Here is a 71,570-nt window from a genome sequence, read left to right as displayed (position 1 = left end):
AACAGCCCGATGTTTGTCCATACTGACCTGACTGATAGTGTTCCCCCCCTCCCATCGTGTTTTTTTTTTAAGTTCGGGTTATTGTAATGTATTAGTGTAGGAGGAATGTGATTAGTTTTTACTAATTGTCTCTACTCATGCCTGGACTTGAGGGATTAACTTAATTTGATCTTACTTATCTGAAGCCTAACGTGCCCTTAACCTAACATAACTCAACCTGGCCTAACCTGACCTGACCTAACCTAACTTAACTTGACCTAACCGAACCTGCTCCTTACGTGACCTAATATATTTTAATCAAGCCAATTTATTATTTTAATCGTTACAGTCCAGGTCATATGTAATTCGTTATATTTAATTCACTTACGTAGGAATGCTTATGTATCCAAACACCTTAATAAATAGTATCTAAAACCAAAGTCGATTTAACACCTATTAGTTGATGGTAAGGTTATCCAGGTTCACGATATTATTGGAACCATCTGTTTACGGTCATATTATGAACCCGATCACGTATTCCTTTTAAAACAAGGAGGGACGGACGACCCTCTCTGCCCTGCTCAGCTGGGGGGAGGGAGGGTTCAGTCGGTGAGACACGATTGGACAACCATTGGGCACACTTGAATATAATCCTCTTGGCTTAATCTGTGATACCATGGCTTTCCTAGGTAATAATAATATTGTTGATGTGTTTATTTTTTCCATGTACTTCCTATGTCTTACGTTCGCCTCACAACTTAATTTAGAGAATCGGAAGAAGAGGCGGCCCCTCCTCTTCCCCTACCACCTCCCCCTCCCCCCCTGCTGCACGTACAAGTACCACCAGCATGACCCCCTACCCACCCTTCCCTAGCACAGAGACAACGCCCTCTCGCTCCCTCACCACCACCCCAGCATGGCGGAGGATGCCACACACCCCGGTACCATAGAAACAGCGCCAGCATGAGCATTCAACAGAGTTTGGTGTTCCCCTCCCGGCAAATAACCTCATGGAAGGTACGCCAGACAAACTCTCCCTCTCCCTTTGCCTGTAGTGGCGCTGTTTTTATGGTGCAAGTAAGTTTTGTCTCACGGTAGAAAGACACAGTTAGTTCCTCAGTGACTGCCTCCGTGTTTTCTGGTTGAGGGAGGAAGGAAAGTACTGTAGATGTAGTGATGATAGTGTAGCAGCACCTCCTCACCACGATCTTAAGGACCTCATCACTATTGTCAACATTTAGTGATGACTGCAACAGATTCTCCTCACACACACAGATTGCATTGTGATGAATGTGGGATTCTTTTTCCTTGCAGCAAATGTAGTTGTAAGACTGTCAACATATTTGGTCGTGGTATTTCTTAGCACGCTTGTTGCTGGTAAGTTACTGCGGACGACAGCATAAGATATTTTCACTCTGAGACACCACTAACTTACATCACTGGTAAGTGAATATGGCGCTTGTGACCTGTGATGCCTAACATAGTTTCCCAGCCTCACCCTGGGTTGAACTACTAAGTCACGTTAGAGCACCAGTGAGCGTTCTTCATCTGCCTAAAAGACAATATTAATCTGGTATATTTTCGTTGACTGATGAAGACCTGACGAGAGATTTTTATCATTGGTCGAATACACTTAACCAGGAGGTGTTGACGAGAGACGGAGGCAGCACTGTGAGGGAAGAGGCAGGTGTCGTCGATGGTGGCAGGGAAAAAGATTTAGAAGTTTCTTATAGGTGTCAAGTGGGGAAAGTCCTAATAGCCGCCATGTAGAGGATAACACAAGACCTGGTTACCATGACAAGGAAGTAGTAGTGTGTGAGTCACCGCCGTGCTGGGTTTGATGGCTGACACACACACACACACACACACACACACACACACACACACACACACACACACACACACAGAAATCTCACGAATAAAAATAGTTAAGGTACTGAGAAGGGGGCGAGGTTAACACAAGACCTAGGAGCCATGAGACCACGGGGTGAAGGAGGCGGTGGTAGAGTGTGTGGAGAGGCAAAGCTGTATGTGTGTGTTGAGGCCACTAGTGTATCTGGTGTATGCCTGGCAGGAGGAGGACAATAACAAAGTGGTGGTGCAGCGAGCCATGACAGGAGGTCGAGGGGGCGCCTCCCGCACCACAGTAAACAAAGTGACCTCCAGGGCGGCCCCAGTGCGTGTCATCAAGCACAGAGACTGTAGGATACCTCCGCCGCCGCCGCCTCCGCCATCTAGAGCTTCCCTGGAGTCAGACGACCTACCCTCTAGTGAGTCGGTGGCGGGAGTGCAGGAGGAGGTAGTGGTGTCACCAAGCAGGGGAGCAGTAGAGCTGTGCAGCAGAGCCCTGGGGACATCGTGTCTCTCCCCTCCTAACACGGCAGCAGCAGGCAAGGTGACAGACCAGGCCCTCACCACACACGGCCAGTACTGTACACGCGCTTACTCCTCCCTACTGTACCGTGTTATCAGCTCTGACTCAGCTTACTGTTAACGTCTTAATAATAACTTCTCTTGTGTTATGATAAGAAGCCATTAGCTTCTTTAAACCTATTAGCTTACTCTATTATCCATTACCTTCACTTATTATCCTTTATGTTCACTTATTATCCATTACCTTCACTTATTATCCTTTATGTTCACTTATTATCCATTACCTTCACTTATTATCCATTATGTTCACTTATTATCCATTATCTTCACTTATTATCCTCTATGTTCAGTTACCTTATTATCCTTTATGTTCACATACTTTATCATCCACCGCTTCACCTTCCTTTCGCTTATTACATTATTACCAACCTTTATTACTCTAATTTAACTTGTTGTATTATCCCGTCTTTATTGGCTTATTAACTTATCGCCTTTCAGCTTTTTATCGCCTCTTCTTATCGCCTCTTCTTATCGCCTCTTCGCCCAGGTATATTTCTTAATGGTCTTACCAATTTCTTTGTCATTAATCTCCATATTGAGTATTTTTTTCTTTTCAGGTTTTGCATTTTTAATCGTATTTTCTTTGTTTTTTATTTTTTATTATTTTTATTATTATTTTTATTATTATTATTATTATTATTATTATTATTAATATTATTTTGTTTTATTATTATTATTATTATTATTATTATTATTATTATTATTATTATTATTATTATTATTATTATTATTATTATTATTATTATTATTGCTGTTATTTGGTCAATCTTCTTAACTCTGCTCTGTAAACGCTCACCAATTGTAACTGAGAACGGTGACGTGTGGACACCGCTAGGCTACAGAGGTTAAAGGTTAGGTTAGGTTAAGTTAGGTTAGGTTAGTGTAGAAATTCTTTGAGGAGTTCCAGAAGTTCTTAGTGTAAACAATGAATGGAAATAAAACATTGGTATAGGTTAAGTTGGGTGGGTTGGGTTAGATTAGGTTACAGTAGGTTAGATTAGGTTAGGTTAATTTAGGTTTAGTTAAGTTGGATTGCAGTAGGTTGGTTAAGTTAAGTTAGCCTAGGTGAGGTTAGGTTAAGTTGGGTTAGGTTAGATTTGCATGTTTTATAAAATATGCTTCTTATAAATGCTTGTAGAGTCTAACCTAACCTAACCTATCCTAGGCGAACTTAACCTAACCTTAACTAAACTAACCTAGCTTAACTTACCTAACCTAAAGTAATCTAACCTGGCCTAACCTAACCTAACCTATCCTAGGCGAACTTAACCTAACCTTAACTAAACTAACCTAGCTTAACTTACCTAACCTAACGTAATCTAACCTGGCCTAACCTAACCTAACCTAACCTATCCTAGGCGAACTTAACCTAACCTTAACTAAACTAACCTAGCTTAACTTACCTAACCTAACGTAATCTAACCTGGCCTAACCTCACCTAGGCTAACCTAACCTAACCATCTCACCTGTGTTTAACTACAACTGCTGTTTTAACACTGGTGATGTTTAACGTTCTATTTCTCTTTTATCATCGTTAACTTAGTGTCTTTTTCGGGGTCTCACTTGGGCAAATATTATCATATAGTTAAGAAAATATAACCCCGGGAAGGAAGAATGACTGTCTGTCTCATTTTAAGGGATATCGTCGTTAATAAAGTCATTTTTTTAAGTTTTAGGGAACGTCCACAAAAATAAACTCATTACCATAGTGAGATACGTTCATTATAGCACCAATTAAGAGGCATAATTTGAATAAAGTCCCTTAATTAGCTCAGGTGTTATGTGAACATGTTTAATTAAGGTAATTGTGTTGTAAATGTTATACTCATTAATATTTATTTTGATTTTATATTCGCATTTTAGTTCAAGTTAATCAGTTGAATACTTTCTCGTGTTTACACTTACGAGAATCACCCATTATGGACCTTTTGAGGCTGTGGTATCTGAATTCTCAAGAAAATTATCGTACGGTAAAATAAGTTTCTTATTTACGAGAATTTGTTGTCACCTACAGTCCATAATCACCGAGAGTCCGAAATTACAGAGTACGAAATCACAAAGTCCGTAATTACAGTTCGGAATCATTGAGAGTCCGAAATTACCGAGTACGAAATCACAAAGTCCGTAATTACAGTTCGGAATCATTGAGAGTCCGAAATTACAGAGTACGAAATCACAAAGTCCGTAATTACAGTTCGGAATCATTGAGAGTCCGAACACATGTACTCATGCAGAAGTGGAGGGTGGCACAGTAGGTTGGTGTGGTGTGTTGGGTCAAGTGCATGTCGAGTTCCATGTTTACGCTTGCTTGTACAGTATGTGCTTGTGGGAACTACTACCTGTCTGTGCTTGAGTCTTGCCCTGCATGAACAAAATCCCACTCGACAAAATCCCACTTGATAATCAGTAGAAAATACCACTTGTTAAATTTCCTCGAGGTAAAAACAAAAATTGGTCAGTAATATGAAGAAAAAAATAATTCAACAAAATCCCAGTAGCTGAAACTCACTGAATTTAGGTACGTTGGGATTTTATCTGAAGTGGATATTTTGTTAATCTTTTATGGTACGTAATTAACATGAGGAGTTAACCTGATTTTTTTTTCTGAGTTAAATCATTTTTTAAGTTAAGGATTGTTAGAGAAATTGTGAATCCTTAATTAGTCTGGCTGTATATGTGACCCTCTTCTTCCTCCTCCTCCTCCTCCTCCTCCTCCTCCTCCTCCTCCCCCTAATCTTCCTAATCCTTCTCATCTCCCTACCTCTAATCCTCCCCTCACAGTGTTCCCCCCCCATGTCACTAAAGCTTGGACCGTAAACCAGTACACGTAATGAACAGCCTGGGACGATCCACCCTTTAACCACCCTCTAATCACCCTCTAACCACCCTCTAACTACCCTCTAACCACCCTCTAACCACCCTCTAACCACCCTCTAACCACCATCTAACCACCCTCTAACTACCATCTACAGTCGTTCACTCTTCTGTCTACACCGGCTCTCTGTGACATCAGTAGTCCGGGAGACATTCTTCTGCAGGATGTATCGTTCTAATGTGTCTCCCCGTCTTGGCTTCCTTACAGAAACAGAATGTTAAGTTTTCCAAGATATTTGAGTTGAATTGTCCTGTCTCCGGCCAGTCCACCAACAAGTAAGTGACTCGTTTACGTCTGTTTAACCTCTGGTAATTGAATAACTCTAAACGTATTAATATTTATAGTTATTTCTAAGTTTTGTCTGCCATTAGATCTCAGAGTATAATGAAGTAAGGATATTATACAGAATGGTGAAAAGACTTGTTTTCCTTATACTTGACACTGTCTTCCTCATACTTGACACTGTCTTCCTCATACTTGACACTGTCTTCCTCATACTTGACACTGTGGCTTCCATCATATAGTGTCAGTATAACCCGGTATATATATTAATGGCGATATAATGAGGCCCAATTATATTGACTACAGGTGAACAGGAACCTTATCATCACCCTTCATAAGTTAATAATGGTTACAGAGAAATGTACACGGGAGATAAATATGTACACGGGAGATAAATGTGTACACGGGAGATAAATGTGTACACGGGAGGTAACTATATCCATCACTCTGAGCGCCAATAACACCATATCCACGTTACCTCCTGTACCATCAATAACTCGTCTTCTGCAGCGCTAAGGAGGTTGGGTCGAGTGACATAGCCAAACACCTCCTGCACCTGGCGGAACAAGTGGCCTCTACGGGCGAGAACATGAACATAGCGGACAGCATCGAAGTGGAAAAGGGCAGCGCTGGTAACGTTCGCTCTATGCTCGCTATGCCCATACGAAACAGGAACTTCCAGATCATTGGTAGGTGTATAGTACAGTTGGTGGGTTATGGTGGGTGTAGGTGGGTCATGGTGGGTAAGTGTAGGTGGGTTATGGTGGGTGTGGGTATGGTGGGTGTGGGTGGGTTGTATGGTGGGTGTAAATGGATGCAAAATGTAGGTGGGTTATGGTGGGTGTGGGTGGGTTATGGTGGGTGTAAATGGATGCAAGACTATTATATCTGGGGTAAGAGAAGCGAAGGTTTGGTTACGTTAGGCTTGGGTTGTGTTTACTGTGTATAGGAGTCATGAAAACGTCATTGCTGGAAACTCTTCCTTCTCACGTTGCTTCTCCTCTGCTAATTAGTTGTCGTCTGGTGATTTTTATATGAGAGTTCAAATGGTTTCTGCCTTATACTGACTTAAGTTTAGGATTTCTTTTTTTTTACTGTACATCGGGTGTAATATAACATCTCCCGCCCTACAATAAGAAAATGTAATAACTTTCCTTACCATCGTCAGTGCTGCTGTTGTGCGTCTCTCTGTGTACTGCGCATGCGTCGTGGTTAAGTTTACATGTGTGTCTCTCTCTCTCTCTCTCTCTCTCTTTCTCTCTCTCTCTCTCTCTCTCTCTCTCTCTCTCTCAGCTGACTCCCCATTGATGTCTTCCTCAGGTGTGGCCAAGATCATCAACAAACTCAATGGTCAACCCTTCGATGAAAACGATGAGCAGCTATTTGAGGTCTGTTGAGACGAGTTGTGCTGTAAAGTATCAAGCTACACTGAGAAGTTATATTGTACAGTATAATTGAGAGGATGTTACTCTCTCTCTCTCTCCATGTTGTAATACAGTGTTGTGTTGTGTTGTAGGCGTTCACCATCTTCTGTGGTCTGGGGATCAACAACACCCTCATGTACAACGAGCTGGAGAAGGCCATGGCCAGGCAAAAGGTGGCCATCGAGGTGAGGCTCACAGTGATGCGTCTCAAGGCGTGTCTCTCTTGGCTTGGGGTCACCCTGAGATTAGGCTCCCTAACTCTAACTCTAACCTAACCCTAACCTAACCTAACCTAACCTAAACTAACCTAACTCTAACCTAACCTAAATTAACACTGACTTAACCTGACCTAAATTAACACTGACTTAACTTAACCTTGGTATAACACCCTAGTTTACTTTAACTATTAGACATGTTATCTACTCCAAACAATTACTGTGACCATTTCCAATATTATAAGTAGAACGATATAACTAATCAGTATTATTAATAATTGTACGTGCGTAGAGGTTTCTCAATAGCCGAGGTACAGTCCCCTTCACTGGTGCGTTTACAGGGGCTCGTCAGGTTGTGTGCAGTGTGGCAGCGCTGTGTTTGCTTACATTCGACAGAAGGAAACTCACAATAATAAACATACTAAGGAATCAAAGTAAAACAATATTTAAATAAACATCTCAATGTAATGATTTGTGGAATAATTTTATGATGAACCCCTGTAAACGCACTAGTGAAGGGGACTGTATGTACTTTAAACAGGAAACATATTACATAAGACGGCAGGTTTTATGTTCATCTGGAGGTGGTCAGGTGAGATGGCTCTAGTTATTGATCAGAGAGACAACCTAAAGATGTTTTTTACCTGGACAATAATTTGTGGAAGTGGTAAGTTGAGAATATCACCTTCACCACCACTACCACCACTTAGACCACCACTACCACCACTTAGACCACCACTACCACCACTTTCACCACCATTATCACCGGGTTCACGTCTCTCTCCATCCTTTCTCTCTTTTCTGTTTCTGGATATCTCCCTCTTGTCTCTTGCTGAAGGGTTGTGTCCTAAGGCCCCAGTCTACTTGGAAATCTTACCCAGTTCCGGAATCACTAGTCTGTCGCCCTCCACCAACAATACCTCTTAAACTTTTACTTAACATATAGATGTAAAGACTTGGGATCGATTTTTAATATTTGCCAATTTCACTCAAAGTCAATGTTTGGTTGATCAATTGGCCAGATTTAGGCCTTTTTTCCAAGCGAAGGTTGTATTATTTCCACAACTGGTAATTTTTCTCTAGTAAGGTTTCCAGATCTGAAGATTCATCTCCTGGTCGACTTCTCTGCCAAAGAAAATGGGTTGTGTTCCTTCTGCCATTAGCGTCTACCTTCTCCATACTTCTTTACCCCACTTTTACCTCTCATCACTCTCCTCTGTCACTCCCTCTCACCTTCACCTACCCTCTCCATACTTCTCTACCCCTAACAGAGAGAAACAATCCCGGAAGCTGTTATTGGAACCTCGGGTCTCTTACCTTCGACGATTTCTCACTCACTCAAGATCAGATGATGTTGGCTGCTGTCAGGATGTTCTCAGACCTCGGCCTTACCTCCAACGAGATTCCAAAGTACCTAAGATATGACTAGAATACAAGAAATTCAAGGTAACTTCATAGCTATACCTACCCTACCTAACTTAACGCAGCCTTGCTGAGGTGTACCCCTCTATCTTAATGACTGCTACCTGATTACCGTCAGACACTTATCACCTCACGCCTTCAACGTCGCCCACAATATGTTCTGTTTATTGAAGGTAAGACGGTGGTGGTGGCTGGCGGGTCTACAGTAGCAAGTGAGAGAGAGAGAGAGAGGGTCGGATGTAGGTAGGGAGATGGAGAGACGAGTAAGAAGGGAGAGGAGGGATGGGGGAGGGATAGGGGCCGGGGAGATGAAGGGAAGGGAACTCAGGGACTTGTTTACTGGCTATGTTTACACCATCACTGAGTTTGTTTATCTCTACTTGTTCTCTCACCTTGTCTCAAAAATATTGGGCTATTAGTTCTCACTGTTACATTCTCAGTCTAATCCACTGTGCGTGATGATTTGGCCATGATACCTATATTGTTAGCTGGAGCCCTCTTATGATGCTTCCCTCTGCTCGCTAATGTTTCCTTGGCAACTGAAGCATATGATTCCCCCAAACCTATGGCAATTGACTATACCTGACAACACACACATGCATGACAACTAACAAACACGTATGACATCTAACCATTTTAGCAACTAATATCACAACTAACATATGGCAACCTCCTACAGTCCTGCGGCATGATAGCCATGTTTGAAGAGGTGGACTGCCTAGGCATGTTTGTGGGGTGCCTCTGTCATGACCTAGATCACCGTGGCACCAACAACTCGTTCCAGGAGAAGTGAGTATGTTAGATTAGCATTAGTCACCATCTTCACCATCTTTATTCTTGCCTCCAAAACCATTATCATCTCATTTTCATCATCGCTATCTTCACTATCACCTCCAAAATCGTCACCATTATCCTAATCCCCCTCATTTTTATCGTCATTATCCTCACCATCTTTACACTCACCATAACCCACCTCACTATCATTGTCATCACTACCTTTATCATCAGCATAAGTCACCATCATTCACCACCATCACCATACTCACTATCACCTACATGCCACAACACTATCATCAGCTTCACCATCATTTTCATCACTATTTTCACCACAATCACCAACGTCATCAACAAGATACAAAAATTTATCCAAAAAAATCCCGTCAATTTCCAAAATATAAGATTTATCCCAAATTAACCCAAAAGTACTGTATAACCTAACCTAACTCTGACGTGTTTATAGAGCATTGCGTCTCTCTCTACAGGACGGGGTCGGCACTAGCACTGTTGTATGGCACTCAGAACACAATGGAGCAACATCACTTCAACCACGCTGTCATGATACTAAACTCTGAGGTAGGTGAGAGAGAGAGAGAGAGGCAGAAATGACGGGTAGTTAAACAGGTAGGGTAATTTTCTTAGCACAATACTTAATACTAATACATACAAAATACACACCGGTAAGAAAAGTTACACAAAAGTTAAAAACATCACTGTACAGATGATGAAAATTAATAAGAACACAGTGATTCCCTTTAATCTGAGTAGCACACCTAACAACTTACTAAGATCACTGGCTAGGAAAGTGTGTCGTGATCTAGTATAGAGAATCACTGGGAGAAAGTATACAATTAAGACACATAATTGTAACACTAAGTTGTCTTAAAGGCCTGAATGTCCCTAGACCTAAGAGAAATATACGAAACTTGAGATGCATTGAGGATAGTAGAGAGAGTGAGCTGGAGGTATGCATAGTGGAGTGTAGGGTGGAGTGAACAGTGGAGTCTGGAGTGGAGTCTGGAGTGTGCAGCTCATTAAATAACCTCAGCGATGGTGTCACATCTCTATTCTAAAAATGTGATTGGTTAACTCGTTGGCGTCAGCAGGTGTTCTGAGAAATTCTAGAGATGAGGGAGGCGGTGGGTGGAGCTTACTGTTGCCTCTCTCTTGTGCCGGAACCTCTACAGATTTCCACACGGGTAGCCAGCAAGCGACGGATGCATTACAGTACTTAATACTTCCTTGTTTTATACTCAACGTGAAAATGACTGTATTTGTATATTTTTGCCCTCGTACATTTGTAGTTGTGAGTAATATTTATGAGGTGATAGTGTGAGATGATGTCATTATCTTTTGTTCACAGGGGCACAATATCTTCAGTAACTTGTCGTCCAGTCAATACTCCCGGGTGATGAATATCCTCAAACTCTCCATCCTGGCGACTGATCTTACTGTTTATTTCCAGTGAGTATAATTATGTCTCTCTCTCTCTCTCTCTCTCTCTACTTATTTCTAATAGGTAAAAGATCTATTTATCTCCACATCACCAGTCTCCTCTCTCATCACCAGTCTCCTCTCTCATCACCAGTCTCCTCTCTCATCACCAGTCTCCTCTCTCAGTCTCCTCTCTCATCACCAAGTCTCCTCTCTCATCACCAAGTCTCCTCTCTCATCACCAAGTCTCCTCTCTCATCACCAAGTCTCCTCTCTCATCACCAAGTCTCCTCTCTCATCACCAAGTCTCCTCTCTCATCACCAAGTCTCCTCTCTCATCACCAAGTCTCCTCTCTCATCACCAAGTCTCCTCTCTCATCACCAAGTCTCCTCTCTCATCACCAAGTCTCCTCTCTCATCACCAAGTCTCCTCTCTCATCACCAAGTCTCCTCTCTCATCACCAAGTCTCCTCTCTCATCACCAGTCTCCTCTCTACCGCAGGATACGCACACAGTTCTTCTCGCTGGTGAGTGATGGTGACCTTGATGCCAGCCTTAAGGAACACAGGGACCTCTTACGTTCCCTCCTAATGACGGCTTGTGACATCGCCGCCTCCACCAAGCCCTGGGATATCCAGTTCAAGTGAGTCCTGGCTGGGCGGGATGGGACGGAGATGGACAGATGGGATGGCGCTGGGTGGGACGGGGTTGGATGGGGATAGGCAGGGCGGGAAGTGACTCGAGGGAGAAGTATAAGGAATTATTATTATTCTTTTCTTGTCTTGGATGATTTTGTTCCCTTTAATTGGTTTATTCACAGTTTTTCTTCATAATACATTTGCCTCACACAGTGTAACAGTATTATCCTTACCATACGCCTAGTATCCCTGTAACACAAACCAAAATGTGTCCTTCAGGGTGGCCAAGCTGGTGACATCTGAGTTCTTCGACCAGGGAGACCTAGAGAAGACCAAACTGAAGATCACCCCGCCAGCCCTCATGGACCGGGACCGTAAACATGAGTTACCTCTCCTGCAGATGCGCTGGATTAAAGACATCTGCCTCCCACTCTTCGAGGTGAGTTAAGAGGTTGGAAGGTGTGTTGGTGTATATGTATGTCTGTGTTGGGGGGAGGGGAGGGGGGTTGTTCGTGAGTTTACCAGAAGAGCTTTTTTTTATCGTTGAAGGTAAGTGACAGTCTGGCGTATCTCCGCTATACAGTATAAACGCACCAAGTGGTTCTCAGCAATTACTTTCTTGTCACAAATCGACAGTCGCCTCACTCTCGGCGAGCATCATCAACAACTTTATGTCATCTAAATCCTCCTCCTCCTCTTCCTATAGGGACTGACGAAGGTGAACCCGAAGATAGAACCTATGAGAGACGGGGCCCTCAAGAACATGACCAAATGGGCCAAGATGGCGGATTCGTTGGAGAATGGCAACTCGGAGATCCTAGACCCTCCAGACATCCCACCTCGGGTACCCGATGGATAGTCCACGTTGAGCTGCTGGAAGAACCAAGTCTGCTGTCTGCTGTGAAGTGCCGAGGGGGGGAGACTTGCTTTAGAGAGAAACGTTCTTGTAGGGTTGCCTCTTGGTGGAGTGTTACTAGCCAAGTCCAGGCTATTTTATCAGTGGTGTTGTGAGCCTCCGACACACCCTTAAGACGATGACAGGTTTATTTCCCTCACCAAAATCTCTTAAAGTCTTGGATCATATTTCAACATAAATTACAACATACAGTACATTAGGTCATTGAAATAAGAAAACTGTCGAATATTCTAGATCGTCTCGCAGCAAAACCTGTCGAATAACCTTGTTCATTATGGCAATGTTTCAGCGAGCAACACTGTGGGAATAAACGGGTCACCCATAAGTTGTATAGTCATGGCGGCTGTGTCGAAGGCCACACCACACTACTGGAGGGAGGTTGAGGTAGCCTTAGTGTCTCATGAACGGTGTACACAGTAGGTCACCAGTGTTGTTAGTCACCAACTGCCCTCACTACTCGGGTGTTGTGGTGAGCTGACTCCACTCTACTGTACGCTGGTGACTTAGAGTTTCCCTACAAGTAGACCAGAAGGTCGAGTGTGATGATGTAATGGTCGATCCCCTCATTGGTCATGGTAGACTACATGCTTGGTTCCTCCGCGACCTGTTGGCCCCTGGAGGTCAGGGGTCGCTACGCAAAGCTCAACAAAGTGATAAGCCACACTGGTTTAAGCCCAGTGACCAACCTGACGAAAGAAACCTAACCTAACCTAACCTGTCCTGACGAAGAAATTGAATCTACTCTGACCTAATCTATCCTAACCTAATCTAACCTAACCTAATCTAACCTAACCTATCCTATTAACCTAATCTAACCTAACCTAACATAAGGTAGAAACCTAACCTAACCTATTAACCTAACCTGTCATGACGTAGAAACCTAACCTAACCTATTCGATACTTGCCAACTAATTAAAAAACGAATTTGTTACCAGATTTTAATATTTTATTGTAAGAAATTCGAGATAGATGAACTTATCTCTGAGGGAGAGAATGAGTGTTGAGCTGCTGCACTGGTCATCAGGTCACTCTTAAAGTCTGTGTTATGTAATGTGAGTCAATATTTTTCTGTTCGTTTTCACTTGAATCTGAAAAAAAACAAAATGAGTGGCCATGATGCTTAATATCTACACCTAGTTTTTTGTTTTGTTAATAGATAAGTAAACTCTATTCCTTCCTGTTCATGAAGAGTAAAGTTTATTCCCTCAGATATTCACTATATTGTATTCCCTAAGTAAAGCCAACCTCCCTTCGTGGCTTTCCTTACTTCTCAAAACATTGATCTTTCTCGTCTTGAGTTTCCTATTTTTTACGTGACATAATCAACCATAGAGCCTGTGACATCAGATATTACCAGGGCGTTTAAAGGAAATGAATTTGGTATGAGGAAGCTATTCACGAGTGTCGACAGTGTAACGTATTAACCAATCACACGCCTCCATGGCCCTGACAACATTGCTGCAGGAAGCTTTATAGTGATAGCTTGGTCATGACGTCAGATCCATGGAGATGTGTGATTGGTTATAATGTCAGAGCCATAGAAACTTTTGATTGTTATGACGTCAGAACCATGGAGCCGTGTGATTGGTTATGACGTCAAAGCCTAAGAGACAAGTGATTGGTTATGACGTCAGAGCCATGGAGACGAGTGATTGGCTATGGCGTCTGAACCATAGAGACGTGTGATTGGTAGTGATAACAGACCCGTAGAGACGAGTGATTGGTTATGATATCAGAGCCATGGATGTGTATGATTTATTATGACGTCAGAGATATAGAGGCGTTTGATTGGCCCCAGCTTCATTACCATGGAGACATGCGATTGGTTATAACATCAAAGCCACGGGGTGCATGATTAGTTGTGACATCTGCATCATTGGAATGATTAGTTAACTATGATAAGGGTACAGGGGACGTGTGATTGGTTGTGACATCAGAGCTTTAAAGATGTGTGACTGGCTATGACGTCAGATTCATGGGGACGTGCAATTGATTTTGACGTCAAAGCCAAGGGGTACAGGATTAGTTATGACGTCAGAGCCATGGGGCTGCGTGATTGATTAGGACATAAGAGCCATGGGGCTTTGTGATTGTTATGACGTCAATACCTTGGAGACGTGTGAATGGCTATGACGTCAAACCCATGGGGGTGCGCGACTGGTTATGACGTCAGAACCATCGAGTGTTATCATTGGTTAAAGCAGTGTAAGGGGTGGCCATGACCGAGTGGGTACACCGCTCGGTCATGCCCAAGGAGTAGATGTTTATGACCGGAGCAGCAACAGTCTGTCTTGCTGCGAGGTAAAGACATGTAATCAAATACTGTAATGAAGTAAATAGCTTTGATGTTCAGTATTAGTTTTATCTTGAGAGTTTCAGCTAAATGATCCCATAGGTTCATCTTCCAGGTTGGTTTACATGTAGTCAGGATGGTTAGTACCTTCACCTCCCAACAGCCTCCATAAGTTTAGTGTCGAGCAAAAACTGTGTCTCATCCACTACACAGCACTGCTCGACACAGTCCTCCTCCTCCTGCTGTGTGCTGCTCTGTGTTCTAATGTGCGGTGCTGTGTCGCCTCGGCCTACCTGTACAGTTGGGTGTGTGAAGGCAGTCGAGTGCAGTACTGGCCCTTCTACTTCCTGGGCTGTAGCCACACCGCCACTAACTGTCCACTTTCGTGATTTGCCAACTGATGCCAAATAATAATTTACTCCACTTTTATATTACAATTTGTTACTATTTATAATTATGTGAATAATAACCCTGAATGCTATAATATCTCGGGAGAATTTATGCATATTATATGAACCAAGTGAAGTGTAGTTTTATATGAAATGTTTTAGAAGTTCTGACTTTCACAACGTTTCTCAAGTCAACTTTTTTCTATAGTTTATAGGGAAACATTCAGTCAATAAAGTCTTTAGTAATATGTTAATGAGAACAAGTGTGTGTGTGTGTGTGTGTGTGTGTGTGTGTGTGTGTGTGCACCTCTTTCAGGCAGACATAGGCTTTACCAAGGACTTCACTAGGACTTGCTTTATGTAACGGAGGTCCTGAGGATGTCACACACACACACACACACACACACAGCGTACTAAAGTAAAATATGTAGGTAAAATAATATGAATAGAGTGTGAAGGTATTGTAGCATTCATTATTTTGATGGTGTCTCTCTCTCTCTCTCTCTCTCTCTCTCTCTCTCTCTCTCTCTCTCTCTCTCTCTCTCTCTCTGGGAATCATCATAATCATCCGTTATAAACTATCTTTGTAAGGTAGTTCCAAGTATCGTTATTATTGTTCGCCATTCCTCTCTGTACTCGTATACTGACGAGAGTCCTTCCCTAACTGGATGTGTGCCCAAGGTACTCTTAACTCACGAGTACGTAAACAAACTTGAAGTCTTCATAAAAGTAGGAGGTTTATAAGAAGTAAGTTTACGGCTAACTACGGTAGTATAGGTAGTGTACTGTAGTATATAAGCAGTGTTTTGTAAAGACTTTGTATTCGTCTGTAGGTCAGATAATGAATAATTTTAAGTTCATTTAATTATACAAAGAATTATAAGAACTCCTTAAGAATTTCTCCTTGATAATATATTCTGTAATAGCATTTTTAATTCCATATATTAAACTATATTACTTGAGAGAGAATCCTGTTGGTGTACTGTGAAAGGTAAAGTGGAGCTTTGTGAAGTTTAAGTAAAGCTTTGTGTGATGATGACGTCAGGGACATGAAGTTATGACGCCGGAGTTGTGTGATTGGTTGTGACGTCAGAGCTGTGGAGGCCTATTAACAGAGGTAAACCGGTCAGGTCTTTAAGCTCCGCCATATAGAAGAATATTTTCTTTCTCCTTTGTCCTCTTGATGTGTGCCAATATAATTATACTATTCCCTGGTGACAGCGAATTTTGCTTCTGCAGCTGCCGCTGCTGCTGCTGTTACTGCTGTTTTTGCCGCCGCTGCTGCACACTTTAACTCTCAGAGTGCCAAAAGCTCTCACCACCACCATTACTGGCACTACCATTCTCGTCCCTGGCATAATGCCTACACAGTATCACACTGTCCTCTACCGCGCTCCACACAACAGGACACCGCCGCCAGAGAAGACGTCACTCCCCTGCTGATGTCATCTGCCTCAGATATATAAGCCAGTTATAGGAAAGTTTAAGGGTAAAATGAGTGAGTTTAGACAAAATGTGATGTATATAGGAAGAGCAATTAAGATCGCATTTAATCTACCGCCCTGTGAGGTGCAGCGCTGGCTGGTGAGGCCCTACTACCATCCTCCATATTGGATTCTCTTAAAGGTTTAGAGTCAAGATTCACCAGGACTCTGTACGCTATTGTTCCCCTACCTAGTGCTGAGTTAACTTATCTAGTTAAGTTAGTCTCAGTGCCGTTCTCATGCTGTTTTTTGTATCTTAGTTCAAGTTATGCTGTTAGTTGTGTTCTTACATTTTCACAATCAAGGAAACCTTTTAGTATTATGGCTCAGCACCTGCCATCGTCTGTGCTCCAGATTCTCAAGGAATATGCCGAGAATTTTTCCATGATATCTTAGTCATACGAGGAAAGATCTTATGGTAAAGTGTCAGTGAAATAATTTGTCTCTATTCCTGTGTTGCTGTTGAAGTGAACCAGTTAAGTACGTTTGCCATTTGCACTTAGGGAAAAGGTTTAAAGTAAGATTTCTTAATAATCCGTCACTTCAGATAACCGTATAGAAATATTCTCACGTCTTCAGTCAAGGGGGAAAAGATTTACGTACGAACTTTACAGAATTTTTTGGGCACTGGTGGACGATGCTCTGGGACTCCATCTTTATGTAGTTTCTTAACCGAGCCAGTTGGACGCGGTCTCTCATCTCCAACTTGAAGGGAAAATCTGATGTGAGAATGTCTTGGAATTCGAGTTTCTAAGTTAAGTGCGTAGACCTCGGACGAAACGGACCTTTAAACTAACCTTGTTTAGGGGTCAGCCAAGGTTGTTAGGCCACCATTGTTACTCTGATTACAGTCTTTTTCTACGCTTCCCCCGTGGTGTCTCCCCCTTCGATATTTTAACACAGTCGTAACATATCACAAAGAAGCGTCTGTGGGAGGTGGACAGGCACACGTGACATCCTCTCCTGCAGGCACGTTTGGCTCCTGCCTTAAGAACAGCGCCAGCACGAGCAATCAACATGTCCTGGCGTTCTTTCCTCTCCACCCTAACAGTGATGAGATTGTGTAACTTACGCCAGACGAACTCTTAAGAAAAAAAGTGGATTATAGCGCCAGTACAAGGAGTCTTTAGTGCCTGACGAGTGTCACTCAGGTGAAAGAAGCTACGCCAGACAAGTGTGTGTGGTTTCTGCCTGCACTGGCGCTCTTTTTATGGCATGAGTATTTGTTCAGTGAGTGTTTGGCCTTCACTACAAAAGATAACTAACCCAAAGTTCAAGTCAATTGGGGGTTATTGGCCTTTATCGGAGTCCTGGTGTCGCGGCGCAAAGTTCCTCAAGGAAGTTCTGTCTTAGTGAGGTGTGTGTGTGTGTATAATTAAAGATGAAGACATTCGCCAGGACATCCACTGATGTGGATGTCCTGACTACCCAGCAGGTCCCTCAGCACCCAGAGTTGACCCACCTCAGCTGTCCTCCACCCCGTGATGAGGTAGCTACTTCCATCAAGCAAATGAAAAATAACAAAGCCTCAGGGCCTGATGGAATCCCAGCCGAGGTGTATAAAGCAGGAGGACCTCTCCTTATCAGCCGTCTCCATTCTGTCCTGGAGAATATGTGGGAACAGAAAGAAATCACCGAAGATCAGAAAGATGCTGTCATTGTCAATATTTATAAGAACAAGGGAGACCGGTCAGACTGTGGCAACTACCACGGGATCTCGCTTCTGTCCGTAGCTGGCAAGATTATCGCTCGAGTCCTGAACAGACTTCTTTCTGAGGTGGAAAATTCCTCCCTGAATGTCGCTGTAGACCATCACATGGCACCACTGACATAATCTTTGCTGCCCGCCAGTGCAGAGAACAGCATCGTTACTTGTACATGGCTTTCATCGACTTTGCTAAAGCCTTCGATTCGGTCAACAGGGAAGCCCTCTGGCGGACCCTCAGTCGTATTGGCTGCCCACCAAAATTCATCACCATTTGGAGGCAACTCCACGATGGCATGAACGGCAGTGTCCTGCACAATAGCACCCAGTATGAGTTCTCCATCCAAACGGGGGTTAAACAAGGATATCTGCTGGCACCAATTCTCTCCTCCATTTTCTTGGCCGTGTTCCTTCTCGGGTCAGTACCAATTTAGCTGGCGAGGTGGACATCGAGTACCAGATGAAGGGATTTTTCAACATAAGACGACTCCAGGCCGAAACAAAGGTGTCAGCCGCTTCCATTACTGGACTTCAGTATGCAGACGACCTCACCCTCGTCGCTCACACTGAACGTAACATACAGGAGATCCTGAACACCCACCTGGACACAGGTCATCGACCCAGAACGGGGCCTGTGGGGCGAAAAAATAGAGGAGAAAAAGATTATATTAATCTACACCACGAAGATGCAGTAAAACCAGTTTTTTAAAGTGAGACAGATTGTATGAGTATGGAAACACAGAAGAAGGCAGAGCATTCCACAATTTGGCTGTGTGAAGAAAGAAGGATGTACTATAATGAGTTATTCTAATGAAACAAATGTTCACACAGAAACGGTGGGCACCGCGGGCAAGACGAGTGTTACGAGCCCACGGCCAAGCCGACGGTATACAGGATGCCACATCCACAGAACATTGCCCATTATAGTAACTGTAAAAGAGAGAGAGAGAGAGTGAAGTAACATTGCGGCGAAGAGAAAGGGAAGAGAGATTATCAACTAAAGGAGGAGAGTTAATAAGACGAAATGTCTTTGATTCTACCCTATCTAACAGTTGGACAGAAGAAGAACCAGCCCAGATATGAGAGCAGTACTCCAAGTGTGCATTTGCACACTTCGGCCTTGAGGTGAACGTACATAAGACTTCAGATTCCCTTCAAGCCTGCCCCTGGTTCAGCCACACCACCATCCATCCAGCTTAACGGTACTACCCTCTGTAATGTTACCCACTTTTAGTACCTCGGCTCCCACCTGTCCACCACCGCAGACATCGATAAAGAGATTCAACATCGGATCAGATGTGCATCTCAAGCCTTTGGCAGACTCCGTACCCGTGTCTTCAGTTGTAGGGAGCTGAAATTATCTACAAAGTTGCACGTATATCGAGCAGTGGTCCTCCCCACCCTGTTATATGGCAGCGAGACATACTGTATGCACTTGAAAACTTTCACCAACGTAGTCTGCGTTTCATCTTCAGAGTTCGCTGGGAAGACAAGAGAACAAATGCCAGCATTCTCGCTGACACCAACTGTAGGAGCATCGAGGCTACCATTATCCATGAACAACTATGCTGGATTGGCCATATTACCCACTGGCCATATTACCCACATGGACTACAGTAGACTGCCAAAACAGCTACTCTACAGGCTTCTAAAGAATAGTAAATGTAAAGGCCCACATCTAATTCAAATCTTTCCAATTTTATCCCAGAGCGAAGACAGTTCCCTCTCCCTAGAGAGGCAGCGAGTCGTGTAATAGGTATTAGCTAAGCTGAAAAAATCATAATACCCAACGCGGCGTCACATCTCCGGACAATTTGCGTCAGAATTTGTCCGCTTCCGACCTCGGTGTGAGCGGGCCCTAACGCTGGCGGGCAACTGAAAAAGTATAAGGATAATCTTAAACAAACCTGAAAATGTGCCAAATCGACCCCCTCACCTGGGAGACGATCACTCCACACCGTAACGCTTGGAGGAGCACCACACAAGACGGTGTCAACTTTCGAGTTAGCCCGACTGCATACCGAGGCAACCAAGCACCAGCTCCGGAAAGATGCTGCCGCCGCCCCTCCCGCACTAGATGTAGCCCTCCACACGTGTCACATCTGTGGACGACCCTGCCGGTCCCGTGTCGACCTCTCGAGTCACCTCAGAGCTCACCAACGGAGGTGACATCCTTAATAACTCATATCATTGTATCATAGCTGGATGATCGTCTTACTCGATTCCAAGTGACTGTAAAGTTGGGTGTGTGTGTGTGTGTGCGCACTCTCACCAACTTGAGGTAAATGTAAGCGTACGAACTTTCGAGACATTGTCCTGGGTGAAGTGAGCTGAGGTAGACGAACACACACCTCACCGAGGGAGTATTTCCCGTGACACCGATAGTACAAAGGCAAATGTTAGGTCACAGATGTGTCCACAGGTGGGCTTAAATGTTTGTCCTCACATAACAACAGGTAGGAGAGGAGGTACCGCAGAGCCCCTGGGACGACTGGTTGTTAGTGACACAAATCGTTACTTTGGGTTGTTAATTTGATTGTTATAACTGACTGTTATGATTGATTTAACTTAATATTAAAGTGACTCATTGTTAATATTGGAAATTAAGTTTATTGAATGACAAATTACCAACATTGAAGGTTACTTTCAATTTTATGGTTATACTGTTAAACCAGAGTGTTAATTTGTTTGTCAAAAAATAATGTGAATTTGGTGATCAGTATAATATGTTGTTTATGGAAGTGTAAAATAAGTGTTACCCTCGTGTGAGTTACCGGGACAGAGCTACTTTAATGTTCTGTTGGATTCATTTGACATTGGATAAAGATTATTAAGTTTGCATGATGCCAGATCTTGTGTCTGTCTGAATAATGATGAGATAAACTTCAACCTAAATCCCCTGGCAGGTTTCACATTATAACTGAGGTGAACAACAACTGATCAAAGTGAGTGAAGGGTCTGCCTCAAGGTGCCGGTCTGCGGTGCCTGAGTGACACAGTCATAATTTTCGTGATGGTACATAATTCTTTTACTGTACTTGTTTTTTAAAACTGAAATGCACTTTAAAACTATCTACTAAAATATGCCAGTGCAATAATTTATAAGAGTAAAAGGGTAAACAATTAACTATATTTTATCATATCTCAATGCAGTAATTTAGACGATTAACATGTGCAAGGAAGCCAAATGGATTTCGGATTGTGAGTAGTAAGAGAGGCAGACGAAATGCTAAATGCTTCTAGTATGGGAAATAACCTACAGTGGTAACGCGCGTATTGCTCCCTCTTATATAAAGGGTTCGAGCCTCGCCCCGGACACGTGTGGGAGGGTCTTAATTTACAATCCCATAAAGAACAGATTGTTGAACATCACATATAAATAAAACTTGGAGACGTAAGTGAATGAAATAAAATATATGTTAATAATCTAAAATATTTATAGAACTGGCCAGTGTACTTGATTCTTATGCTGATAGAAAGTTAAAAGTGGGAATTACATTAAACGTTATGTGGACATTCAATATCATAAAAGGGTGTTATGTTATATTTATAAATGAGAAGTTAAATTGAGCTGGTAATTTGTTCACATCAGCATCGACTCAGTTGTGTCAGAAGATTGATAAGACGAGCTGATGAATATTTGCATTTTTATTTTAAATGAGCCATATATATGCGCTCTCACATCCCTACTTATCATGTACAGTAACCCCCCAAAAAACACACGAATCCTTGGGAATTAAAGACCAAAGTTAAAATGTAGTACAACGATTTTGATTTATGAATGAGGTTTTACTGGCAGTGAGCAGGAACGACATGAGGTACTGTCTGGGGAGTTTATAAAGCTGAGACATTTGCCTTTGTACACTCCACTTGACCTATTAACTAAGCTTCGCCCACATAGGACATCCTTATCAACCACCACAGTTCAAAGCAACTAATTGGTAGTTGGTTTCTGAGTCGCGTCTCCACATTGGCAAATTCAGACATTTTTTTTCTTATCACTATTTAACAATGTAATTTGTATAGATGAGGTTTGTGCTTTCACCTCAAGAGATTTGGATTATTATTAGTTATCGCAAAGATTAAAAATTACCGTAAACTTGCCAATTATAATACTGTAAACATATTTTTTAAAGCTTAGTGGATAGGTCAGTTCCTCACCAGTGAATCACGACAACGTGTGTGGTTACTTGCCTTTTCGAACTAGTGATTAAGGATATATATAAATAAAAAAATATATTATATACAGTATATATATAGAGAGAGAGAGCTGTAAAGTTCCGTAGTAGAGGAGTTTTCTGATAGACTTTATGGATAATAATAAAAAGAATTGTATTTCATTTATCATAGATATTTCATCGTCTATTCTCTCTATCTCTCTCAAGGAATAAGAAGCTTTGCCAGAAGTGTGGTAATTGATTCTTGACTCCCTTCTTGCTACTGTATATATGATCTTCTTCTCTTATTTTTAATAAAGTTATCTATTAAATAATTGTTTTATTACCTTTCTCAACCTTATTTTGTCCATGAGTATTTCACGGAATGATGGATATTATGTGTACACTTACGTTCATATACTTACGTTCCTACACACATACGTTGATACACACATACATACTGTACTGATGAGTGCAACTGTTCAAAACTGAAACTGATCATTAAGGAAACACGAGCATAAATGAGGCAAAAGTACCTAAATATGTTCACACTGATGTATATACAGTCCACGCCACTTGAGTTATTAGCCACACAAACTGGAGGCCTAGAAATTCTTAACCGGCAACTTGGCTGGGTACGTCCCCCCCGCCTTCAGAAACAAACCAGGCAATTAATCGGTGGTCAGCCAATGTACTAAGTCAACACTTACCCCCGAACACATTAACTGGATAAATAATTAAAAAAAATATGTTTTCTGTTTCTAAAACCTATCCATACATTAATTTTAGTTACGAATATGATAGAATATATAACATGATGTGGGAGCTTTGAAACAGGCCACTGGTCATTTACACCGGATATTCCACCAATGGGCGTTGACCAGAGGTTGACAGCCGCCCACCGTGCCTCGAGGCTCGCCTTCACTCGACAGTATGTCGATAAGGAGGAGCAATTTGGGGCAAGAGTTGTGTTCACCCAACAACCTTGGCCGTATCCGTGTGTGGCGCCAAAACAACACAAGGTAACGTACCCATAAAGTTATGTTTACAACCTGTTACGTGGTTAATTTTAGTATAGTGTATATCAAATTACTTTATTTTACTTTAACTTTTTTCCTCTTCGTCACTGTTCGGCTCGCTAGCCGCCCGGGCGATCGGTCACGTCTCTGTCACACACTGTTGGCAAATACTGGGCATGCACCGGCTCCTGAATGTACCTGAACCTGCTCCAGTGTTGGTCAAGTCTTGTCTTGAAAGAGCTCACACTCGGTGCCGTCACAACACTCTCTGGTAGAATGTTCCAAGAGTTCACAACTCTCACTCCGAAAAAGTTTGCCCTCACAGTTTTATGGACTTGCGGCTTCTTCAATCTTGAGCTGTGACCCCTTGTAGGGCGAGCGTCCGCCAGCTCCAAGTAAGGACACTCGACTGAGTAGTGCCCCTGGAGATGCTTATACACCTCAACTAGGTCACCCCTTGCCCGTCTGTAATATAAGCTAGGCAAGTTCAGACGCTCCAATCTCTCAGGGTAGCTGAGGTGCCGAAGTGCAGGCACCAGTCTGGTGGCCCTCCTTTGAACATTTTCAACCAACTGACAGTCCCTAGCATATCTCGGGGACCAGACGGGGTGACAGTACTCCAGATGGGGAAGCACTTCACTCCTGAAGATCGTTGCGAGGGACGGACCGTCTAGATATCTGAACGACTTTCTTATAAGACCCAATAATTTATTTGCCTGGTTTACATTCTTCTCGCAATGGCCCGAGAACTTCAGGTCATTGTCAATATACACACCTAGGTCCTTCTCACATTCATTCTCAACTAGTGCAGTTTCTTCATTCCGTTGGGACATATGATACGCCTCCTTACCGTCGGTACGCCCCAGGTGCATCCTCTTACACTTCGTGACATTGAATCTCAGCAGCCATTTCTTCGACCATTCCTGGAGCCCACAGAGGTACGTCTACAGCTCTTCACAGTCCGCTTGGTTCTTAATTTCCCGAAATAACTTAGCGTCATCGGCAAACATTTGTATGGAGGAGTGTACAACGCCAGGCATGTCATTTATGAAACAAACAAACAATAGCGGGCCCAATACACTGCCCTGTGGTACCCCACTTGTGACAGGTACGGATGACGATTTCGTGCCATTAATCACCACACACTGCTTGCGGTCATGTAGAAAGTCTTCTATCCATGCTAGGACATTTTCCCTAATTCCGTACCCTTCCAGTTTGATTTTCAGCCTTTCATGGGGTACACTGTCGAAAGCCTTGACAAAATCTAGGTAAATATTGTCGATATTACCACCCCGTTCCAGAATATGGGTCAAAATATCCAATACCTTGAGCAATTGTGTTAAGCAGGAGCGCCCCGGCATAAAACCGTGTTGGCAATCCTTTACAAGATTGCTTCGTATTAGATGTTCCATTGCGGCATCTCTGATAACACTCTCAAGTACTTTACATATTATGCTGGTCAGGTTCACCGGTCTATAGTTGTTCGTGGAGTGACGATCGCTGGGGACCTTTTGTTCATCCAGGCATTTACAAAACAGGATCTTCAGGGGCTCGGCTAGCTCGTTGCACAACTCTCTTAGCACTCTAGGATGCACCATGTCAGGGCCGGGACTCTTATGGACCTTTAGCCTGGACAGTTTATTTCGAACCGTCTGTCCTCAAACGCAGGAAGGTTAGTTGCATCCTCTTTTGTGAACACCGAGGAAAAGAAGCTGTTCAATGCCTCAGCTTTATCCTGGTCAGAATCTGCGTAACTACCATCCACCAGCCTTAGGTCTGATACTCCTACTCGCGTTTTCAATTTCGACTTTGCATAGCGGTAAAACGCCTTTGGGTTTGACTTGACCTCTCTTGCAACCAGCCTTTGGAACTCCTTTTCAGCCCTTCTACATTCTATATTTGCTTGGTTTCTGACCCTTGCATACATCCTCCTGTCCTGCTCATCGTTTGACCCAACCCAAGTCTTGAATTTCTGGTCTTAAATAGCAGGGGTTGTCGTGGCTTAGTAGTTGACCTCCGTGATGTATGGCGGCGCTGGTTGACCTAGACCACGAGGCATACACTGGGGAATTGGTGGGGTCGACTACTCAGAGACAAACAGCATTTGTAGGGGAGAAATCCACTACAATACAAAATAGTTTCACGCTGAAAACTTATGAAAGCGGGTGAGAACATAATGATCAGTTGGTCACAGATTTCATTAAACCAACGCCACCATGTGAGATTAATTTGGGATATATTCTGAATAAACTTAAACATAGTTCCCCTTTATTATGCTTTACTACAACAATCTCATACATTTTAAGCATCATTGTCGCTGTCCCAATCACCCACTGTCTTGTTAGCTTTCTAGATTTTATATAACAGGGAAGCCTAACAGTTTAGTTATACTCCCTGAGCTAATTAATGCTTATATGCTCTCCTCTACTCCTTGCCCCTCCCTAGGCCTACTCCTTGCCCCTCCCTAGGTCTACACAATATATAAACTACTGTAGGGCTTAACTCCTCCTAACCTTAGTGCTTGTTTTAATAATTCACGTGCTTCTCATATTTATTTTAAAAGCATTTACCTTTATAGAGATTATTACAATACTTAGTAACCTATTTATTATATAAAATTTCCTTATATCTCAAGAAATTTATCCTTATAATGATTTAATTTTAGTAACTACATGTTCATAATTACTTCTAATGATTTAAACATGTTCATAATTACTTCTATTTTTTTTTTACAATAAACTGGATACTGAATTAATCTTATTAGTATTAGTGGTAGATCAGTAATAATTAATTAGTTAATATTTGTTGAGGTGGACTGAGCCCCTCACCCTCGGCTCCTCCTCCAGTGTTTACCTGCGGCAGGATCTGATAAGTCAGGAATTATTTGTGGCTATTATCCTCTTATTATCCTACTTCACTATGGCTTCTGATGAAAATGAAGTAGTTCTTTATAATGTTAATGATACGGTATGTTGGTTTATATTATGTAATGGAATATAAGGAGGTTTTTATAGTTTTTATGCTAAGAACATGTGTTTGCTCCAGGTGAAGTCTTGATGGATGGGGGTATTTTTCTGACTAACCTAATCATTATTTAACAACATTTCGTTATTATCTGTATTTACTATGTTTTATTTATCATTTCATCATTTATTAGCCATTATAACCCTTCATACATGCTTGCAGATGTTAGACTCTCAGTGTCTGTTGCTGAGGTCTGCAAATATAGCCCCTCTGTCAGAAACCAGAGTGGTAAGATAATTTGGGTGAGTTTTGAATGAATTTGATATTCATTTCCACTGGTAGATACCTCCCAACAATCTTAAGGAAAGATGTTGGGAAATTTGAGTTTTTTGTTGGGTAAATAACAGGTTATTTCCAGTGGAGAATACGGATAAATCGTTCAAAACTCATCAAAAACCATAGGAAAAATATATTTCCAATACAGAAAGAAATGTCACCTAGCTTAACCTACCCCTTTTTTTCTGTATAAAAAAAAAAAGTCAACAAACCAACCAATTCTAACCTAACCTAACTTAACCTAACCTAACCTTAATCTGAAGAAGAATCAGGTTCATCTGCATCGTCTCTGTTTGAATCAATTTGGACAAGCAACGTTGTTCGGTAATACACCGTGTTTTCTGGAAAATGAAATGGCCTCACTATTTTTCTGACGAAACTCTGCAGTTGACGTAAATTAATCTCTGTCACAATGTCGGCACAGCTCTTCCACCTGTTCAGCCATATTTGGTTATTATGGTACTGAAAAATCAAATCTCCGCTCCCGACGCTCCCACGTATTGTTCATTGGTTAAGACAAAAAACTCTTGCCCAATAATAAGTCTCCCCTCGCTTATCACAAACCAATCAAAACGTTCCCTCACCATCTATTTCCAATAGCCAATAAGAACTCCCACACCACCCACGCACCACCCCCTGCACATGCGCTGTAGACGCTTAAGAAGCCAACACGGAGGTAAGGAGCACTGGCTGAGGGGGGTCAGAGCTTCTCCGCAAGACATAAACAACCAATGGCGAGACATGACGGACCAAATATAATATTATTGGAAAACTTATATCTAGGTTATCCTTAATTTCCTGGGGAAATATCACAGAAGAAATTTTGGTACATATCCACCTGGCATTACTTTTTTTTATGCATTTCTTGATTGATATTAATTTTTCTATTTCAGGAGAATCTGACCCATGAAGAGATTTGGGACGACTCTCTTTTGATCCAACAATACGACGAAGCCATGGCACAAGTACGTCGAAAGTTACAACACAAGATATCGGCGACAAATACAACCGAGAGCGAGCAGTCAGAGAGGATGGTGACAGGTGGGGAGAACCTCTCTGAACGCAAGGAAAAAAGTGGCAATATCCAAAAGAAGAAGAAAAAAAAGAAGAATAAGAGAAAATCTGATGTAGGTTGATGCTGTTTTATCTAATGTTGGAATAATGGGACAAGAGATTATGTTGTAGATGGTAGCTGAATCATTTGTCTGGTATTGTGATCTATTTGTAATAAGAACATAAGAATGGAGGAAACTGCAGCGGGCTATACTGACCCATACTGGGCAGTCCCATTTACACCCGACCCCTATCGCTCGTATATCCGTCCAACCTATGTTTGAAGCTATCCAGCGTGTTCGAGTTAATGGTAACTTGTTCCACTCATCCACTGCTCTATTTCCAAACCAATGTTTACCTATTTTGCGCCTAAATCTAAATTTGTCTATTTTGAAACCATTGCTATGAGTTCGCTCCGGGTTGGATAGTTTAAGTACCTTTCTTATATCACCTTTGTTTAGCCCTGACTTCCATTTGTACACCTCGATCATATGAAACTCTTTGCGTGTTTGTTTATACCGGTGTGTATTGACAAGATTTAATGGCAGTACAGTACTTCTGTATATTTTATTATTACAGTGGCACACTGGGGATCCATGTCGTTCAAGGTTCACTGAAGATGGAATCTGGTACGAGGGAACAATCATTGCCCTGGACGCCAACACTGGCAAGTGCACTGTCCGCTATGTAGGGTATAACAATGAAGAAGAGGTGGCAATACACGCGCTCATAAAATCAAAAGGAAAGGCAGCCCGTCAAATGCAGATGGAACTTGCTGATGATGGCCAATCTGAGGTGAAGAACAAACATTAAGCTTTACTGATTTACACTGGGTAGTTATTTTGTATACAAACTGAGGAATTGTTGGCATATTCAATAAGGGTACTGTACAAGCCTGCCACTTTTCAAATTAATTGACCCAGGTTTGAAAGAGTGATGATTAATTGTTGTTTGGGAAACTCGGGAAATAATGAGGGAGTCAAAAATGGCTGGCAACGTTGTGCCTAGCGTGTAAATAGTATAAGCTTAACCTGAACAATGGACTTATATGAGACTTGGTGTGTAGATATATCATAACAGGATCAACGATAAGCAGTATTTTCCATAGTTTTGATACAGGTTATAGCTATTTGAACTTTGTTGTTGTATGGGTGGAAATTTGGCAACCTGTGCTGGCCAACACTTGTTCATACAGTCGTGACAACAATTGTTTCTTTGGTCATAACTCAGTCTCATTATGACTAGAAAAAGGTTTTATGTTTCATTTTGAATTTTCAGCAGAGTGACATGTGTAGTTCTGTGGTTGAGAGCGACTTCCAGTCCGACGCTGATGAGCGCACCGGCAAGAGGCAGAAAGCACAGTCACAGTTCCAGTATGGAAGGGTAATGTTTACACTTATCATTACTAAGTAGAGTACACAATTTAGAAATATATTCATTGTAACATCATCATTTTATAGTCATTTTCCACACTTGCATGAGTTAGCCACAGTTACCTGATGGTAGCTCTCCATGCTGCAGTCTCTCTTGTTAGGTTCTTAACTCTAATGGCATTTCTTGCAGCCTCTCCCCATATCATTCTGGCTCTGCTCCACATTTATACTTCTGCACCTCTTGACCCAGTTGGTTTCATTAATTCTCTCAACTGGCCCAAACCATCTCACCCTACCTCTATGCAAAATTTTGCCAATAGTACTCTCAATACCCAGCCACCTTCTTAGCTCTGAACAGGATTTCCTGTCTTTCAGTGTCATATTGTACATCCACCTCAACATTCTCATTTCAGCTTGCTCAAGTCTGCATACATCATCCTCTTTAACTACCCATGTTTTACCGCCATAAAACAACATTTCTCATGCCAGTCGTATAAATCTTTCCTTTCGTGTGGAGGGAAGGTCCTCTTGCTGTCAATAAAGGCAGTCACTTCTGACTCTTGTAACTGAGCTGACTTCAGCACTCCCTCCAGCACTTATCCTGTCACCCTGGTAACACAACTTACTGACACAGTCCAAGGATATATCCCTACAAATAATGGTTAAGGTCTATACTAGACTTTATTTATCTGTCTGTGCATTCATCTGCAGACAAAATGTTTTAGTGTCCTGTGTTTAAGGTCATTGTGATTTAGTTTATAAAAAAAGTGACTTATGTGGTATAAGTAATTCCAGTATTTTAGAAACTTTTCTAAAAATCAAACCATCTACAGTATCTATACTGTTGTGTCAGATCCTTGTAGTGTGGCATGTGATAAACAGTCTGTCAGTCACATTAATACTGTAGTTGTATGTGCAGTTATAAACCAGACATCAAGACTTGACATATTTAAAGGGACTTATTATCTGTGAATGTTACTTAAGAAAACCAAGTTTTAGGTTGTTCATTATAATAAATAAATTCCCTGAATTACAAAAAAAATGATGTCATAAATTTCTCTTCACAGATGCCTCCACCAAATTATCCAAGTGGAGGAAATTTTACACCACCAGTAAGTATAAGTCAGATGTGTTTGATGTATGTTGTACTTTTATCAGTAGATTTTGTCTCTGGAAATATTACTGTCGGCTAAATGTTTATTCCCCCCCCCTTTTTTTTTTTACATAATTATGTTACAGTCCACACACATACACACACATCAGTGACCTTCACAAATGTACTGCACCAATAAGTTGATGGGTTAACAACTTAACACCTGTAGGCTCCTAACCTCCTTAATTTGTATGACTGGGGCTTACTGCAGCAGTCCAGTAAAAATCAGAAAATTCAAAATAGTATCTCTCCCTCCTGACTCATCCATAGCTGAGAGTTAAGTGTGTTTGCCCACTACACTAACACTCCTAAGTCAGGCAGGTTAGAAAACTGGAATCACTCTCAGTGTACCTCAATCACCTGTGTTTTCAGTAGTTATTTACTTCCTGTACCATACTGTGTTGCACAATTCAAGGCATTTATACAATATTATGGGTATACAGTATTGTGTTGGGTTTTAAGAGTGTATACATTATTTAAAAGCCTGGCCAGAAGTTAAATCTCCCAGCATTATAAGTACTGTGTGTCATTACTCCACGTGATGTAACTCAGTACCGGTGGCTTGTAAGTGGATATTCAGGTTCTCTTAAAGGATAGAAGAAATGTTTTTGTTCTTATCGAGGTGTTTTCAATACTTGAATGTCCCTCTTTACTGGTGGTAGCAACTTATGGAGACTTGTTGATGTAACAGGAGTTAGCTAACCTGTGCTTGGTCATGAAATGGGATTTTTGGATAATCTGCTGTTTTGTCACTTTGTAATGATCTCTTCTGTGGTTCTTTCCATCTTTTCTCTTTTTATTCAGTTGACACTTTTTCTGGTATGTTTTTATACAATCACATTTTCTCTACCTCCTGTATCATTTGCTGCAGTCTTCAGTACATTATATCTTTATCTCCTCACTTATTTTGTTTTGCTTCTTTACAACTGTCTTTTGTGTGTTTATACCTCCTAATGTGTAGCTGTACTGTAAGTTTACCCAACAGTCATTAAATCTTATTCCTTGGTGGAGGCGCAGGTGGTCACTGTCTTTTATTGACATAAAGTTGCCTGGTGTGTAAGTACAGCACGGAATTACCTCTCCATACCAAAATAATTGTTGATCAGCCAGGTCTAACAATCAATGGTGAAGAGGATAAAGTTGCGAGGTGCATGTGTTTAAACTGAAACTCCCTCTAACCTGAAGTTGCTTAATCCGGATCCCCTTGGAAACCTCACTGGGGTCCAACACCGAACACGTGTATCCCCAGCTGGGAAAAAACAACCCAAATTTGGTTAGTACAGTACTGGGGAAAGTTAGTATAGGTGGAGGCTGCACAGGAGAGTAACTTGGAGGCAGTAGAAGTGTCTTAAGAAATACGAATACTGTACAGTACATATTTTAGAGCCATAAGGGCACATTAACATTTGTCTAGGGTGGTGTTCTAGGAGGGCATGTGTCTACCCCACCCCCCCTCCCTCAATTTGGGTCCAGTCCTGTGTTACATAATTTCTACCTAATCTTGCCTCCTTAAAATTATCAAATAGAAATACAATATAAGATAGATAAAGAATATACTGTACTCTCGATTTAATGGAATCCGATATAACGAACTCTTGATTTAGCGGAAGGAATTTTGTCTGATATTTTCTCTCAGTTTAGTGAACTACTGTAGTTCACTATATCAAGATTAATTCTGTTAATACGCTCACACCTATAGAGACACCTCAGACACATGATAGGTACATAGAAACATTAGAAACATTATTCATGGCTTACCTTAAACTAGGGGGTTTGGTGTTTGTTGTAAATTTTTTCTATAATTTCCAAACTTTTTTCCAATTGGTAGCCACACTATTTTGACTTCTTCCCCACACCACTTTCTTTCTGAGACTTCTGAGAGACTTTCGGCATGATGTTTAATTACAGTCGTTAGTTGACCGAGAGGTAGCAGTGAACAACACGCGGTGGCAGTAGAACACAAACTGAGCTGATGTAAACAAACCCCATGCACAAAGTGGAGCATTTGGCTCAGAATTAAACAGAATCACGCTCGATTTAACAAAGTAGTTTGCTAAATCGAGCGAAAATAACGGAAATTTTATTTAGCGGAAATTTAACGGAATCCTGCTCGATTTAGTGAACTACGTAGTTTGCTAAATAGAGTGAAAACACCGTAAATTTTTAATTAACAGAAAGGGGTGGCTGGAATTAGTTTGTTAAATCAAGAAAATACTGTTTGACATTATTATTCAAATAACATAACATATAGGTAATTTTTGTTCATATCAGCTATTTAAGAACCTGATTCACATATACAGTGAAACGATTTCGGTTAACGAACTTTCCATAAGGATCTTCAATTCGGTTAACGAACAAAAATTCGTTAACTTTACCCGACCTCAACATGTTTTCTTGCACTGGCCGGGCAACCAGCTTTAGTATCAGTCCGCCAATACATTAATCGGTTCTAGGGCTTAAATTCCTAACTATTTTAGTAAATATCAAGAAGTTTATACTATTCAATAATTTTAAAAGTTTAATATTCAATTTTTAGTCATTTTAACAATTATTGAACATAATTGAAGGTAAAGTGACTAGTTTAAAGCGCAGCATCCAGCCTCTTAACACAGCAAACAGGCGTTAGTCTCTCTGTTTTCACTGGAGGTAACATCTTGCTTGAGACTCTCTTCAACTAAATGCTTTTTTCTGTGTTTCCAAGCAAATTATTGGTCATTTTGAAATATATTTTACATATTGACAATATATAATGCAGTACAGTGTTGATTTAAAGAAAATAATCTTGAAATACACCAAGAGAACTAAAATTTTATGGGTGAAATGGTGCCATGGGGTGACTTCTCTTCCACCCCAATGCCTTCTCTTCTTCCTTCTCCTCCACCCCCATTGTAATTCCCATCATCATCATCATCATCCAGGAGCCTTCTACATACACACCTCAAAGTAAGTGAACTTTTCTATCATTTTTGTTGAATTTAGGAAATTTTTGGTGAGCTGGAACCAATTACCCAAAAACCCATTGAAACAATGGTTTCGGTTAACGAACTTTTCGTTAACGAACGACCTTCCTTGCCATCACTGTATAAGATTTACATTTTATCATCCAAAGTCTTTACCACTAAACTGTTGTTATTCCTGAAACATGAGGTGTATGAGCATCTAAGGTGACATCCTTTTGGTAACAATTAAGGGCTGGCTGGATAAGATTTAGGAAACATCTGTACAATAAAGTCAATTGTTAGGGCTACCAGTGGTGACCGTGCTCCTGCCATGGTCACTACTCGAGGATACAAATTGCAGTAATTCCTTGATTCGCTCCACCCAAAAATGAGAGTTGAGTAAAGATGATAGATGTTAGTTTCACAGGCGGTTTAGAAGTTGCACTCGGCTTTTATCTTTCAGTGTTCTCCTTCACATGCCTAACAGGGCGGAGTGTTTGAGTATACAATCTTGTTGGTCTCATAAATCATCTGTCTGTGTTCAACTCTGTTTCTCTTCCCTGTTCATATTTACTTGTGTGTTGAAGAGGGTATGTTATGGTGTGACTTATATTTTTTTTTTAAAGATTCGTAGGAATGTTAACTACACAAACCTTAAGCTAAAATGCTGGTCCACCACCACACGGCCAACCCACGCACCACCACACGGCCAGCCCACGACCACCACACGCCACCCACGCACCACCACACAGCCAACCCACGCACCACCACACGGCCAACCCACACACCACCACACGGCCAACCCACGCACCACGGCCAACCCACGCACCACCACACGGCCAACCCACACATTACAGCTCTGTGTTTGGTTCTTTGTCAATCATAAAACCCGCCATCGCACGGCTCTACGATTATCGGCCAGCATCGTAAATTGTACTTATCACCAGTGGTTTTATTTATATTTTTTTTTATAATTAAGGGACAGCACTAACATTTATATTGAACTGTGGTATGGTGACTGTGAAGTGATATTTTCTGTGTTTTTGTGACTAAAGTGCTTCACCTCTGTTGTTTGAAAATGTGAGCAGTGTCGGCAGCTATCATTTTTTTTTTTATCGTTCGCTCTGTTTTTGTGACTGAAGTGAACAGTGTAACTCTGAAAATGTCTGGGAAGGCCAAGACATTCAAGACAACTGTGTCTCTGGAGGTGAAGCTTGACATTGTGAAACAGCATGAGACTCCCCAGAGGCTGTGTGGGTCAGAGTGATGCCTCCACTCCACTTACAAGAGACTCCTTAGCCTTGAAGGGGACATGTGATGATGACCAGACTTATTCTTCACGATGTGGTGATTGTTGTTTACTTGTTTTGTACTGGTACTGTAGAAGTTTTTTTTCCAGTGATACATGTGTGTTTGGGGACTGACTGAGAAAGTATTGAACCCCATGTTATAATGCTCCCTGTTTACAATATTTCACCTGGCGATGGTTTTTTCAGGAACATAACCCCATCGTGTCTCAGGGGTTACCTGTATTGATTTACAATAAGTTTTGTGATTAACCTTTTTCAAAGACACTGCAGATGTATTTTGAACTTGATTTATTGGAGCTGGTCTTGTATATAACAGTGAGATTTAATAATTTCAGCCTCACCTCCCCCAGCTTCCACCCCCACCAGCCCTCACGATGGACTTGAGCGGTGACCCACAGACCTCCGAGGCCCTGCACACCATGTTAATGAGCTGGTACATGACTGGTTACCACACTGGGTACTATCAGGGCCTTCGCCAAACACAATCCAGGAGACGGTGCAAGTAATGGATGAGGTACTATAGGAGTAATGTTTTGATCAGATGAATATTTTGATTTTTGTATAACTACAGACAAGCTAAAGGACAGTAACCCTTTCGCTGTGGCAAGTTGATCATTAGGCCTCATGTCGTGTGGCAGACTTTACAAGATTAAAACAAAACAAAAAATGTAATAAGCAGTTTTAACATTGATGATTATTAGGGTCCTCAATCCTAGTAAAGATAATATGTATTGACTTCAGCCGGATATGGAAACTTCTTTGGTGTTAACTAGTCTGTTTTGAAGAAGCCGCCTAACTGAGATATTGCTGCAATCAATATTTTTGGGGGTAACTTTGGTTTTATGTGAAGCACTGTTTTTACATAGGATAGTGTATTAATATACTATGATATAATATTATTGGCCTTACAAATTCATGCTCTTACTTGAACACAGTGTGGTGTCTGGTGGTCTGTACTATCACCAGTCAAGCTCATAGTAGTACAACAGACCCTCTTATTTATTGTATTTTTTATTTATTAAGGTGTCTGCAAAAAAAGTTGAGTACAGATATTTTCACAGAATTCTATATCTGCATCACAGAATATTGGCTATATCAGCCATAATGTTTTATTGTGCAACAAATTATATACAGTACAGTGGAGCCTTGATAACATGCATTCTTAAATTTGCTGGTACAGTAGAGTACCTCTATTTCTACTTCTTCTTTAAAATTTTGTGGTCAAATATTCATCATTTACAGCTAAGCCCCAACTGCTGCAGTGTTTATTTACATAAGAAACCATGAAAGTTGTGGAAATATCATCTCATTGCTCCAATTTGCCTTGTAATTAAAAATAATATAAATATCACTTCAGTGCTGCAATGTCACTTAGTTCTTGTACGTGCGGTTGTGTTGATAATCGACCTCACCTCACTATTTTTTGGTGATAACGTTAGAATACAGGAGATCCCCAGGTTACGTACGTCCGACTTATGAACATCCGCCTATACAGACAAGGTTCCATAAAGTTAAACTTTAAATTTATAGTATTTTATTTTCCTGATTTTTTTTTCTCTCGTACTGTATTTTGTCATTTTTCTTCTTTTATCTTAAATTAATTAATTTTAGATGAATATAAAATACTTAGGTTATGATAAAGTGGGATTCTGAACGGTGCTCTCTAAGTACTACAGTATGCACAAAAGGTACTGTATGTACTGTAGTTTGACTCGAGTCCATTTTCAACTTAAGAACGTCCATATGAACAGAACTTGCACATAACCCGGGGACTGCCTGTATTGATCTTTCCTTGCCATAAGGAAAATTAACAATGTCTTACCGCTCCTGAATGACTTGTGTTCACAGAAAATACTGCCTGTAATTTACACATACTGTACTGTACTGTATTTTGATTCTCTCTGCAATTTTCATTTCATTATTGACCTTAACTTCTCCCATTGTTTTGTGACATTTTTCTTATAAGTTGTTGGTGGTACTGACATTGATAACTCTGTGACATTCATTCAGTTGTAGCTTAATTTGTTTATTTTGTTTATTCATACAGACTTTGAAAACTTGTAATGACTTTTGGAAATGGTTTGAATAAATATGAAATAAAAAACAGGTCAAATTATCTTTCAAGACCTAATTGTATCAGACATGAACTTGATGACAGAGGAAAAGTGACAGTACTGATGAAGAACATGTTATACAGAATACAGTAATACTGTACTGTACTGTATCTCCATAATCTGGAAAATTACATTAAATTTTTCCCCGTATCCGGGTTTGAGAGATATAATTCAGGCACATTTTCCGTAAATTCTGAGAAAATTTATCCTGTACGGAAAATTCTAGGGATAGGTGTCTTTTTTCTGTGCAATATCTGGAAAATCCTAGAAAATTACTGGGATTTTATTTATTTTTTCCAGTTGTGAGAAATTCGTCTCATAACCCAGAAATCCCTCATTCCCGGAAGTGCCCTGCACCAATTGGTCCAGCTAACACGGATTTCACTGTACGTATTTTTGAAGATCATGTAGAATGAGATTAATTGCCTACAGATGAAAATGCCAAGTATTCAGGCAGTCTGTTAAATGTTTGTGATTTTCAACATGAATTGAGGTGTTGTGAATTGTGCTATGCCTCATCTTACAGTCTTAACAGAGTGACCATAATGTGAACAACAATGCACGAGGAGAAATCCACAATGGCAGATAATTGTCGTTAAAACTGTTTGCAATAAACATTTTGTCTGCCAGTGATAACTTGGAGTAGCTGTTTTAGGGCTGTGGCAATAAGTGAAGCCCAAAGACTGATGTTTGCCTTAAGTCAGTGACCATCTGTACTGGATTGCCAAGACTACCGACTTGCCACACACACAGGGCTCAACTGGGAGGAATATAGCACTCTGTACTGTATAGTGGTTCACACCCATATTGAACTGATGAGTGGTAAGTACCATCACATTCACATAACACTGGCCAGCTAATGTCTTCTGTAGCTGGTACTGTATTTGAAGAGTGTGAGGACAGAAAAGTGGTAGAACCTGAATAATGGCATTAAGAATGATTCTGTAGATTTTAATCATGCAGGCTCTTTTTTCACCCATGTTGCAGGCTGGCCAAAAACAACAGACACTTAACCCATTCAATGTCATTCACTCACGCTTGTTGCTGTAATACACATGATTCTATGTGAAGTTAGAAAAACTGCTTTTTACTGTACAATATAATATTTTTTATATGTGACAAAATATATTTTATGAAGACAATTTCAAACTCCTTGGGGAAAAAAACTCTGGTGGCTGTACAGGTACAAATATTTGGAGTTCTTTACAGACTCATCACAGTCTGTATAGAAAGTGTTATGTCACATCTCACCAAATATATAATTATAGACAGTTAATATCTCCATTAACCGGAATCCTTCAAACCTGGAACTCTCCATTAGCCGGAACTGAAATTTGCTCAGAAATTTCCAGAAAATTCCCTAAATTCCAGGTTTGGGAACAAATTTTGAGTTTAAAAATCAAGGGGGCGAGGCTTATCCCCTGCTTTTGTCCCAGCCTCCTCACATCCTGTGGGGTTGATGGCATCTTCAGAACCTCTGTACAAATATTCTTAAACTGCATCTTATCGTGTGTTACCTTACTCTCAGTTCCCTCTGCCTGGCTCTCAGGGATTCCAAAAACTATTACATTGTTCCTGCGCTGGAAACGTTTCCGTTGTTCCTCCTCTCCCCTAACTGTAGGTTCGTTAATTATCATTTCTTCGACACTTCTTCAGAGTCCCTAGCTGCTGTAGAACCTGTTCTAATCCTGCATTACTCTCCACCTCCCGTGGCCCTGCTAATGCCTCAGCATAACTCCTCTTAGCAACCACCTCCATTCTATCGGCTACTTCCTCAGTCTTAGCAAGGATATCTTTCCCAACTTGCTCTAGTTTGGCAACCAGCACAACTCCAGCTTCATCTATTTTCATCCTTAGGGAACTCGTTCCCCTATGGCTTGCAATCACCTCTTTCACCTTGACTATGCAGTTAGGGCAATACCAGCAACAGCTTCATGCTTTACGGCAGTTTGCAACATCCCTAAACACTGCATTGGTCAGGCCTGTATCATTTATATCTGTCGCCCCCCCGCAGTAATCACATGTACTCTTCATGGTTGTTGTTGTGGGGGGGGGGGGGGTGCAGACTGTATAGATCTACACCTATTTACAAATAAAGAGAGAAAAAAACCAGTACTTAGCTGTCCTCTGCTGGTGTTAACCTCCCCAGTTGCCTTTAGAGTTGTCTTATGTTTTCTTCTTTTTTTTCAGTTCACTTCGGCTATTTGTCGGTACAGTATTTATGTGCTATTTCTATGTACACTGCATTTTGTTATGAATAATGGATTTTATATGCCCACTCAGTCCTTTATAAACACAGAAAAAGAAAAGAAAACTTTCTTTGGGGCAGTAACAGAATGCCCTATAGGATAGCCAAGCTTGTTGATTTTTTTAATTTTTTTATTTTAACTTATTTCCTTATACAGTACTGTACTTTCTTTTCCCGTTCTCATCAATGACTATACCTCTTTGTGCTATCGCTGTGCACACTATCTCCCTGTGAATGGTGTATTGTAGACACAGTTTCAGTCCTTGAGAAAGCTCACAAACAATATAAAATTAAAAGTCTCTGTGGCACCTATAACCCGACTTGGTTTCAGCTGGCAGTGGTGCCTTACCAGCTTGCTTGCCAATTTGTATTCACTTTAAGTTATTTATAACCTCTTCTGCAGTCACTGATGACACTATGAACTGATTTAACTAAAGGCACAGTGCTACACTCCCTACTGTATGTATTGTTTCCAAATAACCAAGTATTCCAGTATATTTTGTTTTGAGGTCTTTTGTGTAAGCTCTGAATTGTTTTTCACTCAATTTATAGGTAGGTATTCTGGATAACCTCCACTAGTTCCTGGTCTGCAATCTCTTCGGTGTCCAAAACCACCAAGTCCTTGCTCTCCTCTTCAAAGGGGTTGCCCAGATCTTCAATCACACAGATGAGTGATTCGACATCTTTCATGAAGTCCGTTTGTACACTTTGTATTTGGTCATGGTGACACATCTTCATTTGTGTTCTGATGTTCGTTTGCTTGTCGTCAAACTCTACAATTAACCGAGCAACCTAAGGGCCAGCAACCATTCACCGTTGAAGGGCATTTGGATTGCTGTGAGACCTACTGTGCCTCTTATCACCCTTGACACAGGCATTGTTCTGCTCATGTGCTTGATCGTTGGCTATGGATGAGAACATACGTTTAGTCTTCTGAATTGTGAAATTACAAACAGAAATTTCCTTGGTAACCTTTGAGTGTCTAGTTGAAAGCTCACCCATATCTCGTGAGATGAACTGGTATGTAGCAGGCATAGTTTATGGTCAAGAGTGAAAAACCATGGGGCGACCTCTATCAAGGTATGCATTGAACTCTGTCTCTCGTATGGTGCGCACAGTCCCAGATGAAAGTTCTCACTGTAGTCCAGGTGCATAGTGTAAAGTCAGCCCACCCGCACTGGACAATGGGTCCGCACACACACACTCACATGAGCACCTTCGCAGTTCAACACTCAAGCTCTGATACTATTATTTCTCAATAAGGTCTAGGGAAGGGTATCATTGTTTGGGTAATAAATTCATGACACAATTTACTCAATCGAGTTTTACATTATTTGATAATCATGACATAGTGCAGTGTGTGTTTTGGTGGCTGGAGTTTGCAACAATATCAGAATCCTCCAAGCTGTATTGTCCCTCAGAATGGTGGCCAGAAAACTAAACATGAATGTGAGGAACAATTTGGTTCATAAGAGAATGCTTGATCATCCTCCGTGATAATGGCCTTTATCATAGGGTCTACTGCCTGCAACCTTGGCTTGATCCCTACAATGGTTGACATGATGGGAGTATGACTGACCTATGAGTTACAAAATTAATATAAGAGTGTCACAAGAAGAAGTAGGTCACAACACTGATTGATTAGCATTTGATGGAAAAATAAGATAGAAGTAGCATGACCACATTTTATTATTGAAGTACATAGTTATACTCATATAGGTAACCATAAATTTGGCCTACTTAATATTATAAACCGTACCCTCAATATCTTTGTAGATAAATTTTTGGTAAAAAATAAAATAATGATTCAATTTATTCTTTAGATTACATAAATTATGCATAACACATATCATCAAAATAATAAATCTGTAGCTAGTCCAACTGCCCTGTAGCTTGTTTGGCATGGATGCCACAAGGTCATGCACCAGCTCTGTAGTATTCCCACGTGTTGACCATGTATGCCCATACTTGCTCTCAGGGGTGACTCTAGGAATATCAAAAGGGAAGAGAGGAAGCAGGGCTCCATGGTTGATGGTAAGATTCTGCTGGATCTGTCAACTGGCTTTCATGGAATGCAAGCCAGGAAATATTGACCATTTTTTCTTTGGTGCCCTCAATCACCTGTTGTGTGCTCTCCAACCAGCAGTATTCTGACTAATGTTTCACGTTTTCCTTTTTGAGCATTGTGACCCCACTGGCTGCTTGATGCTGGTGGCAGTAGTGGAGTAGTGAGGCAAAAAACTGTTTTTGAAAAACTAGAACCACCAACATTCATGGTCCGTGAGGGTTATACATTTGTATCCTGCATTTGCATACCTAGTACTTGTATCCAATTGTTTAATTTGCAAAATACCGTACTTAATTTGCTGTACTTCTTGGATTGATCATACCATTCAGTATATCATGCTAAAGAAAAGATGACTCCTAAAAGTTGTAGGACTATGACTTTGCTTACTGGGCCCCTTAGACTTCAGTGCATTTAGAAATCAATGGTTCTGCTGGTGGCCATTTTGTTCTTTGGCAATATGGCCATCAGGTTGAAAATATGTAATGGCCCAATATCCAAATGTTCAGAATGTTTTGGACTGAGCTTGTGCCAAATGTGGTACTTTTATCATAAAATGAACAATTTGTCTCATATTTGGAACTTAGCTGCTACCCTATTATGTTCTTCCTGCATGATTATTGGCAAGCTTGAAATTTTGTCCCCTCTTGTTGGTGGTGTGTGATATCACAACAGTACTTGAATTGTTTTCTTTGAAAACAGAGAAGTTAATATAAAATTCCAGGACCAGTAACCAGCCAGTCTGTCCAGCACCATCCATAGTAGCTACCTACTGCTACTCTTTCTACTCTTCACCAGCCTGCCTACCACTGCATCCAACTTGCTTTATAACCAGCCGTCAATTTGCCCACTGACAACGTCTCCACTCACTCCACCAACCTGCCTGCCCAGTGTTCACCATCCCAACCAACCAAATAGCCACTAGTTTACCCACCACCAACATTTCACTCCACAAAACAGCCTCCAAGTTGACTTGCCACCAACCAGCTTGCCTGCTGCTATTATCACCAAAAAACACCCGCCGCCATCATCATATCTTGCTTCATTACCCCCCCCCTCCTCCCAAATTCCTTAGTAATCCTCGGTACAAGTAAAATAAATGGATTCTCTCCGGTAACATAAACAATTAAGAAGACCCAGATGCAAGGCAAGACAGTAGATGCTTCAGCTCCACACACCCATTTAAGGTTTCATCCTCTGTCTGAAGGTTCTCTCTACCAGTCCTTCTAGACTATATACAGGTGTCTCTAGGGACCACACTCTTTGGTTGAGGCAATATTGGTATAGTATTTCTGTTTTTTATCAGCATAGCTTACCTTTAGTGTTCTGATGTAGCGGAAAAAAGCTTTTAATATGGTAAAGTATGATAAACTTAGAGATTTTGGAAATAATAGGCATTAATGAAGGAGATTATAAAATTTTAAAGAATCTTTACTGGCAACAGGAGGCTGCAGTGTTAGTAAATAATGAACTTAATACAGTAATTGGTTCACAATTAGACAGGGAGTGAGACAAGGCTGTGTTCTATCTCCAACATTGTGTAGGGAACCTAAGTCAAGATTGTTATAGTATAATGTATAATTATTGTACAGCACTTTATTACATACCGGTAAGCATAATTTGAAAATCACAATATAGTATTACCAAATTAATATCAGTTACAAGTGAAAAATTTATGTACAGTATGTTCAAATATAAAATACTAATTATTTTTGTTTAATTTCTACAGTTTTTTAAAGTATTTTAAAATAGAAACTGGGCCACCTGCATTTCTTGCGTTACTTAATAATGTTCCCTTAGGTTGTGGCGAGGCTGGTGCTTCCTTCAAACATTTTTGCTCCTGAATAATTTCATCTTGAATATATTTTGGAAGAGCACTAAAAACAGTTAGATCTATTCCTTCACCTGGTAAGTGTGCCTCTACTTTCTTCTCATCACTTAGTTTTGGGGTCAAACCCTCTACAACACTATAGCTACAGGAAGATTCACTAGCTTTTAAATCTTCATGGGTATTACATTCACTATTTGAGTCCTGTACAGAAGCACTTGAATGTACTTGCTCGTCTTTAATACTTTGTTTATGGAAGCTTACACTAACTTGAGGTTTAAAATAATTTTTAATTGTTTTGCTATTAACAGAATTAGATTTTCTATGATTGGTTTGTTTAGGTTTCAACACTTTCCCTTGTTTTACAACTTTAGGATTTTGTTTATTTTCAGAAGCAAGAAGGATTTCCTGTTGTAGTTCACCAGGAAGTGCACTAAACACTTCTCTGTCAATACCATTGGGTAACCTGATGCATGCACTCTTTTCTGAGCAACTTCTATCATCACTAACACACATTTTTATCTCAGGAGATATTAATTCTTTCCTAGTTTCACTAGCATTCTCAATTACCTCCTCAACCTCTTTATCACCTTTATAGTTATCAAGCTCTTCCAAGTTTATATGAGTACCTAACAAAGCTGGGTTCTCATAGATATCCTTAAAATTTTCTTCAATACAATCTTCATCTGAGCTGAATCTACTGCTGTTTTCTTCACTACTGACCATACTTGACTCTGCTGTAAAACTTTCTAAAACTTTCCTGTTGGTCGGCGAGTGATGAAATTTGGTACGTTTAGTAACGTTTGAGTCTTTACATTCTGAGTTTTGGTCATCTGTTTGTTGTCGAGTACGTTTTGAAAAAAAATTACTGATCGCTTGTGCATCCTGTGCTCTCTCAATAAATTTGTTGAAACCAACACCAACAAGAGTTAGGTGAAAATCTTTTTTTGTGTCAACCATTTTATGAAACAATCCCATGATCATATTCATCAAATAGGATTTTGTATCTTCATTTACACCTTTAACACCCATTGTAAAGACTGATGATGACACTGGAACTTGTTTGGTTTCTCTGTGTCCAAATCTTTTAACTCTATCAAATTTACGAACTGATACCTTAAGTGAAGCTGGAATGCGACCATCATCTGCAAGAAGCTTCAGAAGCCTCTCCAGCAATGTGTAATACTTAACTCTAACTGCTGTAATACAAGTTATTTTACGAAAAGCATCTTCTAGCCCAATACTCTGAGGACGTCCACTTTTCCTTACTGGAGTTTTGTCAATTCCAAAACTTAAATCTTTTAACTTCTGACTTGTTTCTTGGTCAAATTTTGTCATAAGTAACTTAAGTACAGAATTCTGAAGTTGTTGTACAGTTGATATTCCCAGGTCCTCAAGTGCTTTGTATGTAACACTTCCAATACCTGGTATACTCCTGGTTAAGTTTAGAGATTTCATCATTTCATGAACTTGCCAAGGAAATAAAACTGTCTGTTGATTTGGTTTGTGATATCCAGAAACAAGCTTGGCAAGAAGTTTATTATGGGCTACACCAGCACAACAAGTGATGCCTGTTGTCTCATATATCTGCTGCCGCAGTTCTTTGGCTATGTGGGTGCCGGCAACTAACCTTGTATAACACCCACACCCACAGGGGTCGCTATGATGCACCTGGTTATCATCTTTATCACCAAACACATGACCTTCAATTTCAGAATTATTCAAGTAATCTCCTATAATATCTGTTACATCAATGAAATTTTCATCCAAACCGAGCCTTTCCACATGAGGTGTAAATGTCTGGGCAACAGCAGAGATCTCTGAGGAAAACTGTCGATAGTGAGTAAGATCTGAACCATCGACTAAAACCAAACTGGGTAAAATCTCTAAAGCATCTTTCAACCACATACTCTTCTTGACTCCAAGAGACCGAGCTACATAGTTACAGGTCACCATCAAGTTCTTCTGCTTAATCCCAAGAGGCTTGTCACGGAGGCCTGGGTCACGAACCATCTCTACCTGGGCATAGAAACAGTCAACATCCACATGTAGAATAGTTCTCTGGTGGTGATCTGGAATGAGTGCCCACTCATCCTCTTGCTCACCATGGGACTCCTCACGTGTCTGAAAAGTAAAAGAAATTATAGTATCATAGACTAAGCTGTACTGGTTACAAGATGATACTGCTAAGCTGACAATACCTCTAGCAGTATGTTCTTCAGGCAGATGCGAAAAAAAAATCTAAAAACTAAATGTAAAGTGTAGCCAATGTACCAAGAGTGGACAGGGCTTTGAAGTAGAGGGAAAATGTGGGGGTAAAATACTAAAAAGAACACCAAACAAACCTTTGAAAACCTAACATAACTTAACAAAAAAAGGTTAAAAATGACTTCGAGTTCATGGATCCCCCCGTCATCTGAACACTGAAAACTAGTACTCCAACACATAACACCAAAAACAAGAATAAGGTAAGTGCTTTATAGTTTGGTGTTCTTCAAAGCTCTGTCCACTGTTGGTAAATGGGGAGGTCGTATCATTTAAAAATACTTGAACAATATAAATTTATGTAAGAAATGCCATAGAAGAAAATTTGGTCTTAACTAAAAAAGAATCCTGGTGATAATGGTCAAAAAACACAAAATACCTACTGGGATAAAAACAAATATTAACTCATCTGATAGCTAAGTTAACTCCTAAGTACAGAACTAAACATAGAATAAAATTATATTTAGGATAAAAAAAAATATCTCGAGTCGATGGTTAATATGTATATACCACCTGATGATCACTGTAAACATTAATCATGGTACGCTAAGTTTTAAAAGGAAATTTAAACAACTATGGGGTGTTCCTCTTGTATATTCTCCATTTTATACCTTCAATTATTATGTAGACAAATAAAATAGCTACCTGATTAGTGTGCGTGTCCTCTCAGCTCTTTAGCCCGCAGACGTTTCTCTTTTCGTTCGAGGTATCTGTCGACTCTATTTTCCTTTTTCAGTTGTTCAAATTGGGCGGCTTTAAGTAAGAGCTTCTGTTCATTTTTATAAAAGTGTTTTGGCTTCTTCCCTTGCCTGAGAGCCTCCATCTGTTCTCTTCGATGGTTTCTCGTTACCTCGTTCTCCAAATTCCGTCTTTCTTTCTCACGTAATTGATTCTCCATACGTTGAATTACGGACTTGATCTTCTTCTTCTTGACGGGATCCTCTTCATTCTTCAATTCCTTCTTTAACATCTCCTTCTCTTTCTTCCTTCTATTTGAGAGGAAACCATAGTTACCTTGCCACACATTAAGGTTTAATTTTCCAGATAGATCGTCAAATCTTGGATCACGGGTTATCTTTATTTTTCCCTTCTGTCCGGCATCGTTCGAGGTCATACGTGGAGCTGCTCTACGCATCATGGGCACCTCCCTGGGGCGGTTCTTATTGGCACGATTGAATACTTCATCTCCATTATCCTCTGAAGCTTTTGTGTCCTGATTATATATAAAAGGACCTCCTGAAACCACCTTCTTCCTGAAAGCTTTAGTCCCTATCTTCTCTTGAAGTTTTAAAAGTTCCTCCATGGTCATGTTACCAGTGTCTACTTCATCATTATTCTTCTCGTTGACTGAATCACTCTCATCAATTAGGTCAGAGTCATTATCACTCTCTGAAGGGAAATATAAGTGTGAGTTACCACCCTCAACTGCCATGGCTAGTTAACCCTTAAATCCTTATCACGGGACCAAGGACAAGCTCGAAAATTCTTGACCTTAACACTTGAACAATCTAGAATAAAAATTAACAACCTGAGTGTAGTTAGTTCAATTAAAACGATATAAAAGAGAGATAAGTAGGAGAGACACAAAGACACGTGTTGTCCCCCCTCAGTACACACAGACACCAGCTGATGGTCCATAATAAACACCTTCTTATCATAAACCATTAATAACCTCATAATAACATCCTATAATACATTAAAATATAATAAAAATAACTTAATTTCTACCATATCTTACCTGCTGTGAATCCATGGTATACTAAACCATGTAATTTTTTTAGTCTAATAAAACAAATACGACATTATATTTCTGTTATAATTTATATTTTATCTCAAATTATCTTAATAAAAAAAGAAATATAACATACGAATAGGATTTTAGATTAAATTAATTATTTTTTATTTAATAGAGCCTGTGGTTCTCAGAATAAATATCCCTTTATGTACTTTTAACCTATTTATACATATTATTTCTCATTAAAAATATTATAATTAAAAAGCCTTCATTATAATAAACCCTAATAACATTAAATCTCAATTATTTTCTATGTAATTTATTTGAATATTTTAGGTGTGGTAGAGGAGACGTTAACACCATGGAGGGTAGACTGAGTTTTGCTGGACTCTCTAATAAATGGGATACAGCACAGGATGGTGAGAGAGATTATCAATTATTAGTGTTTAAAAGGATAGAGGAAGACTTATTTTATCATTTAATGGGTATAATATTCCTGGTGGTTAATTCTTTATTTAAAAATTTTGATGATAATTGTACCCCCATGTTATTTTTAACTGGTAATTATTCACCTAGAGTAGTAATTTAAGGATATATTATCATTAAAATGTAGTAAATGTTTTATTACTATATGTAAAGTTATAACTATCTTTAGATGTGGATATTAAGGCTAAGAACATATTGTTGGGTTAATAGTTACTGAGGTACTGGTTTTTGGGTGTTAATTATATGTTTTCTCGATGTTATTTGATAAGTTGTGAAGGGATTTGATATTTATTTATGCAGGAAATTACTAGTTTTTGAGATCACCCCCTCTCTCATCCCCCTCACCTGCCCCCCCCAAACTATAATATGGGGGGGAGGGGTTTTTTTTTGGGGGGGGGAGAAAATTAGGTAATTATATAGGACTAACCCACGAGAGAAATTGATTTAAAACAATTATAAAACGCTACTTAACATTTGTGGGTATGAAGAACAGACCTGACCTAACCTAACCTACCTAACCTTACTCAGACCCCCGGTAGGCCTAGCTTAAACTAACCTAAATGTTTCAGTAGTTTAAAACTTTGGGGCGCGCCATATCCGTAGGTACAATACCTTAGTAAGAAGAGGAAGGAACCAGGGAGACGTAAGAATTGGATAGAATGATCGTCTTTCTCGTAAAACTCGGCAATAAATTTAAAATAATCGTAGGAGCACAAATAACAACCAACCTCCACCACGGCCATTGTGAGACTGGTCAATGAAATTACCCAGGCTGCTTCCTTTGAAAAAAACTCAAATGTGATTGGTTGAAAAAATTTGCGTGATCATATCAATACATCATTGGTCACGACTGGATGACGTCAGTCCGTATCGTGCATGCTTGAAGAGTAGATAACATCTCCTCAGAGACGAAGACATGGCGACACTTGTGACTGAGCGAATTTCATAATATTGAAAAATTAATATCTCGGTTAACCTTAATTTCCGGCAGAAGTATCATAGAAGAAAAAGGTCTTAGAATTGTCTAAACATTACGAAATACATATTAATAACAGCGAGAGAAAGACCGGTGCATAAAGAAAAATTCACCCATGTTTGTGTTCAGTCCTTCAATTGTTTTGGTTAGTATTGATGACTGACCCACGGACACATTATTTGGGTAAAATTTCACTTGTTGCCACTTTTTCAAATCCAAGTTGAAAGTATGTTTTTCCGATGGTTTTTGATGTGTTATGAACGAATTTGACCTTCATTTCTGGCACAAATCAATAGTTTCTGAGATAAGCCCCCCTCCCATCTCAGAATCTAGAGATTTTCTATGAAAATCGAGTTAAAGAGTTTTCAAAACACATCGAAAACCATCGGAAGAATAAACCCTAACCTAACCTTCATCAATGATTACCCCCAGAAGGTGTATGCAGCATGGTAAGGGGTAGCATAGATATTTAACTGGTGTAAATTTGCTCCACAGTTAAAGAGGCAGCAGAAGCTATTCGCAATTGCAAGGATCTACGATGTTTAAAATTAGAAGCGAACACCCTCGGTGTGGAAGCGGCAAAAGTCATGGGAGATGCTTTGGCCGTTCACCCAGAGTTTGAACGAGCACACTGGAAAGATCTCTTCACTGGGAGATTGAAAACTGAGATTCCAGATGCACTGGTGAGTGACAATAACTCTTTCAAAGGTTTAGTTTGTTGTGTGGATGTTGTATACTCAAAACAATTGTGACACTTTTTGGCTGGATTGCATTCTCCACATCTTGTAAGCTGTCATTTAAATTAGTTGTCCATATATCTCCTTGACTGATTTGAAGACCAAGGAGGAGTTAGAAGGATGGGTTTAAGATGGATGAAAAATGTAATGTTAGGCCTAATTATCTCTAAACTATGACTAACAGCAAGGCACGGAGGGTAAACAACTGGTTGAGACGGCAGGGCAGTAAACACTGAGTACAGTACTGTACTGTTTGATCAGCTTCTTGTGGTGTATGTTTCATCGTTATTAGTATAAAATATTAAATAATAAAAAAAATACAATACTGTACTCTATAATTTGTAATTGGACTTCAAAATAATAGAGACTGAGATGGACTGCTGCAGGTGTGTGTGTGTGTGTTGGTGCATGTGTGTGTGAGATGCAGTATGCGCTCATCTTCTGCTCTCTTCATGGGAGGATTACATCACCATTCTTTGAATCATTTTACCTAAAATCTTAGCATTTTTCTGTGGCTGAATGTGTGTTGAACTTAAAGCTAACCAATCACAGTGTAGCATTTTTGGCAAGTCCATTCTAAGAGTGGGGGAATAAACTGCTCGCTCACTGGTCTGAGAGGAAGAAAGAGGCCTCAAAGGAATGTTCGCTGGCAGCGATTTTAAATGACAAATATTTAAGGGTTTCTGTATAGATATGTAAATACCAAGATATGTGAACACGCCTGATGCCAAGACTCTGTTACCATTCATTGTACCATTTATTCACATGTCTGTATTACTACATATTATTATAGCATGTCTGATACCTATGCTTATGTCTAATGCCTATGTTCACTTACTGTGTCCCGATGTACTATGTCTGTACCGCGCTAGTCAAGTAACTAGAGGATCTCATTTATTGTCCTAAGTAATGTCTAGCAACTCTCCTTGCCTAGCTAGCTAACTTCCCTCAGATCGGCTTCGGCCTGGCTACGACACGGAGTCCCTTGTGCTTGCTTCTGTATCGGTCGGCTATCCTGCCGAGTCTTGTACTACTTATTGAATATATCTACTGCTCGTGCCCTGGAGTTTCAAGAACCTTGTCTAGGATTACATCCCACCACAGTTTCGACAAATGATTCTGGTCCAGAAAGAGTCCGGACTTTTGAGGGTTTACTGTATATACTGCATATATATATATATATATATATACAGTACAGTATATACAGTACTCGTACATTGCATCCAGCTCACACATTATCATATGGTTTCAGCGCCACCTCTTCTCTGGATTGATGCGGGCAGGAGCAAAGTTAAAGGAACTGGACTTGAGTGACAATGCCTTGGGACCTGTTGGTGTGGAGGGCATGGTGGAGTTTATGAGCTCTCCGGTCTGTTACTCCCTTGAGGTGAGTCAAAACTTTATTTGGTTTTTGTTTAATGAAATTCATTCATTATTAATCTTGGTAAAATTAGGAAAAAGTTGAATAATTCATAATGGAATGATACTTGTTAGAAATAGTGAGAATGCCTTTCTGAACAACATATCAAACATCTTCACCGATCCGAGGTGAGCTTTTGTTGCCATCTTGAAAAAATGGCTTCCATTTGCCGTTGTTCATGTTTTACTCATTAACAATTGATTTTTAAGAGATGACATTAAATAAAATAAAAGAGCATAAAATTCTGCATTTTTTGGTATATTCAGTTAATGAGTTAAACATGAAAAACCGTGAACAGCTCACCTCGGATTGATCAGGCTGTTTAGTATGTTGTGTAGGAATGTATTCCCAATAATTCTATCAAGTATCATTTCATTATGAATTAGTTCAACATTTGGCATGAAAATTTTTTTAATTTCCCTTGACTATATTTTTTAGATGCAGGAAAGAACTAGTTACTGTACATAGCTATATAGTATGGAGTTAAAAACAAGTACAGTAAATACTATCCCCTCACTTTAGTTTGAGTGTCAAGAGGTTTGATTTTGTCTGTGCATGCCTTCATCTGTCTACCTGGATCTGTGGACGCATTATTGAAATACCGAGTGACTGGCCATAGACTAAATTTGAGTGAGAGATTAGATACATCTCTTCAACTTTTTTATGGTCATGAATTAACGATCATTTATTACAATACTACTAAGTGTTTTTGTTCATAATACAGTACTTCCTGAAGTTTGGGTGAATGGATATTGGTTTTATTGATTTATCCTGATATGTCTATCTATCCAGAGTTTGTTTACAAAAATATATCATTACTGGTGTTGGGATATTGACCAAATTTGCACCACATACACCATCTGTTAACTTCTACTGATTCATTTTTAGATATAAGGAATCATTGAGTCTTAGATGACCGGATTAGATCATCATGCTGTTTCATTCAATTGGCATTTTTTTTATATACTTTTTCCTTAGTTCTTGGACGGACATTTTCCATTCCAGTATGGGCTCACGTATTTTGTCGACATATGTCTTTTTTTATGTGTTTATCGTACAGGTTCTTTTTGACTACTGAGATTGGTATTGTTGAATCACACACAGCACAATACCACTAGACTTTACATGCCAGGAGATTGGGAATGATTTATTGTGATGTTTGTACAGTAATAGATGTGATCAAGTCCAACTAGAATTTGGTATTTTTTAAACCTGTTTCTGTGATATTTATTATTAATCTTTTGTGTTTTATCAGCTGAGCAACACTTATGTACTTCCACAGGAAATTCGTCTAAACAACAACGGTCTTGGTATAAAAGGTGGAACGATGCTGGCGCAGTCATTAATGAAGCTTGTAGAAAATGCCAAGGCAGCTGGAGAGCCTCTTAAACTAAAGGTACGCTGCAACATATATATTTAACCATTCTGAAGGGTGCTGAGCTGTGTGGCTTTTGAAGTGATTAACTTTTTAGCTATTTAATAATTGTTTGGGATGATACTAAAGAAGATTAAGTACATTACAGGTATATTCTGTTGTGTTTTAAGTACTGTAGAGGCATGATTTTCTTTGTTCCTCTTAACTTGCGGAAACCTAAACAGTATTTGTACCTAAATCTGTACTGTATTGTCTTACACACACACATACACACACATATATATATATATATATATATATATATATATATATATATATATATATATACTTTAATGGACAATATTTTATGGATTTGGCATCCTGTGTATTGCCAGCTAGGCCGTGGGCTCATCACACTCGTCTTGCCCACCGTTTGTGTGTGGATGTTCAGGACATGTATGAATATGAACTATGTACAGTATATAGTGTATCATATACAGGGAAGAACTCTACTAACACTCAGAACTTCCTCCGCAGGTATTCATATCAGGACGCAACAGGTTAGAGATGGAAGGTGCACAAGTATTTGCTGAATTCTTCAAGGCTGTGGGGACCTTGGAGGAGGTTGCCATGCCCCAGAATGGTATCTTTCATAAAGGCATTGCAGCCTTGGCTTTAGCCTTCAGTGTAAATTCAAATCTCCGAATTATTAACCTCAATGATAAGTAAGTACTGTACCCTGTATAGAACAGAACAATTTTGTATACTTTTGTTCATAGTTTTTGTAGACCAGAATAATGGAAAGCAAACAGTGCATCAGTAACTGTTATGAGCACAGTTCATTGAATATTATGGTTACTGATTTAAGTCTTTTGCCTTAGGGATAAGAGACTCAAAAAGAAGGGCTGGGAAATTCCTATCAGTCGGACACCAACAGACAAAAGCTTGTTTTAGAGTACAGGTATCCCTCGAGATATGAAAGGATTAGGTTTAGTTGGAAAATAGTAACAAGGCAACTCACAGCCTGGCCAGATACCTCACATAATCTGCACACCTATTACTTAACACGTGAAAAAAGGAGACAAAGAGAATACTGTTTAACTTTGGTACATTACCTTATGGGAGGGCAGTCTGGGCTCACCGGTGGGCTGAGTAAGGGCCTACTTTACGCATCTCTTCCCAAGATGGCCGCACCAGCTGACTCCGGTGTGCGATTAGAATTTTTGCCGAGACCCAAATTCGTATAAGCGAGAGAAACTGTCATATCTCAAAAAGTGGTTTCAGTTTAGGAAATTTGCATAAACGAATTTTTTTACATAGAACATTCGTATCATGAGGGATACTTGAGGTATCCCTTTTTGTTGAGTGAATTTTCATATAGTGAGTAGAAGAACATGTGGGAAAAATGGGTTTGGTTCCCAATGACAAGAAAAACCCCAAATCACACCTCGAAAACATGAAATCAATTCCCAAACAACAACAAAACCTACCTCACTAATCATAAATTGTACACAACGACTGTTCTTTACTATCTATTAATAACCTTAATAAAATACTATACAGATGAAAATATGCAGCTAAAACCATTAAGGAAAACCTAAATCTAAGTTTAACACAGCTGCCATTAGCGGACACTGGTAACACTGTTCATAGTGTCAGCTGTTGTGGTGGTGGTCACGGCCAAGATGGGTTGGTGTCAGCGTCTTGCTATAAATTATGTTTCGGATTATAGCTAATTTCTCAAAAGCTTGGGTTTACACACGAGTATGTAAGGTAAATCGCCCAGTGAGCACATTACTCGTAAGTATCATCTAAGTAGCACCTAGTATTTGAGTAAGGAGATGTAGAGCAGAGAGTAAATCTGAGGGATTGAGAGAGAGAGCAAGTGACCAAGGCTTTATATGGGTCTGCTTCACGGGAAACTCGCAGATTGGTAACATCACATTTTTATACTCGATGTTGATTGGTTGATAGGTGTCGTCTTCTGTTGCTAGAGCCAATAATGCTGAGGGAGGGGAGAGAAGGATGCCAGGATCACCAGTGCCTGTGTTGGCACTGGTTTTCCCGCCAAAATGTGGTGGCGAGACGTGACATTATTAATTAAATTTTTTCGTAACCTCAAGGATTTTGCTGATAAGTCAAAGTTTGGGACTTTTTTTTTTTACTGCAAATGTGCAAATGTTTGTAAATGAAATTCTCATAAACCAGGGTATGTCTGTATTGCTCATTTACTACAGCCAGAATACAAATTTAGTGGAATGATTTTCTAGAATAAGTTTTTGCTGTGTACTTGAAGTAGCAGTCATATATCTGACACAATTACTTTCCTCCACAGCACATTTACTCCAAAAGGAGCACGAGTTATGGCAGAAAAACTGCACCACATGCAGAACCTGGAAGTTATAAACTTTGGCGACTGTCTTATTAAAACTGCTGGTGCCAAGTATATTGCGCATGCACTGGCTTCTGATCATAAAAAATTAAAGGTAATGTCATTAAGTAAAAGTCCATATACAGAATAACAGCTGCTGAAATTCCATGCACAGTTTTATCATATTCTGTGCCGTTACATTTTGCCATACTTTGTACAGGATATTTTTGTTGGTTGGTATATTGATTACTGGCAAGCAGCCTGAAGTGGATGGGTGTACAGAAAGAAGAGTCCTTAAATATATTGACAGTAACCTGCTTATTTTTTTTTTTTTTTTATATAGGAGCTGTACCTGGACAGCAATGAAATTGGACCTGAAGGTGGTCTTGCTATTGCCACTGCCATGACAAACAAAGAAGAACTTACTGTGCTTAATCTGGACTATAACCAGTTTGGTAAGTAATGACTAGTCTTAACTTATGACTATCACATCAGATTCTTATGTTGTGCCACATCTACTGTTTGTTGCCCCGTGAAATGATGACTCACAGTAATGTATTATTCTTATTATTATATTGAGTTCCTTATTTTTATGCACTTCAATCTGTAGTGAGAAAGGGTTTTTGATAATGAAAAGCAATCGGTGTATACTGTACTTCTGAGACCTGTGTAAATTTTCTTTTTTAATTTACTGTGTAGATAACATTACATAAACATTACAAAAATAAGATGGTCATTAATTATGATTTGTGGGCATCTGTTTCCAGGTGAGGAGGGAAGGGAGAGCCTTGTGTTTGTACTGCAGGAAATTGGCAACTTGGACTCTCTTGAAACTCTAGAAAATGATGAAGATCTTGAGTGCGATGAAAAGGATGATGAAGATGAGGATGACGATGATGATGATGACGACGACGACGACGATGACGACGACGACGATGACGACGACGATGATGATGATTGTGAAGAAGAGGAGGAGGATGAAGAGGAAGATATACAGGAGGTATCAGGTCCTGGGTTCAGCCCTCTTAGGCGAAAACAAGCAGTAGTAGCCCCTATTAAGGTGCGTCATTATTTGGAAAATGCATATCCTTATTTTGTTATTGTTGTTAATTTTATATTCTGTCTCTTTGATATACTGTATATTGTTTCTCTGTCTTTGATATTCTAAACCTATACTGTGTCCTTGACAAGATGAAGCCAGCATCTTAAACAGTACCCACATAGATATTAATACCTGGAGTTAAATGACAGTACAGGAAATGAGGCCCCCATCATCGTAAGGTTCACTCAGACCACTTGGGCGAAACCCGTTTTTTGTTGGAAAGCACTACTGTTTTCGGTGAAGCTCTATACAATGGTTGTTGATAAGATCTCCTTACTACACTGTAAATAAGGTTGAAAGCCCTTTGAAAATAGGGTAGGACATTGATTTGTGGCAGACAGGAAAGTTTGGGCTTGACTTTTGCTTCGTCGGGTGTTCTCTTCCTCTCGGTGAGTGAGTGAGAGGAGTGGCCGGCCCACAGCCTCCTCCTTCGTCTCGGCCAACGACAGAGAGCATTTGCTATCTCTGTCACGGCCCCTCCAGCCAATGAGCGCGGGTTCCCTCTCTCCCTTTCCCTCGGTACTCTTCTGTTATGGCAGGATCTACACTCTGATATCGATTAAAGTAAAAAAAAAGCCATAAGCGGGTGGGAGTTTTGTTGCTTCAAGTCAACATTGCAACAACCCAGTACATTACTTCATGATGCACTACCTACCATGTGCAAGTACAGTCCTTTAGCTTCAAAATGCATACAAAATTAATGCTGTATCTCAAAAAACAACAAAGTTATGCATGTTTGAAGTTGGAAAAACATTAAACGCGGTTTTCTAGGCTTTCAAATTTTTGTGTGAATAACCCATACGATGCGGGGTGCCTCAAATACAGTTACAGTACTTGTAATTTGAGGGTAATCCTTGTTTATTCTATACAGTAGCCACAAAGAACACCCTATACTGTAGAGTACATGTTTAAAAAAAAATGTGAAGGCTTGCAATTACCTTTATACTGTATATTGTGTTGTATTTTTTAACTCTGAAATCCAGGGGCTGAAGTTATAAAGCCAAGATAACTGCTTAGAAAACCTTGCTTGCATCAGGGAGTCTAAAAGTGTTGAATGGATAAAAACAAGTTTTGGGAGAGGTACAGTTCCTTTGTGGAGGTCAGGGGCCAGGTTCACAAACATGGCTGTCATGTTGACTCAACCTCATCATTATCTCGAGAAGATAAGGAGGTCGTGTGAACCTGGTAATGGGTGATTCACTAACGGTTCGTACAGGGACTGCAAGTAAGTTCAGTTTTCCACACATGAGAAGAACAATGGAGAGAGAAGTTTCAAAGAAAACGCTGCTTAATTTCTCCGGTGAGGAGATTTTCGTTATATATACTGTAGTTACTGATGTTGTGATCCTAGGAAAACCTTTGGTGCCTTTATTGGTAATATGAGTACAGCTCCTCCCCGACTTACGACCTACTCGACTTACGACCTGCCTCAGTCATACCAAAATTTTGTCAAATTACGTATTTTCGAGTCCCAACGTCAGTGATTGCGCTGTGTACTGACAAAATTTTCGTTTATAATTCACTTTAAAATGGCTGGCAAGCTTAAAAGTGAGAGTTTTGTGGTGCTGAGAAGAAAAAGAGACACCCATTTTAGATTTTCTATGTACAGTATTATTTAAGCATTTTTGACTTACGACTATTTCGACTTACGACCTGGATTTGGGTCCCTAACCCCGTCATAAGTTGGGGAGTAGCTGTACAGTCTATGGCACCAATTACATCAGGAAATACTTACTTTTCTGTACAGAGTAAATGTCACTTTATAATTATTGACACAGTTGATTGCTTTAAGCCAGCCAGTAATGTCATCAATTACCGGTACACTCTGGAAACTACCACTTGTAAAAAACCTCAAAACTATTAACACAGACATATGCATTGGGACTGCATGGGACCTCCTTGTCAGCCAACCAATATCTTACTGTAGTTGGTTACACAGCCAGAGTATATACCTATGTGTAGCAGTAGGCGGTCATCAATTCGTAGAGGGTCCAAAGGATCACTAAACACCCTTTCCTGCCAGGGTGCACAGTCATGGGCTAAAGCAATCATTATTTCTAGTGACTCTTGAATTACGTCTGGCAGCTTTGTGTGTTTTGGTATGGGTTGTATAGTAGGGAAAGCGGGAATTACGTTAGCTTATTTCCGTCTTACAGAAGCCTGCAGGTGCTTGGAGGCCACCATAGTGTTTAAGGTACAATAAGTTCAGTTATGAGTGCTATAAGCGGTTTCTGAATCACACTGTTCAGCTTTAAGGTTAGCCGAAGGAACAAAAAGTGTCCGTAAGTCATTAGTGAATCTGGCCCCAGGTATTCTGCTGTTATATAATGACTTGTTTGTGACTTATTATGATGACAGTTGTTTCTCCAATGTTTCTTAAACAGTGTACTGCAGCAGAGTTCTACAAACAGTCAACAGGAGGACGGTTGCTGGGGTTGGGAAATTCAGGTCCCTCACAGTTGGTGGAGGAAGCCAGAAGAATGGGAAATGGTTCAGATGAAGATTTTATATTTTACTGTTTTGGCATGTTCATGAGAGCTGCATCAATGGCAACTGCAAATAATGAAGAGGTGAGTAAGCATTGGGGTGAATTTCTTGTGGTGTTAATTTAATTGTTTGCTACTTTTTCTTAGCTTTGTGTAAAGTTTGTATTGCAACATTGATATACAGTAAACCCTCGATAACTCGGAAGATATGGGGCTCTAACCATTCCGAGTTATCAAATTTTTGGAGTTATCAATGCACTTTCGTCCCACCACAATACTGTATCCAACTTTTTGGCCAAAATAACCTACCATAATCATAAAACTTGCACAAAAGTTAACACTTACCAGCACTACAGGTGAAGGATGAGAATAATTCTAGCTTGTGATGCCATGTGGTAGGTGTCAGATGTGATGGGGGTTCACTGCACTACATTACTACAGGTTATCCGCTGTTTAGCGATCTTCAACTCACTGGAAAAAATTCAGGAGAGAAGTTGAAAAAATGGGGATTCTGTGCTCCAAGTGGGCATCTGTATGGGTGGGTGTGGGCATGATTAGAACATGACGGGCACTAGAGTAAAGGTAGAGACGGATTGGGTGGGTGGGTGGTAGAGGAGGATTGACGGCGAGGCACTGGTGGGAGGTACGTGGAGGTTGTGTGAGTGTGTGTGTGCCCTGTCTGCCTCTACCACCACCTTCATCTTACCGGATAGCACATGTCAATTGCCGATTCCCAAAAATTGCCTTGGTGAATAATATCTACATAACGGTGATATCTCCGTTAGCCGGAACAATTGGTGCAGAGCACTTCCAGGAATGAGAGATTTCTGGGTAACGAGACGATTCTCAAAGCCGGAAAAAAATCCCTCATCCCCGGAATATTCTGGGTACCGGGAAAATTTTCTCGGAATTTTCCAGAAATTGTGGCCCTCAGAAAATCATTCCCAAAGCCAGAATATTCAGGCTTTGGGAATGATTTTCTGAGCAAATTTCATTTTCGGCTTTCAGAAAGTTCCGTCTTTGAGGGATTCCGGCTCACGGAGATATTACGTTTACTTTCCTCTCTTTTTGTTCACGGTACAGTGCTGTTTGGTATAATGAGATGCAAGTATTTTACTTTTTCTCTTTTTGCTCATTTATTTCAATGTGATTTTTCTGGGTTTACTCCAGAGTGTGATCATGAAGTAAAGAAAACTGGCAATAATTTAAGTGTTGTTAAATATCAAAAGAGAGGTACAGAATCACCATATGTTACACCGTACTTTGTAATCAGAGAAGGCAATTATTATTCTTCATTTTGAAAATGTTTTGCTAAAATCATGCAGTAGTATTGCCTGTTGATTTTTTAATATATATTTTCATACAATATTTGTATGTACAGTATCTCTAACCATTTATTTATTTATTTTTATTTTTTCCAAGATTTTCACCCCACGTTTGCAGAACTTTTATTTTGTCAATAGTTCTTGTATTGTGTAACTGCTGTTGTATAAGAGTGTGAATTGCATAAAATATTAGATGCAAGTACAAAAAAAATGCCCATTAGGCTACTAATTACTATAGAAGATACCAGAAAACACTAATTCTGTTAAAGAAATATAAATAGTGTAAGGAATTGCTGATAATGTATTATATTTTATTGCTATTTTCTTGCCTTTTCTTATCTATTTATCCCTAATGAATAAATTGTTTTAAAGTGTGGTAGGTTATGCATAGTGTGTACCTTATCAGTGCAAGTCTTACATATCCCCCACACTGTCCTTCAGGTGTGGTCTTTCCCTTTGTATCATAGACTCTGTGTTTACTCTGCGTCTTCCTTTCCTCTTTAGTGGATGGTGGTTTCCATTCTTGTTAATTCTGTCCACATTGAGTGCCTTGATAACTCCCAAACCATCTCATTACCCTCTATCATAGGTCCTTCTAACTTGACATCTACACTGTGTTCCTACTCTGGAGTCATCCCTCAAAAATTCCATTTCCACGCCATAAATTTTTCACCTGTGTACTTGAGGATAAATGGGACAACACCTGTAGGTAAACTGAGTCTCACCTGTCCCTATCCATCTGAAATGCATGTTGGTCTTGGTAAACTTTATATGACATTCACACAAGTACCTCAAATAGCTTTTCTCTTTGCAGATATTTAACTCATTTCTTTACAGATGCCAACCTTCCATTTACCAGATACCAACCTTCCAGTTACCAGATACCAACCTTCCAGTTACCAGATTCCTACTTTCCAGTTACAGGATACAGTATATAATATATTTATCCCTTTGTAGATGTGTTTACTCTGTACTGTAATGTGTTCTGAAATTGTCTTTTTTCATAGTTTCAGAATCCTCCTCCATGCTCTTCTCATTTCCTCCACTTTTTACGCAGTTCATTTAAATTTGCCATCCCCTTCTTTCTATGTTGTCTTACCTAATTCTTTAATCAGATATTTGAGATTTTAGATGCTTCCATATTTCATCCATACAGAGCTATAGTTGTATTCCCTTTCACTTTCTCCCACAGGTGCAGGAAGCTGTCAAGAATACAACAGGACACCTAGCCAAAGCCATATTTACCATTGCACAAAATGGAGATATGTCATCCATTGCAACAAATAATCTTCTTGTCCATCTCGGTCTTATTAAGTGTGAGGTAATGTTCTCTCAACTTTCATAACAAACTTCGAACATAGGAATGCATGTTTTATGTCCATTAATGTGTCCACTAACACATTAACTTGAGCAAATGATTATGTTAATTAAGTTTGCTGTATACAGGTGCTATAGTAGATATATCACAAGCTATAATGTGAGTTTGATTATCAGTATTTTGTGTCATTATTGACTAGAATTATAACCACTAAGACCTAGTGTGGTTACCTTTAGTCACTACTGTACCTTGTTTCATAGACACTGCTCCTCTGAACTTCACACAGTTAAATACACAGGTTCTCACAATCAAACCAGAAGCCATCACGATTCACCTACTTTTCCACACTTTTCAATTCATGTAAAGAGGATATTTTTTCCTGCAAAAATAAGAAGTTATAAATTTACACTGGATCTTTGATGAAGAATGATATTAGGTTCCTGAAAACCTCGATCATTTGTGAATCTCTCTTGTCTCACTAAAGGTACCAGTGTAGAGAAAGATTCATTGTTAGAATATTTAGTTTGGATTAATACAGTACTAGCAAAAAAGAGTTTCCAATCTTTTGTAATGGTAGACCATGTTTTTATTTATTTATGATCATCTTTCTTTTAATGTGCACTTTTGTTACTCAGGATAAAGATTTCATGTTGGCGTGGGACTTGCAAGGATGTCTGATGATATTGACCAACCTTGTGGCCTTGCCCCTCTTCCCTGCCCAGACCAAGAGTGCTCTTCAACTCTTCCTCTCCAGGTAAACTTTGAATCTCACATTTTTGTTGGAATTAAGTAACATACATGAAGTATGACAACTTGGAGTATTACTTCACATTCCCTCTAAAAGAGTTGAGTCATAACTGAAGCTTTGTAATTAATTTTTTTTTGGTGTTAATCTTTTGTGTTATGAAAATACAGTGAATTGTTTCTGTGATTTATTTACCTTCATTTTGGGGTGGTTCTTAATTTGTGCAATTCTGTTTTTTGTTTTACAATTGGAGCTCAAGATTATGGGATGATTTATATTTGATGTGACATACTGCTGGGATTAGATGAGTCTCATTCCATCCTTGCAAGCTGCCACCCTGACACATGTTGGTTGCTGTTATTTGAATTTTACGTGAAAATTATTGGGAATTTTTTATATTTTTCTCTAATTCATCAACAATGTAAAATCAAAACAACCTGTATGTTTTATAAGCCTGTGGGCATTAAGTAGAAGATTGTACTGTATCCTCTTGAGTTGTCCTTTATACATTTCCTGCCTTAGTTTGAGAATAAAGGATAGCTTCATGTTCTCACTGAAACATTGACTTTCTATTATGGAATTAAATTTGACATTTTTCTTTCAGACCAAATTTCAGAATTGATGCGTGTTCTAAGGAGAAGCACATGTTGATGCGAGCTTTGTTTCAATAATATGGTGGGCTTAAGATGCTGAAGATGGAAGTGCTCACAAGACAAAGACAAATTTTTTATAGACTGTTTAGCAATATTTTTTTATATACATTTTTTTTTTTACTCTACCTGTCGAGTATGTTATTTTCCTCCGACTTTAAAATAATTTGTTCACCCTATGTTGACTGTGTATGGATGATATAAAACCTGACATGATTACAGCAGATACTAAATACTATGTCCAGCCTTATACTTCATGATGCTCTTCTGATTTAGTGAACTTCTTTTGTGTTTCATAGTTTTGTGTACAAGATGACTACTATGTGTGTGTTGTAGGGAACTGTGTGTGATATCATTTTAAGAGTTCATCAATTCTTGTGACCTTTTGTTTTACTCAATTCATTTACCACCACAGTGTTGGTTGACAAGAATGAAGAGTGACACACACATACATACACTCACCCTTTATTAACTGCCATTCATTCATTCTTTCTGATAATTTAAATTAACTTATATATTATAAACAAATGAAGTATTTTTACACATTGTGCCACAGTGTTTAGTGTAAGATTTTACAAGTCAGGCTTTTATAATCAAAACTTCAAAATTGTAAGCACAGGATATAACCTAAGTACTGTATCATGTTAGATTTTAAGTCCTATGAGAGGGTGTTGGTGGAAGTGTCATAAAGTAACCAAGTACCTGTGCCTGTTAGATCAAGTGTATGCGATGCCAATCTATTTTCATCGCTGTCTTGTACTCTATAAAATTCTGTTGTTAACACCTTTCTTTGCTACTTTTGTTAACACCTTTCTTTACTTTCTGCCCTCCACATTTACAAGCTATGACACTTACTGGTCAGACTCAGACTATCATGGATTACCTCCTTTACTCACTGTCAATCATTCCCTCTACCTGCTCTGCTTCTCATCCACACACAGCTCCAAAACATCAGTGTGGTTCATCCCAGTTGTGGAATTTCAGTGTTGAAGTTGCTGAATGCTTTTTCTTCTATTAGGATGATGATTTTTTTTCAATGAGTTTGTAATTTTTTCATTAATTTACATTTTCTTGTGACTTCAGCAGCTATGAAGGTTAGAAAATTAGATACTGTACAAAATTATCGAGACAACAGCTTTTGACAATGAAGTCCAAAGATGTTAGCTATATATATTTATTTCCTTACTGAAACAGATAACTAAACTTAAGACAAACATATTCCTTTGATAAAACAAAATTATAAGGCAATTTGAAAGGGTAAATTAAACATGAGATAGACAAATTCCTTGGATACTGAAACTCATAAGGAAAATCATGTTAACAATGAAATACAGTTTTACCTTGTTTGTACAGTATGTCATCACTTTATTTCTCATGGAATCTTTTAATTAAACCAATGGAATATATACTGGTATTTCGTGATACATTATTTTTTTGGGGGTATAAATTTTTTGGGGGGTCGTGTAATTCAAAGATAACCAAAGAGATTGTTCACAAATATAAAGACTGAGCACATTAATGTAGTGTCTTATTTAAATCCTGGGTAGTGGAGAACTGTGTGTTGGTGTAATGACTTTAACTTTATGGTGGGTACCTTATATTGGTCATGATGAGGGTACAGGAATTATCTTACTGTATAAAGTCATCATTTAGTGTTTTTGCTACACAAGTCATAGATGATAATTATGTTCTTCATATCAATTTTTTTCATTATATGAATTTAAACTTGGATTTTTTTTGTGCTTGTAAGATTTGATGAAACTTTTACACCCAATGTTTTAAAAGGAGAAAAGTGATCTAACCAAATTTATTCGACCTAACAGTCATTATATGTTGTTATTAATTTAGATTTATTAAATATGGTTTGACATATTTAGCTTGTTTTAAAATAAGTGCCAGCGATCAGTGCTGCCTTGGTGTACAATGGTCAAAATATTGTCTTACAGTTGTTACAGCAAGGGCTGGAGTTTTCAGGTCTGTATCTGTGTGACATGAGACATTTTCGACTGGCCTCTCTACCACCAGTGTTATAATTTTACATACCATGCCCATCACAGTCTGTCCCTGTTTTTCATTGACTTATCTCTTTTTTTCTTTTGCTGCTGCTGCTTTATTACTGTTCATTCTGGACTTATGATTTTATTTTTGAAAGGCTGAAATTGAAATACTGTATTTTACGGCATATAAAATGCACTTTTTTGTCTGAAAAATGGCTCAAAAAGTCAGCCTGCATCCTATATGTGAAGTTGAGGTCTCCCGTAAGCTAATGAATCCCCCAGTTGCTGTCTCCAGTAGGCTAAATTCTACCTGACCCAACTCCAGAATTAAAAATATGTTAATGCTTACTTAAACACATTATATTATTTTTAATTAAAAAATAATAATTAGAAATATAAAAGCTCAATTTCTAACTACTGTACTGATGATGATAACCTGAAATGATTAACATCCATACGGCAGACACCCAACTCCAGAGGTAGCTAAGCAGTAACCATTTCTGAATTCTTACAGCATTACAATCTATTAATGCCGTACTTGCGATATTAATTTCAATTACAAATGAAGATTTACAGATAACTTTCTCTTCACATTTGCATCTGTTAACATTGCTGGTGGCATTGTAGCCAGGTTAGACTTGTCACTGTAACCACCAGCATACTGAGCCAAGCTGTGAGGTGTTATGGTTATTTTTCAACTTGTATTTTCGGGTAGATATGTGTAACTGTCTCCATTTAGTTTTACTCAATTAACATGCGTATTGTGAAAAGTTAAGGAAATAGTTGTCCTGAGGGCAAACACATAGAGGGTATATAAATTTCTTTACACACAAGTTAGTTGGTTGGCTCAGTGGGGGAGGGAGCATTGCTTGGGAATCGGCAGAGGTAGCGTCCTTGCTGATCTCTGTTGCTATGGTGAAGCAGGTAGTATATGCAAATGGAGACTGTGGTACTGGTGGTGATTAGCCTTCTGTCATCTGGTGGTGGTGATGTAGCCTCCAGGCATTTGGTGTTGGTGTGATGTATCCTTCTGTCATCTGGTGTTGGTGGTGATGTAGCCTTCTGTCATCTGGTGTTGGTGGTGATGTAGCCTTCTGTCATCTGGTGTTGGTGGTGATAAAGCCTCCAGGCATCTGGTGTTGGTGATAAAGCCTCTGTCATCTGGTGTTGGTGGTGATGTGTAGCCTTCTGTGAACTGGTGTTGGTGGTGATAAAGCCTCCAGGCATCTGGTGTTGGTGGTGATAAAGCCTCTGTCATCTGGTGTTGGTGGTGATGTAGCCTTCTGTGAACTGGTGTTGGTGGTAATGTAGCCTCTGTCATCTGGTGTTGGTGGTGATGTAGCCTCTGTCATCTGGTGTTGGTGGTGATGTAGCCTCTGTCATCTGGTGGTGGTGGTGATGTAGCCTCTGTCATCTGGTGGTGGTGGTGATGTAGCCTCTCATCTGGTGGTGGTGGTGATGTAGCCTCTGTCATCAGTCTGTCCCTTGTTCTTCACTTCTGTAAGGTTAGATGATATAAATAGTTATATAGATTTAATGATAAATACCGGTATCTACAATTTATTTTCCAGATGAAGAAAGTCAAGAGTTAGTCCAAGGTATTTCAGTGAGTTTACAGTTGAGATGGGTTCATTCCCACATTGTAGTAAAACTCCCCAAAGTCGGACTCAGTCTGAATTACTGGTGCACATGCCGAGTTGTAATTGGCCGGGTGGCACAACACCAGTCTCTCACCAGCTGCTAGATAATGTGATGGCATCCAGCCAGTGCTGGATTTAGGCACAAGGTAAGTAAGCTACAGCTTAGGGCCTCACATTATGAGGGCCCTCTAAATATGTTTGAGATACAGTAAGTAAAAAGATTTGTTATGAACCAAATTGCCCTGGCTTAAATAACTTACTTCATTTGCAGGTCAGAAAATTCTGTCTGATATTGTTTATAATTTTAAAGTATCATTTGGAAACCATATTAATTAGTTTTTCAATTCACCTATTCAGTGACTCATGTTAGCTGTGTGGCAGTTGATTGCTGCCTAGATGCAGTCTGGGTTGTAGGCTTAACTTACATTGTTTTTCAAGTTGGGATGCTAATGTATTATTGCTTGAGGCTGTACTGCATATGTTCTTTTGAAACAATATAAATGGGATGGATATACAGTATCTCCCTTTAAACCAAATAGAATATGGATTTCTCCCTATTTTTTCTCTGGTTTCACTTAACTTTTCCACCCAGCTTGATTGCAGTTGTCCACTATCACAAAGTTTAAAGTTTATTTCCCCAATCGTAGTAGGAAGTGTTTGCAAGCTGTATGCTGTCTTAAATTTCAAGAAATGTGATTCTTATCATAATATTCTAACATGTAATGTATTTCGGCCTTATCCACCCTGAATTATATATATTCTCAAGACTGAAAGCTGAAACTTATATTTATCTACCACCTAAGTCCCTTATTTATGTTATTTCATGTACTGTACAACATGGTATTGCCTCGTCTTTTATTTAAGGAACATAATTGTTCGTGAATAAATAAATATATTCATGTATAAGCAGACAATCATGTATATTTATGCAAGGGCTGCTAAGAACAGAAATGTATATGACTTATTACAGGAGTCTACGCTAAAGACAAACTCGTTCTCTAGACAACAACACGTTTTCTATGATGACCTTAAATATTTATGGTAAAATTAAATCAAGAGATGGCGCAGCAGTCGGGGCTGAACGTTAATTGAATGTAGTACAAGTTTCTCTATATATTCCTTCCTTGGTATAACACACCATTGTGACGTCACTAATAAGCCATTTGCCTGCGTGAGCCGTGAGGGAAGGTCGTGTAGTGACTGGCTGTTATGGAGTGATTAATTTTTTAGTATTTTTATATTAAGTTATTTAAACATAATATCGCTACTGTCCTCTGTGGTGAGTAAATTGTGGGTATTTTTATTTTTATAATTAAGTTACATGTGATGGTAGAGAGTTGGTTAACCACCGCCATGGTAGTTTGTCAACCCAACAAGTAGTTACAGAGAGTTTTATTCCGTCATCAAATGGAAATTTTGGTGAAGATCTTTTATGAAAAGTTAATTGCAAAGATAAACTCCTCCATTTTCTATATTATGCTGCCTTGGTAATAGTGTAGTTTATATTGGTGTTTGTGGTAAGAAATAATTCATTTCCGTCGATGATTTGGTGAATTGACAAAAATTAATAGGGTTAATATTCGTTTTTACCCCAATAGGTATTTCAGATTTTGGTTAATATACTGTATAGGACTAACTCGCCAGGGCTGCATAGAAACGATGCGGCCGTCTCATCCCACGTCCAGAAAATGCCTCAAATTTCACCATATCATAGTAAGTTCTTTCTGTTTAATATACCGGGGAAGTTAGGTAAGGTTTGGTTGGTTTGGTTGGTTAGGTCTGTTCTTCATAACCACAAATGATAAGTAGCGTTTATTAAAAAAGAAAAACATTTCCACAAACTACATCAGTGTCCACTATAATATAACAATGAAAATCCGGCGTTTTTATAATTGTTTTAAATCAATTAAGCACACGGGTTAGTCCTATAGAATTACCCAGATTTTTTACCATTATTAATAGGATTATTTGTTGGTAAAGGTGTAGACATGGGTGACCACCAGAAGGAATTGTCCGAATTGGTTGAAATTTTTTCTACATACTAACATGATATTAAACACAAAAATGGAAACGACAATGCATGGAAACCTAATAGAACCTGACCTAACATACCCAACCTTTGGGTTTGTTTGGCCAGGTTCTATTACATAAGACATAAGAATGGTGGAAACTGCAGCGGGCCTATTGGACCATACTGGGCAGTCCTGTTTACACCCAACCCCTATTGCTCATATACCCATCCAACCTATGTTTGAAGCTATCCAGTGTATTCGAGTTAATGTTGATATTTGGTAACTTGTTCCATTCATCCACTACTGTTTCCAAACCAGTGTTTACCTATTTCAAGCCGAAATCTAAATTTGTCTAATTTAAAGCCATTGTTACGAGTTCACTCCTGGTTGGATAGTTTGAGTACCTTTGTAATGTCCCCCTTGTTTAGCCCTGCCTTCCATTTATACACCTCTATAATGTCGCCCCTCACTCTACGTCTCTCGAGGGAGTGCAAATTAAGATGCTTTAACCTGTCTCTACTCAAGGTTCATAATGCCTGGGATTAGTCTTGTCATTCTCCTCTGGATTCTTTCCAAGGATTCTTTATCCATTCTGTAATACGGTGACCAGAACTGAACTGCGTAATCCAGGTGTGGTCTCACAAGCGCTAGATATAATTTTAAGATGACCTCGCTAGTCTTGTAACTAACACTCCTTTGTATGAACCCAAGTACTTTATTAGCCTTGTTACGAGCAAAAACACATTGTTTACTTGGCTTAAGATTCCTACTTATCATTACTCCTAAATCTCTCTCGCAGTCGGATTCCACAATGGCATCGTTGTTCATCTGGTAACTGGTTTCCCTGTTTACATCTCCTATACTAAGTATTTTACATTTGTCCACATTGAATTTCATCTGCCATTTTTCCGACTATTCGAAAAATTTGTTTAGATCTTCCTGTAGTTTTGCAGAGATCTCGTCAGATTTAATTACACGTCCTATTTTAGTGTCATCAGCAAATTTGCTTATGTTGCTGTCTATGCCGATATCTATGTCGTTTATGTATATAATAAATAATAATGGTCCAAGTACTGAGCCTTGGGGAACTCCACTAGTGACGTTGCTCCAATGCTATATAGTGCAGTTTATGCTCACTCACGTGTTACTAGTGACAGCCTTCATATACCAATATTTATCACCCATGGTCTAATACTGTTTCCCACAAAGTTTGCACAGATAGTTGTTTTAGCTACTGTACCTACCACCCTAACCTAACCTAACCAAAATACACCAGAAAAGTATCTTACGCCAATTGGGTAAATTGGGATAAAACAAATTTTTACCGTTAATAGTGAGCCGAGTTCAATACCAGAAATAATTTATGGAATTGAACCAAAATTTCTGGAGATAATATTTATATGATACCGAACACAAAAATGGAAGTGAGGATGTACAGAACCTATTAGAACCTGACCTAACCTAACTTTCAAATATGTGCTTTGTTGTTTAAATTTGCGGTAGTACTGCAGCAGGCGGGTAACACCAGGAGGAGTTGTTCGGTTATGTTCGTTTTTTTTCCATAGAAGATTTTTGGATGATAGTGTAGGGTTTCGTGATATAATGTTGTTTAGCACTCAGGATGGATGGAAACTCTAAGGTGGTGGTTTTCTTATATAATATAAGTTATATGGTAGACAGTCTGGTGGGTCGCCATGCTAGCCGGCGGGAGCGAGGACCGCCAGGCAGGCGGAGGAGAAGCGAGGGCCGCCAGGCAGCGGCGGAGGAGGAGGTGTTGCGTGTTCAAGAAGAGAGACCAGAATGAATCTCAATGGAGAGACAGAGCTTATATACACAGCAGCCGTGAGTCACCCGTGGGAAACCCCGGTCTTTTGACTCCGTTGCTAGGATACTGTAGCATCTGGTGACACCCCCCCCCTGGGCCGCTCGTTTGGTTGCTAGGGAAGACGTAGCAGGTGGCATGCGGCTACGCAGTTGTAGGGGAGACGTCCACTACAATAGTCAGTAATAAAACCATGCAAGAACTTTTTATGGTGTTACTATAGTGTGCCGTCTACAAAGATATCTCGTGTCTAATCTTACCAAACCTGACCTGACCTAATATAACCCAATCAAACCAAACCTAATCCAACCCAACCTAACCTAACCCATTATTTGCTGTAAATATGCTACAGAAAAATCTGCTTTTTCAGTGCATGTTGTCATCTGCTCTTTGTTTCAGTGCAACAACCGACCTCCTCTTTACTTTACTTTTGCAGTTATCCTCTTCACCACTGATTGGTCCGTTAGCTGCTTGGACGGTCGGTCACGTCACGTCTCTGTTACGCACTGTTGGCAAGTACTGGGCATGTACTGGTTCCTGAATGTACCTGAACCTGCTCCAGTGTTGGTCAAGTCTGGTCTTGAATGAGCTCACGGTGCCGTCACAACACACACTGGCAGATTATTCCAAGAGTTCACAGCTCACACTCGGTGCCGTCACAACACTCTCTGGCAGATTATTCCAAGAGTTCACAACTCTCAGTCGGAAAAAGTTTGCCAACTCCAGGTATGTACATTTGACTGAGTAAGTCGCCCCTTGCCCATCTGTAGAACAGCATAAGCTAGGTAGTTGCAGGCATTCTGAGGTTCCATAGAGCAGGCACCAGTCTGGTGGCCCTCCTTTGGACATCTTCAATCGATTGACAGTCTCCAGCATACCTCCAGACAGGGAAGCACCTCACTCTTGAAGATCGTGACAAGCAATGGACCATCCAGATATCTAAATGACCTTTTTATAAGACCTACTAGTTTTGTTGCCTGTTTCACCTTCTTTTCACAATGACCCGAGAACTTAAGTCCATTGTGGACATACACGCCCAGGTCCTCTTCACATTTGGTCTCAATTACTACTCCCAGGGTGGATCCTTACAACTTTTCCAGAACAGCTGTACAGTAGTTTGTCAGATTATATTTTTTAATTATGTTAATCCTTTCATGTTGTAAGGGGGATCGTTTTTACTTCACATTTATTCAAGTTTTTCTTCAATACTTATATACTTGCTTCATATCTATATTTTCTATTAAATCTTTTGTTATTTTCTAAGTCTTTCTGTCTATAAGTACTGTATATATATTATATTTCTTTGTTTATATTTTCTAAGTTAATATTCTTTTCTATACTTTATTTCTTGTCATATATATAATTGTATTTTCTAGAGTTTATATCTTTTCTTTCTCTCAATTTATTATTATGCTTTTGTTATATTCTATACCATGGATTAATCTGGTAAAACCATGTCATTCTTACTATAACACTTATTGTACTTACCACGGTAGCCTGCCACCACCCAGACTTTTATTAGGATATTACATATCTCCTTGAACTGTTAGGTAGCGTGCTATCGAGCTTCTAGGCACGTGAGTTACAATAGTTATTTTCTGAGAACCAATGTGTAGAAGGAATAGAGCGGTGATACTTGTAGTTTACTTATTCAATATTTATTAACATATGGAGTGAATAAGATGTTAATTAATTACATTCGGACCAGACTGGACCACTTTGGTCTTACTTTACAAGTAGCAAAATAGGTCTTGACAATATCCCAAGTTAAGATATTATTTTGCACATCATGTTATTTAGGAATGAACAACATGGCACTCTAACTAGAACTCAGTTGGTAGTACATATGAATAATGTACACAACACGTTATTACTGGTACTATCAATATTTATGGGTTCACTACTCAACATGGGATGACTATATTTCTGCTAATTATCCCCAATCATATACAACAATAATACTTTGGCCCATAGAACTGTAAGGAGTGCCCCAAGGAGTCACAACAAAAAACGAAGAGTGCTGTTAGGGTTGGTTGCAGTCCGACACACTGCGAGGGAGTTCGGGCCTAGTTCCCAGGGTGCGGACTCACACAATTTAATCGTGCTGAATTAACGACATCAAGACAGCCAGCTGGTATGCAGCTACCGGTTCCCTGGTGACTGTCTGGTATTCAGCTAACACGCACTGTGCTTGAGATATGATGGACAGCGTCAGAGATGTGACAAATAACTCGATCACCAGCAATCTTTCATCTGGCAACAACAGACAACATTTACGTTACATTAATTCTTTCACTGGGTGAAT

The 71,570-nt window shown here is 39.7% G+C and overlaps 5 protein-coding genes across 9 annotated transcripts in view; 3 read left to right on the top strand and 2 right to left on the bottom strand.

Moving 5' to 3' along the window:
* LOC121871668 (dual 3',5'-cyclic-AMP and -GMP phosphodiesterase 11A-like) overlaps positions 1-17,925 on the top strand; it is a 44,720-nt gene extending 26,795 nt beyond the window's left edge. The window contains exons 9-22 of the mRNA XM_042374081.1: positions 2,054-2,374; positions 5,495-5,562; positions 6,080-6,258; positions 6,890-6,957; positions 7,086-7,205; positions 7,501-7,519; positions 8,480-8,618; positions 8,749-8,803; positions 9,310-9,419; positions 9,893-9,983; positions 10,771-10,871; positions 11,344-11,484; positions 11,759-11,918; positions 12,186-17,925. Coding sequence (XP_042230015.1) covers positions 2,054-2,374; positions 5,495-5,562; positions 6,080-6,258; positions 6,890-6,957; positions 7,086-7,205; positions 7,501-7,519; positions 8,480-8,618; positions 8,749-8,803; positions 9,310-9,419; positions 9,893-9,983; positions 10,771-10,871; positions 11,344-11,484; positions 11,759-11,918; positions 12,186-12,338 — 1,725 coding nt within the window. The 3' untranslated portion in view covers positions 12,339-17,925. The remainder of the gene's footprint in view (positions 1-2,053; positions 2,375-5,494; positions 5,563-6,079; positions 6,259-6,889; positions 6,958-7,085; positions 7,206-7,500; positions 7,520-8,479; positions 8,619-8,748; positions 8,804-9,309; positions 9,420-9,892; positions 9,984-10,770; positions 10,872-11,343; positions 11,485-11,758; positions 11,919-12,185) is intronic.
* Positions 17,926-26,270: 8,345 nt separating this feature from the next.
* Positions 26,271-37,933, top strand: LOC121871747 (survival motor neuron protein-like). 4 transcript variants are annotated; one of them, XM_042374165.1, is made up of 7 exons: positions 26,271-26,408; positions 27,635-27,868; positions 28,374-28,589; positions 29,073-29,177; positions 30,235-30,279; positions 34,905-35,083; positions 36,984-37,933. In XM_042374165.1, the coding sequence occupies exons 1-6, from the start codon at positions 26,361-26,363 to the stop codon at positions 35,073-35,075; spliced, it is 819 nt and encodes a 272-aa protein (XP_042230099.1). In that variant the 5' UTR covers positions 26,271-26,360; the 3' UTR covers positions 35,076-35,083; positions 36,984-37,933. The 4 variants fall into 4 exon arrangements, with proteins under 4 accessions (XP_042230099.1, XP_042230100.1, XP_042230101.1 ...); XM_042374166.1 differs by lacking the exon at positions 36,984-37,933 and having other exon boundaries at positions 29,076-29,177; positions 34,905-36,675; XM_042374167.1 differs by lacking the exon at positions 36,984-37,933 and having other exon boundaries at positions 34,920-36,675.
* A 2,669-nt stretch (positions 37,934-40,602) lies between these two features.
* On the bottom strand, positions 40,603-45,629 carry LOC121871667 (DNA polymerase iota-like). Its single transcript, XM_042374080.1, has 2 exons — positions 45,600-45,629; positions 40,603-44,948 (listed from the first exon to the last, which is right to left on the bottom strand). Exons 1-2 carry the CDS (start codon positions 45,627-45,629, stop codon positions 42,720-42,722), a joined length of 2,259 nt encoding a protein of 752 aa, XP_042230014.1. The 3' UTR covers positions 40,603-42,719.
* Positions 44,813-46,723, bottom strand: LOC121871746 (ribosomal RNA processing protein 36 homolog). 2 transcript variants are annotated; one of them, XM_042374163.1, is made up of 3 exons: positions 46,618-46,714; positions 45,735-46,478; positions 44,813-44,948 (listed from the first exon to the last, which is right to left on the bottom strand). In XM_042374163.1, exon 2 carries the CDS (start codon positions 46,396-46,398, stop codon positions 45,739-45,741), a length of 660 nt encoding a protein of 219 aa, XP_042230097.1. In that variant the 5' UTR covers positions 46,399-46,478; positions 46,618-46,714; the 3' UTR covers positions 44,813-44,948; positions 45,735-45,738. The 2 variants fall into 2 exon arrangements, with proteins under 2 accessions (XP_042230097.1, XP_042230096.1); XM_042374162.1 differs by having other exon boundaries at positions 45,735-46,723.
* Positions 46,724-47,126: 403 nt separating this feature from the next.
* LOC121871745 (ran GTPase-activating protein 1-like) lies at positions 47,127-63,313 on the top strand. The gene is made up of 12 exons (XM_042374161.1): positions 47,127-47,243; positions 48,782-48,969; positions 50,276-50,410; positions 51,726-51,839; positions 52,335-52,522; positions 54,133-54,283; positions 54,512-54,623; positions 54,936-55,228; positions 57,655-57,840; positions 60,274-60,402; positions 61,035-61,153; positions 61,749-63,313. Exons 1-12 carry the CDS (start codon positions 47,186-47,188, stop codon positions 61,813-61,815), a joined length of 1,740 nt encoding a protein of 579 aa, XP_042230095.1. The 5' UTR covers positions 47,127-47,185; the 3' UTR covers positions 61,816-63,313.
* The last annotated feature ends 8,257 nt before the right edge of the window (positions 63,314-71,570 follow it).

This window comes from Homarus americanus, unplaced genomic scaffold, assembly GCF_018991925.1.
Source record: "Homarus americanus isolate GMGI-L3 unplaced genomic scaffold, GMGI_Hamer_2.0 scaffold39675, whole genome shotgun sequence".
NCBI classification, from domain to species: domain Eukaryota; kingdom Metazoa; phylum Arthropoda; class Malacostraca; order Decapoda; family Nephropidae; genus Homarus; species Homarus americanus.
The sequence above is the reverse complement of the archived record's forward strand: the minus strand, read 5'-3'. Positions and strand labels throughout refer to the sequence as shown.

Bases quoted from the DNA above. Each gene is read 5' to 3' on its own strand.
- LOC121871746 (XM_042374162.1), bottom strand. From the start codon at position 46,521: ATGGCAGTTGAGGGTGGTAACTCACACTTATATTTCCCTTCAGAGAGT.
- LOC121871747 (XM_042374165.1), top strand. From the start codon at position 26,361: ATGGCTTCTGATGAAAATGAAGTAGTTCTTTATAATGTTAATGATACG. The intron at 27,869-28,373 runs GTAGGTTGATGC...TTATTATTACAG, and splicing joins AGAATAAGAGAAAATCTGAT to TGGCACACTGGGGATCCATG. The intron at 29,178-30,234 runs GTAATGTTTACA...TTCTCTTCACAG, and splicing joins CACAGTTCCAGTATGGAAGG to ATGCCTCCACCAAATTATCC.
- LOC121871745 (XM_042374161.1), top strand. From the start codon at position 47,186: ATGGAGGGTAGACTGAGTTTTGCTGGACTCTCTAATAAATGGGATACA. The intron at 52,523-54,132 runs GTAAGTACTGTA...TTTCCTCCACAG, and splicing joins ATTATTAACCTCAATGATAA to CACATTTACTCCAAAAGGAG. The intron at 60,403-61,034 runs GTAATGTTCTCT...TTTGTTACTCAG, and splicing joins TCGGTCTTATTAAGTGTGAG to GATAAAGATTTCATGTTGGC.
- LOC121871667 (XM_042374080.1), bottom strand. From the start codon at position 45,629: ATGATTAATGTTTACAGTGATCATCAGGTG. The intron at 44,949-45,599 runs GTATATACATAT...TTTACTTTTCAG, and splicing joins TTTACAGTGATCATCAGGTG to ACACGTGAGGAGTCCCATGG.